Source organism: Bacillus rossius, chromosome 12 (assembly GCF_032445375.1).
Source record: "Bacillus rossius redtenbacheri isolate Brsri chromosome 12, Brsri_v3, whole genome shotgun sequence".
NCBI lineage: Eukaryota > Metazoa > Arthropoda > Insecta > Phasmatodea > Bacillidae > Bacillus > Bacillus rossius.
The window spans coordinates 36,289,905-36,361,993 of record NC_086339.1 but is presented as its reverse complement, the minus strand read 5'-3'; the positions used below and the strand labels follow the sequence as shown (position 1 = coordinate 36,361,993).

Sequence of the window (72,089 nt, the reverse complement as noted above, 5' to 3'; positions counted from 1 at the left end):
CACATTAAGTATTCCTGGCATCATTGATAGTCTATTTTATTATAACTGTGTCATCGAATTTGGAGAGGTATAATATCTATACTAAAATTCACTTATTTTAAGCTAGATTTTGGAACAAGAAACCAAAAATAAAAGATCTTGGTTTACTTGTTAAGTGAAATTTTTTATACCCAGTCTGTAAAAATGCATATTTAAAGCTTTTTACTTACTATAACTTTATTACAAGCAAAAGATTGCTAAATTATTTATTATTTTCACTTTTCTGTTTAAAAACTTGTTTCCGAAGCAACTTTGTTGACAGCAAATAGGACACTTAAATGCAAATCTAAATACATTATTCAAGTTTACTTTGATGACGCCACGCCAGATATCACCGCGTTTGGTATTTATTTTGGGGGACATTAATTAACCGCGAAAAAAAAGGAATACCAAAATTTAAATTGTGGTACAGATATTTAAGATACAGAATGACGTAGGAGATAAATGGTTGTTTGACCGATGGACATTTACAAGCAGTTAATAACGGTGAGATTGATTTATGGCTTCGGACTATAAATGTCTCGAAACAGGTTGCAGTTTTGGCCTTATGCTAATATCTGAAGCAACTTCTTAAGGAAAAACGGGGACTCTCTAGTGAATGGGAACATTTTCAACTATAAATGAAACGATAAAAAAAACACAAAAAGGCTCAATGATTTGATTTATTTCAGGCTTTGAAACTCACAGCGAGATGTCAGTGAAAAGCTTGATTGAATGCCATAAACGTATCGGGTTATAGGGACTGCACCCGATGTTTGGCGAAGTTCTGCTGTCCACGGAAGCGATGAACTCGATTTCAAGGTTCGGTCACGAATTCCATTCTGTTTGCATCCTTATCTCCTAATTTATTTTATTTGATGTCATATGTATAAATCGATGTGTGTATGTATGCTTCCTATGGACTCCAAAACTGCTGGACCGATTTTGATGAAATTTTCAGGCAATCTTCAGTGGGATAGTTATATATTAATTGATTTTTATTATTTTCAGTTTTTTTTTCGATGATATTTTGTAATATATTCCTCTCCTGTGTTTATGTTATCTTTTCATCTCTATTGGCTGATACTTATCGTACTCCTTTAGATTTTGCTGAAGGTGAATTAGAATTGGTATCGGAGTTTAACATTAAATGAAAAAGACTTGGATTTATTTTACATTTTTAAGTTAATATTATATATATTTTTTTAATACGCTTATTTTTTGTATTGAAATTTTAGGATATATTATTCATTTATTTTTATTAATTTTATAATCTTATTATTTTATAATCTAATGATTATGTGGCCTTTAACAGGTAATAAAATGACAAGTAAATAACTGGAGAAAAAAACATTTGTGACCCAAAAATAAAATTAAAGTTATAGCAATAAAAAAACTGAAAATTCCTTAATTAATAGTATTAACAAGAACATTAAATAGCCACCTCCGAGCGTAAGACAGAGAATTAATAAGATTTTAGAATTCTGCACTTAATAGCTAATGAATGCTCAGACATTTTTGCATACTTTTTAACTTACCTTTTCTTTTTGCTATTCAAACGTATGCTATCTTACTGAGTTATATCCTTGTGCAAGTGTACGACCTTTTCGTTCGAAGTATGTAGTCAAGCCTATAATATCGTATCCTACTGATGAGATCGTATCCCTATAACGATATCGTATTACTGTGATGAAATCGTATCATACCAAGTTAAATTTTCATCTAAATGTGCGTCCTATTCGTTATATATTCTTCCAAATGTGATTCCCTTTTGTCGAATGTGCTTCCAAATTTGATACCTTTTCGTTGATCTTGTTTCATATTGTGCTTTCTTTTTTCTGACTGTGCTTCTGTTTGTGCTTCATTTTCGTTTATTGTGCTTAAGGTTGTGCAAGCTGTTCATCCAGACCATCCAATGTCTCCTGTATTCTCCTACACTTAATGCTTGCAAAATTTGCAGCCCGCATGACTGTTCCCAGGGGTTTACCTTGCGTCTATGCAGGTTTTACCTGGGCCCAACTTGTCTAGTAGTTATAGTCTAGAATTAAGAGTCATGGCATCAATCGCTGAAATGACATGCCAATCCCCTCCTGGCACACGGTGCATGTGACTCTTCCCAGCACGGCTAATCCCGGCATGACTATGCCTGAGACGCACTTAGGTCCCTCCCTAACCCGTACCCCTCCCGAATACACTTAGTTTTAGTTAGGTTAGGAAAAAATTGGTTGTCTGTAAAGTCGGTTTACGGACGATAGTTTAACGTGACAACGTCATAACAAAACTTTGATGAAATGATTGCATAATTTTATGAATAAAATTGAATCATTTTTATTAAATTATAACTATTTTGTTTGGATACAAACAAGGAGTGAAATGAAATCTACAATTTAATTGATAAATTTACTTTTATTTGCACTCATTAATTCAAATATGTTTATTACTTTAACGAAGAGATTATTTTAACTACAACTTTTATACATGTTTGCTATTTAACTTCTTCCAATCTGCGTTATTCTGTTAAGGACAGGACGATGATAGGAAAAGTGGGAAACGAATGGGAGTGTTTCAAGTTTAATGTGCGTCGAAAAAGTCAAATCGATGGTTGTTCCAATCGAGTGGAAAGAGAGATAGATGCGGCGCAAGCGTACAATGAGCGTAACGGGACACGGCGTAACGGGACAATGTACGTAACGGGACACTTTTTTTTCGTGCGTGCAGCCGGCGTTCATCGATTCATTAGACGTTGTCACGTCAAAGAAAAAAAAAAATGAAAACGTTGCATTAAGATTCGGCCTTGAAAATTTGACTTCCATCGCGCCCAGAGTAATTTCACTCGAAGAAGAAAAAGCAAGTGTCGGGAGTTGCGACCGAGGGGTCGAACTCGGCCGGCGTGGCTCCGAGTCGCCCACGTGACGGCGCGCCCACGAGCTGTCCCGGGCGGGGGGCGGAGGCCCTGGTTGTTCCCCGGCCGTTTAAGGCCGTTTCGTCGCGGGTCGGGTTTCCAGCGCGCGACCCTCCCACTCGCCGCGCGCTGCAGGGCGACGCCGTTACAAGGGGGGAAGTGGGGCGAGGGGTCGCGCAGACACAGCGGCCGAGGGCTGTTCCACCGACATAATTAACAACACCGCAGTCCGTTTGCACGTAACTATTTACTGCACTCTCACCGAACATTCCTTTGGGAAGATCGCCAGCTTTCACGGCCATTGCCTGCATTTTGTTGGCTTCTGGGTGACACGGCCTTCACCCAGAAGCCAAGAAAATGCATTCCTTTGGAAACCAGTTGCTAAAAAAAAATTTAAATTTTTACGACAAATTACTATGTTTATATTTGCAAAGGTAATGAAACAAGTTTATGGAAACAATGCTGAATATTTCTTGCCGTGCTTACAAAAACTGGCGTATAGTTATTTTTAAATTTTGGTTGATGTTTTAAACTAACGTAATTTTTTTTTAAACCATGGAAAATATTATATAATATAATATTCAAGAATTATGCTTAATAAATTTCCGCAGTTAGTACTAAAATATTATTCAGTTAATGGTTTACAAATAACTTTTAACCAATGTAGGTACTGGGACAACACAGAAAAATAGGTAAATGCCTGGGCAAAAATCCAAAGCCAGTGTTATTGCGAAAAAAAAATTTTTTGTAGATAAACAATTTCTGTTTTTTATATGCACAAACTAAAAAAAAATAATTCACATCTTATTTCATTTTTATTTACAGCCATATTTTTACAGTGTAGAATTCCTTGCGCGTGCTTATTACCGTACATCAATTTGACAACACATTCGTCTTGTGTTAACAAATCTGTCAGATAGTGGCCAAACCTACCAGAACCAATTTATTTGCTAGCTAATTTGCGTTCGTTGTTCTTGAATAATTTTATTTTCTAACAACTAAGTTGTCAGGAAAAACAAGGTATACTGCTGTCATTCTATTTACAAGTACGCATTTGTCACCTATTAAGTTTTTTAATTATTTCAAAAATTTTTGTCTCAATTTTGGCTATGCGGTTGTATATGTAGTAACGCCATAACCCAGGCATAATTATATGCAACAAGTTGTGTATTCTGATTTTATATTTCCACATATTTAAACGGAATTCCTAACTGACTGTTATGAGAGCATAGATAATATATTGTTACGATTGATTAAAACATAAAAATAATAAATCGTCGTGGGAAAACTACTGGGTTCGTAAATGGATAGTCCAATTAAAGATATTACTACACAGTTTTATTGATTGCAAATATTTACATCACTAACAAATAATCTTCTAAAAATGCCTAATAATCAATTACACTTAAAAATATTTACTCCCCAGTCACTTGGTTTTCACACACCGTACACCTCGCTGGGCCGCACCTCTGGCGCAACTCTCGCCGCAGCACCCCTCGTGGGTCTCCGCCGCGGGACTCAGTCGCCGCACTCCGCCGCCGCCGTCGCACTTCCCTTCGCCGAGGCTTCGCTCGGGACTTCGCTCGGGACTCTCGCCGCACCCGCGACACTATCGCGAGAGACAGACAAAGAAAATGAGAGAGAGCAACGACAGAACATAAACTGTCGTGTTTCTTCAGCAACCCTTCCTTGTCCCGCAGAATGTTTTAGAATAATACGTGTTATAATTTTCCCTAAGTGTTAAAATAGTGTTTCATTGACCACAAGATTTGATGTTGCTGATTGACGTAATGTTGTGTGCATAGACCGGAAAAATTCGTGAGTTTAGTGACCTCTAGGATGGACTCCATAACCCTCTGCATACTCGGGGAAATGCTATCTGGTCATTGGCTGCTGACTTGTGCACTGTCTCCACTGGGTGGCCTGTAATTAGATACTTCTTTGCCTGAGGGTTTGTCACTGGCCCAGAGTCCTCCGTATTAGCTGTGAGCCAATAGCAGAAGCAGCACAAATGCATAGTTAATGGAATTTTAGTGTGTGCATTCCCGTTTCATTGGTTGTTTAGCTGCTAAACATTCACTTGCTTAATTTTCAAAAGTTTGTTAAATTTTTTTGAACACCTCTATTTGTATCACAGTTATTTCGATAAGTTATGAAGGACTATAAACCAGTTACAGGATTGTAACATTCATAATACCCGGTCTTGTCGGAAGCAGCAGTCAACGAACAAAAGACACAGAATTATTTACGTACAAGTGTGTGGAGCTCAGCCTGGTGCCGGAAAGTCTGGTTGTGTTCATCTGTAGTGCGAGTCTTACAGCGACATGATTTCCATGATTTCAGTTAGTTCTCAAACACCCAGTGCCCATGAGTTTGTCATATCTGGTTGTTTGGAGAGAGTATGATATCTTCGTCTTTTCACAGATCAAATAACCTCACAGAGACGAAAAAAAACCTTCCAATACTATGGTAACGTCTATGCGCAGAGCTTTATGTGTAGGGGATATAAATATTCTTGAGCCTGATTACCTTTAGGATGGATTTCATTATTCTTTATGTAATCTTAAAAATGTCACCTGCTCGTTGGCTACGGAATCGCGAGAACTGAAAACTGGATTGCTTGTGATTCGATATTTCTTTTGGTGAAGGTTTTTATTTGGCCTAGACATCATTCCAATAATCTGTGAGCCAATTCCAGAAACAATACAAAGGTAAACTATTTGAGTTCTAGTCTGACACGAAATGATCCTGCTAATTTCCCCGGGTCCCTTGCGTCTTGTTAGTTGATTCAAAGCCTCGAAAGATTTCCCATCGGTTGAAACTGCTGCGCTTCGAATTTGCTCTCCAGACGTTCATTGGCAAATTATTTGTTCAGTCAATTCGGCCATCTTGGGGACTCATGTGACGTTAGTGTTCGCGTTAAACAGGAGCCATTTCGCTTCTATATGCCTTGGTGTTCTGTGGTGTCCATCCGTTTACCTTACAGCCCTCTATCTCTGGCACAATTCCCCATACTTATCTTTTTCACTGAGTATTAAACACAGAAATCATATCACAAGTGCTGTTTCATGACTAACAAGACACAAGGTCATGGAACACCATAGCTGACTTTCACATGGAACCACCATGAGAAAACAATCTTGTTCAAGTATGATTATTTTGATTTTATACAAAATGTATTAACTTGTCATTCGAGGAAAATGACGGCAAAGCTTCTTTATATTATCCTCCTTCACCACTCGCTTATATATTTTACATTTTGCACACTGCCTTCATTTCAGGTTGATGATCTCAACTGTTATAATACAAGTGTTTATTTTCGAGCGCTAACACTTTCGAAACACTCAGGAAATCTCCAACCAATACAAACCGCTCTCTGCTCACAGACAGGTTGCTTGCTTCCTTTTATTTCGGACGAATCTCGCAAGTACAATTATAGTAGATGTGGCCATTATTATATAAAAGGATCACAATATTTTTTCCTACACTCCCGAATGGAAAGAAGTAAAGGCTCTTTAAAGGAATGACAAAGCAACAAACCAACATAAATTGTAGCATCAATTGCTTCCTCGAAATGCTTACGCTGTTGAAGCCATTACGCACCACAAGAAAGGAATTATACGCTCGTTTGCGTGATAAGTGTTGAGTGCGAGCAAAGTGGGGAGATGTTGGAGTAAAAAAGATTCTGTTTGGCTCCACATCTTTCGTCACGCAAAAAAAAAGAAAAAGAAATTGAAGGTCCGTAACTTGCTACATACTAGAACAAAAACAGCAAAGTGTGACGCTTTAGCAATGAGAACCAGTTTTCCACTCGATAGAGTATGAACATAAAAATAAAAGTCGCATATAAAGCTTAAAAAAGAAGATTAAAAATGAAACGTTTCTTTCTCTACTAACCGCGTCATAGCATTTTGATAATCCTCCCAACAGACAGAACAAATATATTTTAACTACTTATCGTTACTTACGTTACTTATCACCCAGTTTTTATATATAATTATTCATATATCACACTTAACCATGATGCAGAAATGCTAAGCGCACATTCAAAACACATGTGTGTTCGAATTATAATCATTACTAAAATTTTCCTCTATTATAATAGCGGTAAATGTTACAAGGTCCTTTTCTCAAATACACCATGTATATTTAAAGAAATAACTGTGATTACTTTTATTTTTCTGTCATAAATCATGAACAGGCCTGAAAACATTGCAGGGCAGCGTTCTCAGACATATTTTCCTAAACAAAAATTGCTTGTTTTGGCATTCCTTACTATTCATTAAATATGTGCCCCGCAATTTCCAAAAATTCTGCGCCTATTTGTGTGAGTGTATAGTGTATATATACTAATAATATAAATCTGTTCTAGTTGTAAATTTCTGTACAATAAATGAAATGATAAAAAAAACTATAGGAAATTGCTGACATCAATACTTAGAACTCAAAAACACTATTATTAAAATTTTTGTCTCATTGTCTATTTGTCCCGGCATCACTCGAAAACTATTGGACGGATGTTAATGAAACATTTTTTAATAGTAAGGTCATTGGCTAACTTCAACGATATACTTTATATGATTACATATTTCTGTCCCTAAGGGGCGAAAAATATGTAAACATGGTTTTAAGATAATATAGCTCCGAAGATATTCAGACATTAGAAGATATATTGGCTATCAGAATTAAATATATCTAAACTACCAACCATAATATTATCATTTTGCGTAATTGAATCTCTAAGGGGTGAAAAACATGTAAGTATAGTTATAGAAAATGCATACGTCCTAATCTGTCACAACTAGAGGTAAGAAACTAAGAAAATACATCATTTATGAACATTTTGTGTTTATTTTTAATGCAACAAAATTTATTCTTCAAGAAGGTGAAAAAAAGGTAGACTTATGTTTATTAAAATAATCTTTTACTTTTAAAACAGTAATGGTAAGAAGTAAAATATTTTGTATGAACAGTAAAAATAATTAATAACACATTTTATATTTAATTATTTTGCAAGATTCCACCCCTAAGAGCATGGGCGTAGATCCCGGGGGGGGCCAGGGGGGCCCGGGCCCCCCCTGGAATTAATGGGCCCCCCCTTGGGGGGGGGGCCCACTTCGTGATTTTAAAGTTAATGGTGTACACATAATATATATCAGATTATTATTTACAACGACGACAGACACTTTGACATGCTTTACATTCATACCTTCGAGTTCCGTAGTTATTTTCACTTACCCCTTCTGCGAAAGCCATGGTATGGAGTTTTCCAGTGAGAACTTTGAAACCCTTAATTCCTAGAAACCGTTCATTCCAAAGGACGAAGCTAGGGTAAGGTTCCGTTGGCATTTCCTCCCCATTGTTACCCACACTGCCTTGTCCTCTGAAACGACAGTATTATAGGTTTCAGGTAGTCTGTTTTTAAAGTGGTTTTGCTCTCGTGTGCGCCAGTATTCTGCTTTCTTGGCAAACATCAACATGGATAACTTCGTGACGCGGAAGACACGGAAAACAGAATCTGGTTCTCACCTGGTAAGCTTGATTGTTTTATAAGTAGTGACTATTATTTAGGTAATATATTTTATTTAAGTGATTATGTAATATTTTTTTCCAGTAAATAAACAACTTAATACATTAACAGTAATTATAGCAGAATTTAGTTTATTTACGAACTGAAACTTATATACCATTTTCTGGAATTTTTTAGCTAATCTTCATTATGTAAGGCTAGCTGCTCTGTACGTTACATGTGAATATACAGGGAATAATTTTTTTCCTCGTCAATATGGAATTTAAAATCACTCCCCTTTTATTATCAATCGATAATTTTCCCAATTCATGGCCGATAATCACTTTATAACATTTGTTATTTGATAACTGCAACACAGCACGAGTAAACAGAAGTAAGAGTAGAAAGAAGTATTTAAACGTTACACATCCGTTTTTAAGTTAATAAGGAAGCAAACGCGTCTCTTTAATAACTAATCAAGCGGCATATTTTAACTAAATAATACACTGCCAAAACACTGATTATACTAAATATAAGCCGAGAAATGTATGTAGTTTAATTAGCTGAAGGATAAATTTCATAGTTCTATCTCCGAGATTTTTAATTTGTATCATTAAGTTTTTTTCTTTTTTACCTGGTTGATGCCTTTACTAAATAAAATATTCTTTAAGGGTTTTAATTTGATTCGATAGTTCATTTGATGTTGATCCGTTTATTAGCTTTGGCGCTTTGGGTTTTTAGGGCGCATCAAAAACTGTGAACAAAGAATTTCACGAACAGCATTTGAATCGCAGTAATTATGTGATGTGGCATAAAAAAAAACCGACAAAGTGCGAGTCTAACTCGCGCACGAAGGTTACCGTACCATTATATATAAAAACGGCAAAAAAAATCATGTCTGTTGTATGGGAGCCCTACTTAAATATTTATTTTATTCTGTTTTAGTATTTATTGTTATAGCGGCAACAGAAATACAACATTTGTGAAAAAATTTTCTGTTTTCACGTTTGTTGTATGGGAGCCCCCCTTACATATTTGTTTTATTTTAATTTAATCATTTATTTTTAAATTGAAATTAAAATAAACACTTTTGGAAAATGGTAATGTATGGGTGGGGTGTTATATATTTGCATTATATTCACGTATATTATTTTTATATATTTTTTCATGGATATTTTATGTATTTAGGTTAACAAATTATTCAAACATGTTTGAGAGATCACTGCTTATAGTCATTAATTAATAATTACTAAAACATATTTTGCTCTGCTTTATTGTTAGTATCACTTACGTAAAAATAGTGTATAACATACGAGCTTATCATCCAGAGAAGACTTGTTTCAGTTGACCTCTAGCGTAAAATTCTTAAACCACAGAATTCACGGGCCCCCCTGGAAATCCTACAGATTTGCGCCCATGCCTAAGAGTACTAGTAAGGATAAGTAGATTTTAAGAAAAAAAATTCTTATTTTCGTATCTAATAGTAGTTTACACAAGAAACAAAAGATGAACAACGTAAATGTATGGTTACAATGATATATTTTTTTAAATTAAAACTAATTTAACTGGGTTAAAAGGGGTAAAACATTTTTGACATATTTTTTTAGCTTTCAAGGAAAACAAATATTAAAAGAGATACTGGGTATCAAATATAATCATACTAAAACTACCAACCAAAATCATATTATTTAACGTAATTCAACCCCTAAGGTGTGTAAAGGCAGTTAGTATAGTTTTAGAAATGAAATTCATTCTTCCTCCCGGGAAACCTAAAGATTTTCTCCGATGCTTCCAAATATGAGAGCTAGATGTAAGGGACTAAGAATGAACATCGTGCATATAGAGCTAGGAAGCAAGAACAAGAATGCACTCATGCGCGGTGAAATGTTCTACAAAAGTGATCTGAGGACGCCGCTACCTGGTGACAGTCCTCGGCGATCCGTCTCAGCCATGCAGCCGACAAAATTACCTGTGGGAATCCCAGTTAACAGAGATAAACCAAGTGATATTCACGAAACTGCTGAAGAAACACTATGGCGAAAATTGGATTGGAAAAGATGAATTGCAATATTAAAGAAACATTTTATTAAAATGAATGAAAAGTTATACTGAACGTGAAGAAAATTATAAACTAATGGAAGAGATAAATGTTATTGTAATGTGAATATATTTTAAATAATACTCTAATACATTCCAGTTAATGAAAAATGAAAACCTTTTTCTACAGAAAATTTAGCTTTTTTTGTTTCACTGTACCGTTAATATTTGTACTAAGATTTTTCCAAACGTCTTGAACAATTTTGAATTGGTTTAAATATGTGTAAAGTATTAAAATATGTTCTCTTAAACGGTTCAATACAATCTTAATGTTACTTTATTTTGTGTAGCTTTGTTATTTCCTGTATGTAACTCGTTTTTCTTTCAAGTTCCAAAGGCATCTAATTACAGTCACTTTATAAAAAACTTCTTAGTTACAAAGCAACCATTTCCAGAACAAACCAATTTCTTAAAACTGTTACAAACTTGGCTAACTGCAAACTAAAACTATTGTATCTCATGTTTATCCATCGATAATGGTCAGTAACATGTTCTTTCATTCATTATGCACTTAGAGACTAAGTAAAGTTAAAACATCAAAGAGAAATCATGAAGATTCTAAATTACAAGTTTTTCTCATTTTTCTCAAAATTGCACCAAGTACAACTAGCCCTGTTTGGAAATGGACAATTCACATATACTACTAATCCAAACAAACTTAGCTTCAGATATTATTAATAATAAATAAAATTAAAAATTAGTTTGTAATTAAGGTGAATATAATGAAAAAGAATAAAAAAAACGATGACCTATAGTATCCTCTTCATCAGTAAATAGTACATTTGGAAAGATAAATTTAAATTTAATATAAACTTAAGGGTATCTTAAAAAGTTGCGAATGTGCTTAAAGGGACCACGCCGTTTGAAAACCGCTCAGCACATCCGAGTGGGGTCTGTTAACGAAAATCAATTAAAAATGCGCTAAGACCGAATGAGTAAATCTGATTGTGTATTTACTTTTCGAACTGCATGTTTAGAAGAGCAAATAGGGCCAAATCGCGTGTTTTCAGAATGAACTTCAGCCAAGAAAATTCCGGTAAAAATTCTTGAAAGCACTGTAAGTAACTCGCATTAACTCCTTTATCTTGGTTTCTGCACCACGTGATGTTATGGTTGCCGCTCAGCTGTTGCCCTGCACGCGATGAGAAGACAGCGCGCCAGTTCATCTCAGATAAAGCAGATTCGTGCCGATGCCGTGAAGATGATACTCGTAATTCTCTGATGTATATTATCTTAGTTCTCGGTATGCGGCATTTGATAGGAGTGATTTCTTGAATCGATCGGAAGTCGCGCGGAAAATAAATCTGCGGCAGACGGTGCTGCCATCTGTGGCGGATTGCGCGACCCAAAGTTCACAAAGCCAAAGGAAAACATTAGGTATAGTATATATACTTATCACTCTTTAATGAATTTTAACAAGATTGGCAGTATTTTATAAAAAAATTACTTTTAAAAATCGGGTCCAAAGTCGGTTCTTCCCCCCCTCAAGTCTTTTTCACTTTCATCAGATCCGTTTCATAGTATAAAAATATCGGCTTGTAAATTAAATAATTTCGATTTTCGACGTAGCTGCTAAGGCAGTGCTTTCAAGTGACGAGTGCGGAAACTACGCGTGATTCTCATCCAGAAATTTAGTTGGAAAAAAATTGTACGTTAAATTACGTGTTCGAGTTTCGTATTGCAAGAGTGTTTGCATCAGGAATTTGTTGGTTGCCGAGGTCGGATGCTGCCAATTGCTTGCAAGCACTGACAGACTCGCTCGCATGTATTACATTGGAACGAAGCATGCTCGCCAGATAGGCACGAGGGCTTGTCGGCTGGTCACTGGTAGGTCACGTAAGAGGCACCTCCCCCCTCCCCCCCTCATCAACCATCACCCCGGACCTCGGCGATAAACACTGCGTCTTTATCTCGCTCCGGCTTCGCGCCGTCAACGAAAGTAAAAGTATTTTTTTTTCTTAAACAACCGTAAAAACGGCCGTTCTCGCGTTATTGTCGCGATTACACGATTTACGCCCGTTACGAAAAACACTTCACCCGTCGAGATGATAAGAAAAAAAAATTCTGGATGTAACTGAGACCGTTTTCAGGATGTCTGCAGAGAATTCTTCTTCTTTTTTTTCTCTCGGTTTTTTTGCGGCGATTAACGCTGACGTTAAAAAGGGATTTTCTTACATCGTCAGGTGGAGCAGGTGAAAAAAAAATAGCTCTTATATATAAAAGAAAATACGCGTCAAGTAGTTTGTTTTGGGAAATTTCTTCTCTGCCTTCAAACGGGTCCCGAGACGATCAACGTCACGTTGACACATAATCTGACGCGTCGCTGGACGCTGGGAAATGCGCAGTGTCGGCGAGAACATCGAACACGTAAAAACCGGCCGGTGTATCGCGACGATTCCGAAACCGGACTTTGGCGAGGCTAAGACGAGGCGGGTCGCTTTAAGTCGTCATCCACACTCATTACCACAACATTTATTCACTCTACTAGACACTGCCGTGGTTAAATTTTTATTTCCATAACGAACTATAATTAATCAGGTAGGGCCGTGTATTTTTCGCGAAAATAACTCCAAACCAGTTGTGCATTGAAACTTTGTAGAATTGTCTGCGTTTCGTAGTTGGCTGGGTTTGTTTCACATGTCTACTGTCGGCGCACCAATCATAGCCATCCTGCACGGATGCAAACGCGCCTTCAATGACCCGCCCAATAGGGCAATGGATTCTCTTGCAAACGGTTGTCAACAAAAAAAAAAGAAAACAATCGCTTGCGCAGCCATGCATTACTGCAGTCTAATAAGCAATTCGATTTATTTTTTCTCGAAAAATACAGTTTCCTATTAATCGACAATTTTCTCCACGCGTGGTTTTTAGAATCGCACTCGGCACACATCTAAAGAAATGTTTTTTTTTAATCGTTTTTTTTGTTGGCATATGATAAAATAAACACATTATTGGTTCAAAAAAATATTTCGTAGCAGGAAAGATGTGGCTGACCCAGCAAAATAATTTTGTCAACTGAACTATTTTGTTGAGGACAATATCAATTTCGTTTCACATAAAATTTGCTATGGCCAGCCAAATTTTTGTTACATCAAGTAAATATTTGTTTTGTCATTTACAAACAAGTAATGGTTTAGCTTAAATAAATGATTTTCTCTGTGTGCAGAGGGTTTCTCTGTGCAGGGGTTAACAGACCCGAACACTACCTTATCTATTTATCCAGTTCAGATCACAGTAATAGTGACCTATACTTCTTTTCTACTGCCGCAAACAGCCCGTGAAAATCTGCATCTTACACTGTTTAAATTTTCACCTTTAATTTACCAAGACCACTGGTTACAAGTTATCCAGGGATCTTCGTTAATTTACTGACAAAGAATTCACTACATTTAAATATGAATCCAAAAGAATATTCTTGGTATATTAAAAAAAAACTTTATTCGAACCCTCTTCTTTTTTCCATGTATTAGTTTATCTTTGTTTCGAACTAAACTTACAACTCAGAATTTAAAATATGGCGTAGTTTCCAAGAAGTTTCGTTTATTTGAAATTACGAAGAACGCTTAGTTTATTACAGGTTAATTGTTCGTTATAAAGTCCATAAATAGTGAACAGAGAGGAATCTAGCGGCAATCCTTCAAGTGGAACTCTCCATGGATCCTTGGTTCGAAGACGGATCTGAACTGTTAGAAATTACAGCAAATTTACAAATTTGACTTTTCAAAGGAGAATTGAACTAAAATAAACGAAGACGTCTTCGTAATTTAAAATTATTTGATCTTCGTAGAAATTACGCGTTGAATGTTTCCTTCCAATCAATAGTGGACATAAGAACAGTGTTCCTTTCTGTAAACTTAACCAGTTCTTGAATGATTTGTCAATGTGCTACCAATATTCTTTTGGATTGATGTCCGTAAATTTAGCAAGATCCCTGGATAGTTTTCAACCTGCTTTGTTCGTAAATTGAAGGTGAATTTTTTTTAACTGTGCTAAAGCTCTTCGATCGACTTGGAAAAATTATATGTTTTAGAAAGAGGTCCTATTGTCTAATAGAAAAAACTGGTAATTGTATCTGATGAGCGTGTGACCGAAAAAAAATCATGAAAAGTAATTTTTTTTTTTCGGTTAGTTACGTTCTTAGGATTATGTTTATGATTTAATAGCTGCAGTACCCAGCGTTGCCCGGGCTGAACACAGGGTGAAGGGGAACTGTTTAGAGATCAGATGTAGTTAGTAATTGTCTTCTTAATTTGAATGTCAAGTGTGCAAAATAATTTATATCACTTTCAGATCCCGACAGACGTTGTTCTGCCAGTTTATAGTTATTTACCTGGTCTGTATGTAATCTAGACTCTATAAAGCAATATAGAAAAAAAAAAAACTGAAAAATAAGGGATTACTAATATTGAAAAGATTCCATTATCTAGCTAATGCTCGGCATGCATTGCAATGCCTCATTCAGTTTTGTTTTGTAATATGTTTTAAGTAGTTACTCATATACAAATAATCTATCCATGTCTCTAAATATATATTTATCTCTATCTACATCTATAGTCCTATATATCTATGTAGCTCTCTATCTGTATTTATCTCTTTATATCTACATATATACCTCACACTATCTCTATGTATTCTAAATGAGGGTACTGATTGCTTCGTTGTTAATATCACTCGGGTGTTTTTTACTTGTATGGGAAAATTAAGAATGATAAGGCATCTAGTGCGTGGCAACAATGTTAATAGGCAATAGGAAATAAACTTCAGGCGCCTGCGGCATTGTCAACACACACTTCGTACGTGTACTGCATGTTGTATCTAGCCCCCTCCAACGCATTTGATTCTAAATTGGACTTTTAGTAAGGATCCCTAACGTTATTGATAATATAATATAGCCTATAGCCTTCCTCGATAAATGTACTATCCAACAATGAAAGAATTTTTCAAATCGGACCAGTGGTTCCTGAGATTAGCGCGTTCAAACAAACAAACAAACTCTTCAGCTTTATAATATTAGTATAGATTCTGTGAATTATCTAGAATATATTTACAACAATGGATTTTTCATAAAAATCGGGCCAGTAGATCCTAAGGAAAAAATCTTCACCAATAATACTAGTTATATTTTTATCTTTGTTCCTAGTGCAGCTACAAGATTGAAATTTGGGGTGAGTATGTAACCCATCATACGCAACTTTTGGCCAAACTTTGGAACGCATGCGCGTGGGGGCCGCTCACCCCTACTCAGCCGGCCAGTCGGGCCGCGGAGGCAGCGCAGTTTGCGGAACACCCGGTCGCGGCGACGTCTGACTCGGCAACTGGTCTCGCGCGTGCGGGACGGGTTCCGACTCCAGATTCAATTTGAGGTCGTAAATCAGTCTCTCGGCGCGTCGCCGACCACGAGACAACCAGTCCTCCCCCCTCTCCTCTCTCTCGGTCCCCTTCTTCTTCTCTGCAGCGGCGTCGCAGTGTTAGCGGCCGTAAATAACCTCCGTCAAGGTTACAAAACAAATAATAAAATGTTTGCAACTGCTGCAGCTAAGAAAATTATAGCAATAATTGTACGGGCCCATTTTATTTCACAAATAAACACTAAAGCTCGCTTTACTGCCAAGATTTTTATATCTCTGATAGTAAATTGTCAGACGCATAATAGTATTTTATTCGAAATAAATTAAATTATAAATACATAAAATTACATTTTAAAAAATTAATAAATACGTACTTAAATAAGGAAACTTGATATCCTTGGTTCGATCTCGGCAAGGGCAATTTAATTATTTTTTAAAATAATTCCGTCATGGGGAAAGCCAGCATACTGGACCCACCACTTTTACAGAAGCAATATGGACAAACCACCTACTACATTAAAAAAAAATAATTTACCTTTTTACCCTAACACATATAAGTGAGATAACATGGAAATATATTTCCCATTTTTAATTATTCATCACGCTCGTACATTATTACGTCATATTTCCGAGACATTTTTTTTTGACGTAATTCTGATTCGATGAAAACACCAAAAATTGTTTCGGTTAGTAAGTAAGCGAAACGATATTCTATAGTGTTTGTTAACACATCTTTGTGCTTGAATATTCAAGTTCATTTAGGTACACAGTTGACTCTTGATGTTTGTAAATAAAGTGAAAAGGAAGCACGTTCAGTGAAGTGTCTGCAGCGCAAAGCAGTCGTCACAAGCCTGTGTCAAAATGTTACTTGTCTCAAATTTGACAGTTCTAAAAAGTTTTTCGAATATCCCACTATCCAACTGTAACTGTTGTGTTAACAGTTTTTTAAAACAACTTTATATGATTTCCAGTGTTCGTATGTTGACATCGTGTGTTTGCTTTGGAAGACACGTGTGGGGAAAAAGCTACCAGTTATACTACTTTCAAAAACAGTCAAATTTGAGACAAGCAAAAAGACACAGGCTTTACACATTTTTAGTAAACATACTTTTAAAATTAAATCGCCTATAAACTTCCAGGTGTTAAAGAAATTAAAAGTTGAATTCAGCCCGTTGTATAACAAAGAATCCTTCACTCTGTTCCATTGAAGTCTCTGCCTACTACCGTCAACAGGAACTTTTAGCTGTTAACCTACTAACGTCGACGAATCCGTACGGCAGCGGATTTATACTATCGACGCAAAAAACACTCTTACTGTCTCTGCAGCCTAGAGCCATAGCTTGTAGCTGCTGCACTCTGAAAGGACTTGGAACTTACGAGCTCGTATTGTATCTACATTAACCCTCATCCGACGGCGATCCTTCAATGCCCTACGTAGTATTCTAATCCAGTATTATTTGCGACTACGCATTTCTGAAACTTTTTGGCATTCCTTGAGACCTCGCCATCGCACTCGTGTGAATATACATAGATTCGACCGCAGGCCCACGAACTCTGACCTTGTCATACCTCCACACTTGTAAGTACACTTGCCCACCACTTTCTTACTGGTGGGTGAATAGCACGGTTGGTAGGCAGGGTAGTCGGACGTGCCGAAATACTCCTGGGAGGATACATCCCGGCCGTGTCTCGTCAGAAGGGTTGCAGTTGGTACCTCCGTGAATGAAGGAGTCCGTGCGAGTCCTTGAATTCGTTCCAATATCTCGGTTTTATCATGTCGCAATAGAAATGGTACATCAGTGTTTTGGTCACGTCCAAGACCGTGAAAACCTGCGTGGTTCGGTTTTATCGAAAACGAGTTTTTCCTGATGTGCCAAATGTGCAAGCGCTAAGGTTTTTACTAAAGATGGTTCGGTCCAGAAAGGCCGGTTTTTACCACTTCACAGCTGTTGTGGGTCATGTGCTCAACAATTTTTGGCTTTTTTTTTTTGGTGGTAAACTGGACGGCCACATTTCTTTATATTTACATACAATGAAAGATTCATAACTAGAGACCTGTAAATTCGCGGATTCATTTCGCGATAGGATAGAGTCCAAATCCTACTTTTGACATTATTTTGCTTCAGTGATTGGGCCACAGTTTATCTGAAGGACTCTGGGCCAATGAATAATCTTTAACAGAAGAATTAGCGAATCACGGTCATTCCAGTCAACAGGTGTTACGAGTCGGTAACCAATCAGCAGATGTAATTTGCACGAGTGCATAGAGGATCATGGAGTCTATCCTTTAGGGATTTCAAATCGCGAATTTTACAGGTCTCTATTCATAACTTGTTTTAATGTCTGTTAAAATTTTTTAGTCATGTTGTGATAAAAAATTTATTTCAATTTTTGTTTCTCCAAAACTTCTTTAAATTTTTGACAATATTGTGAAGTTACTCGAGATTCGTGTGTGGACCACCTCACTTTGTTCGGCGACGCTGCAGTCCGGTTGTCCAGTGTCGTGCGTGGAAACTCGCGGCGGGGGTTCGCGTTGTGCTCGCTGGGAGCAGGCAGCTCGGCCAATCACACTCGTTGCCTGCGACCAGTGGCGTAGCCAGGATTTGTGTATGGGGGGTGTTAAGAAGCATGCCCCCCCCCGTATTAAAGCGGGGGGCCCGGGGGTCTTCCCCTGGGAAAATTAGGATTTTAAGGTGTAAAATAGTGCTATTTTAGCAGTTTTCGGTTCTTAAATTTAAATATTGTAATGGTAACAATTTTATTAATTTTAATATGAAATTTGTTTGAGTGATGAATAAGAAATTAATTAAAGATTTGGTGCTAAAGGGAGGGGGGTTGAACCCCTAACCCCCCCCCCCTCTGGCTTCGCCCCTGCCTGCGACATCACAAGTCCCCTAGTCGCCGGCCGGTCTCGTGTCACACCGCCGACCGCCGTTCATTTGTTTAACGCTCGGTCTTCGGCTCCACTCGGTAGTCGTGCCGAAAACAACCGAAGGAAGGGATTGGCAAGCGTGCGTGGCAAGCGCAAATAACACGGGAAATTATTTAAAAGTACAAAATAAATTAACTCTACTAATAAAATTAACATTGTAAAAATTACAATAACATATTATTAAAACAAAATAACGTAGCGATCGTAACCCGGGATGCCAACCTATGGGAAAGTTACCAGATAAAATAACTGGTAGCAATGTAAATATCCACGATGGCGGTCAGTCATCCCTCCCGCTCCCCTCTCCATGGCCACCCTGAACCCGAATTATCCATTTCCTACTATCGGTAGTTTTTGTACTTTTATTTTTGTCACCCAGAATCTTACGTATGCTAGCTTAGATTCGTAGATATAATAGTTTATTTTAAAACTATATTCACCCCTTTTTTACCACTTAGAAGTTGAATTTCGCAAAAGGTTAAAAATGTGGTTATCTCTCCTATGTGTATCATTGCTTCACAATATATATTCATATGCTTGATTATATTCGGAGATATAATAATTGATCTTATAATCCTTTTAATCCCCTATTTAACCACGAGGGGTTGAATTTCACAAACTGGTAAAATTTAGGTTGGTAGTTTTTGTATGTTTATTTTTGGTGGTACCCAATATATTATCTAATGCTTGATTAGATACAGATTATTAATTATTTATCTTGAAAAAAATCATATTTTTATTCCCTTTTCGTCCGTTAGGGATTGAATTTCACAACATTTCAACCAGTGTACACACATTTTACCTTGAACCGTTTTATTATTATTTGATGAATACGTTAAATTCGGGGACGCACCACAACGCCGAAATACCACAACGCCGAACGTACAATAACGCCGAATACCATAACGCCGAATTCCAAATTGACCACAACGCCGACGACCCGAAAACTGCTGTGTACCACAACGCCGAATGACCACAACGCCGAAATACATTAACGCCGAAAAATGTCATTGCAGTACTGCCACAAAAACAAACTCAGAAGAAAGTCACTAAATATACTGAAAGAGAATTCCAAAGAGAATACCATAACACCGAATGCCACAACAACGAATCTTAAATATGACCATAACGCCGAAACCATTATATGACCATAACGCCGAAACCATTATATGACCATAACGCCGAAACCACAATATTACCATAACGCCGAAATTCTAATATGACCATAACGCCGAAACCATAACTTGTTGCCTACCTGCCAGGCATTGAAATGCTGTATTCGTAAGATAAGCGCACTCTTTTGCAACTGTGAAGCTAAACATTATACAGCCAACATGTTTATCAGTACTGATTTTTCCCCTAGTTAAAACATAACAATTTCTTATTTTTTATAGGGCAAATGGAACATTGATCGAAATGAAATATATTTTTGAAATAATAATTGTTTTTTTTACAATTCAAAGTCATATGAATGTTTTTTATTTCGAAAATGCGACGTTTTTACGAGGGTTTCAAGAAGAGTAGGCGGCCTTTGAAATGTCAGCTCGTTATAGTTGATTTGAGGAAATAAATTATATATGAAGTAGCGCCGGGAATGATGGGCAGGAGAAACACGAGATTCCGAAAAAAATTGGCAACTTTCGTTGAAAATCTGGAAGTAAATTGGACCCGGATCGCCTTGCTGGGAGGCTAATGCTGTAGCTAACCCCCACTCTTGCAGTGCGGATGAGTTACTAATATATTATTCGATTCATAATTACGTAGTTATAACAAAAATGTTAAGTTTACCGCTTGAAGTCCCGTAGGTACACGCTGCACAATGAAAACACTGCATGATCGTTCAATTGCTTGTGCGTGAAGGGCGACTCAGAGTTGGAGGCACCGACGATAAGGGCGATATATCGATTAAGTGTCTCATTCACACAAGTCTCAATAAGTGTAGTAGTTTGTAGTTCGTAATTTACACATAAAGTATTTTTTTTTAAATGTACGCTTTTTACAAATAGTGCACCACTTGTCTGCAAAACAAGTATTATACCATTTTAGACTATTTTCATAACAATATTTACAATACTTTAGGTACATAAATTTAAAAAATATTTGATTCATTGCTATAAAATAATGTAGATAGGCTATAGATAATTGTATAATAGTGTCGAAATAATTAAGATATTCTTTAATACCAATAAGCCTACTATATTTATATTTAAAAAAATTATAACCACTGTAAAACTACCTGGCATTTCCCTAAGGAGCTCGCCTACATGTGCCTAAACTGCATTGTAGCATGTCAGAGTAATTTTTTACAGATTTAGTAAAGTGTCTTTATGCTGTTTATCTACGAAAAAAACACACACTCCTTTCATGAAAACATGCGCATGCGCAATATAAACACCTTTTAGATCGTGTCTAAATAGCCAAAAATGGGGTGTTTAGGGTGCTATTTCAGAAAATGTACTAGCTGGATACAAATGAAACTACTTAAAGGCCTTGCAATAGGCGGGCCCCTTAAAGGCGTTCAAGTGTGAAAAATTCACAGTTTGATGTTTATTATAAATAACGTTAATTCTATATACATTAGTTGTAAGCATAGTTTGCATATTTTTCTCAAAACAGCTTGTTAAAGACAAAATATGCATGTTACACGAGCATACAATCAGTAAAAACCAATATTAAATAATTTAATATTGGTTTTTACTGATTGTATGCTCGTGTAACATGTATATTGTTTTTAACAAGCTGTTTTAATTATTCAGAATGAAATTACGTGCGATAGGCAACACGCTGAAATATACCCATAACGATATCATTTCTTTTTTTCATAATTGCTGAGTTTTCGAAATTTTTTGTAAAGTACGAGGTTCTTCTGGTATTCATGTGATATCTTTGGGTTATTATATCCAGTTACGTGAAGTTATTTAAGGTGGTCGTTTAGACCGGCCGCTATAAATACTGTGCAGAGCTTCAGCAGTTCACGTATCACACAAGTGTACCGCGTGTGTGCTCGACACTTGCTACCAATACCACTTAACATATGTTACACGTGTTCCTAGACCATTGCCAGCTTATACAATCCTCTATATAAATAACCTCTTTTGGAAGCTGAAAATGGCTAAAATGGTTATTTTCACCGTCAATTTTAGGTTTGAAAATACAGTTTCACTGACTTGAAAATGGTTTAGGAACGTACATCAAACCTTCATATTCAATATTTCGTCATAAAATGATAGGATCCCCACTGGAATTGCCTTAGAGGGGAGTCTTCGACAATGTTGCTGCATGTCAGAAGACCGCCTGGCGGATTCTAGGCGTAAGGACCTTGATGCGCGTGACTGTATCGCTCTTGGTTCTTCCGCCCTTCCCACGCCTCGAACATTAAAAACATACCCGCTATCAGGCGGTCACCTTAAATCGTTTTCTCAATATTTAGGACTCCTGCGTACAACTGTTTCACCGCGGAAAGGTTTAACATATTTATGTTGAAATCATCTAATAAGATTATATCTTCATATTTTTCTAACATGTTACATAGTTCATTTTCAAGGTAGGCCGTTCACGGTAAAGTGGACACTTTGAAAATCACTTCTATTTGAATAACAAACAATATTATATTTCGTGGAGATTTCGGACATATAATTTTTGTTGGGTTGAAAAAAAAAACAGACTCTCTTGAATAGAAAAAAATAATATTTAGCATAAATAAGTAGTGAAAGGATACAAATTGATCGAGAGAAATAAGTAACCAGATGCTCAGAAGTGTTAAATTTACCGTGAACAGTCTTCAGTTTAATTTGTATATGGAATATATATATGTATGTACATATATACATACATATATATTTTTTGGCTTGTACAGAACCCTAATGGCAATATCCCTGTGCTTATGGCGTACTTCTGCTGATAAGTATTCATGCCTACCTGGCATGAGAAAGTCTAAGGCAGTCACTTTTATGCTTTTGTGTATCGCTACTCCTACACCTGATTTTCCAGTGATTCAATCTCATTTATGAACGTCTTTAAAAGCGCAGAGGGCATGCTAACGTTCCTTACACTGGACACATTTGAAATAAACTTTCTTTTTGTTGATATGTTATTTAAAAATCAATGCTCAAACGATGCAATAACATAAATGTTGCAAATACACAAAACACTCCTAAGTGGCAGACTTAGTACTAATATAAAAAATTACAATTGTATTACGTTCATGTAAACTCACACCCACAATCATACAGATCTAAATAAACATTTTGCGGAATGTCAGTGTCATCCCCTCAGCCATGGGATGACTAATCTGATGTCGGTGAACTGTTCCAAGCTTATGATGCGGCAGTGGTGGATGACTTTGAATATAAATTAGTCTTGCATAGTGGTATTTACCATCTGTTGTCACTTTAAGAGCGGTGTTTACAAGGTGATAATAATTCAAATAAGAAAATCAATTTTTTTAAGTTATCAAGCGTGGAAGAATTTAGTATTTTAGCGCCAGTGGTATGGCAGATCACAACCAGCATTCAGTAATTGCATAAATCTGTGTTTACTATCATCTATAGTCTATAATATCCCTCACATCGTTCACAAACTACTAAATGAACGTTTATAATAGTAGTTATAGTTAGGGACACCTGTATTTCGCGATTTTTTTTCATGTCAAGGTATTTCACAAAACACTGTAGCTTCTTCTAAGAGTCATGGCAAATTGTGAGGGTGCAGCAGTACGGTGACCACATTCTCATTGGCCCCGTCAAGAGCGGGACGACACCTCTCACCGACCTAAGCCAATAACCACAGGAGAAAAGCTACAGTATTTTGTAAAATACCTTGACATGAAAAAAATCGCGAAATACAGGTGTCTCTAGTTATAGTACTTAGTAGTTGATGGTAGACGTTGTTTGTTTACAATGTGGAATGTGTACCACCCCCTCCCCCCCCAACCCTTAAGTCCCTAAACAGGTTTATGGTAGTGTGAGGATGGTTCAACCAAATATTTTAGAAGGACAATATAGGAAAGTCGTCAAAAAAACTGGCGATACATTCAGCAGGGCATTCTGGCGGCCTAGCCTGGACCTACGTTGTAAGCGCATTTGAGACAATGTTATTTTGCTAATTTTGAATGGATGTTTTTTCCTTGTTTTTTCCTGTTTAAGTTTTTTATAATGACTGGAAAAATTTGTGCAATGTTTGGTTGCAATAATTACGATGTATTTAGTTTTCCGAAGGCTGAAACTATAGCCAAATATCTTAATAGGAACTACAATATTTGCTATAGCCATTTTTACTTGTGTATGGTTTACATCAAATATTCCTTTTCCACTGTTTAATAAATAATAGTTTAAAAAACTAAAAAACACGCTTTATATAGAAAACCAAACTAAAAAATAGAAAATAAAATTTAATAAATTTGAATAAGAATAGTGTTTTTTTATAAATATAAATTAATAGGCCTAATAATGTAAATAAGAAAATAATGTATTTCATTTAAAAAAAAGCGTGGGGTGCATGGTGTCAATAGTTATAAATATTTTATTAACAGATATGGGTACAAGGATTATCATTTCGATAATATCTTAAAAAGCACCCCACGCTTTTTTTTAAAAATTAAATACATAATTTTCTTATTTACATTATTATAAATTTATATTTATAAAAAAATGTACACTATTCTTATTCTTTATTAAAATTATTTTCTATTTTTTAGTTTGGTTTTCTATATAAAGCGTGTTTTTTAGTTTTTTAAACTATTATTTATTTTCTACTTATTAGTTTGGTTTATTTATAAAACTGTTTTTTCCATCAATTTCTTCCAGGTAAAAATCCTTAAACTGTAAGTTTTGCTCTCTATCCAAATATGTTTTTTGATATATCATCTGTCAAACTTATCCATATTTTCCGTGTTTGATGTCTTTTACTGAATGATTTACTGACCTTGGCATAGTTTGGAGTATTTGTAACTGCTTGGTGTAGATTTGCAGGTTGGTGTTCGAGTGGAATTTCAAAAATCTGCTTATCAGGTGTAGCTATTGAGGTTATGCATATGGTGTTTTTACAAATATAGATAATATTCTCTTCAAGAAAGTATATTGTTCACAATAATCATAACCCACTCTTACTGTTCATTTAATTAAATGTCACAATATTTAGTAGGCTTTTTTTATATCGCGCAAAAGACAAACTGAAAGAAAAAAGTTCACACATGAGCGAAATGGTTTTCTTTGCATATATATCTATGTTTCATTTTACCAATAAATTGACAAAAATCTTATTTTGCAAATAGATTAATGGAATTATCTTATCAAATTAGTGTATTTTCATCGGTCCTCGATAAATCTACAAAGTTTGAATGAAATCTGGCCGTTTAAAATGGGTCAAAATCGCACCCAAAGGAGTCAGTTACAAACATACATACAAACAAACAAACATACAAACAAACATACAGGTGAAGCTAATATAAAGCGTGTAGAAATGATAGTGCCTTATTGGAAATAATGATACATATTCCAACATTCAATTATTTAAAATATTTTTTTTACCAATTTTTTAATAGAATTTTGTTTTTAAATTTTTGACGTGACAACGTCTAATAAATCGATGAACGCCAGCTGCACGCACGAAAAAGTGTCCCGTAACGCACATTGTCCCACTACGGATGTCCCACTACGGATGTGTCCTGTTATGCTCATTGTACGCATGCGTGGCATATCTTCCACTCGATTGGAACAACCATCGATTTGACTTTTCAATCATATTTTCGTCTTTTGAATTATTAATATTATGTAATTTAACGATCGTCCACCGATTTTCAGCACAAACGGTACGGTTTTAATTTCCCGCCTACCACTATAAGAAATAAACATGGCGGACTACATGCGTTTTTAAAACTTCCATAACACAAAACAAAATTTTTATAAATATATATAACATCTGAAACAATTGTTTCCAATATGGCCTCGTGGCCGTGCGTTTAGTATCGCTAAATAAATCAGGCGCGTGTGACACTACAAAAGTAATAAATATATTTGAATTAATGAATGCAAATAAAAGTAAATTTATCAATTAAATTGTAGATTTCATTTCACTCCTTCTTTGTATCCATACAAAATAGTGACAATTCAATAAAATGATTCAATTTTATTCATAAAAGTATGCAGAGGTAGATTTTATCATAAAAAAGATAGAAAAAAAATAAAAAAATTCTTCCTCTTAGAATATAATATTTTTAATGCCTAACTGGTTTGGTTGCAAAAACCTATTACGGCTCAGTCTCAGGCCGAATATGATATTTCATTTTCTTCTGGATCAATCATTTCATCAATGTTTTGTCATGACGTTGTCACGTTAAACTATCGTTCGTAAACCGACTTTACAGACAACCAATTTTTATTGTATATTTTTAAATATCCTCAAATTTGTATTTTTGCGCTCCTCTCATTATGCTGAATGACTTAGTTGTCACTGTAGTATTTCAAGCAGTTTACCAAAATTATTGATTTCAAAAGTTTTGTTGTTTTCCAACATAAAAATAATGTAAATTAGTTATAAGTGTTTGGTTATGTTAAATAAATTAAATTAATCTAAATTTTTATAAGTGTTAGGTTGACTTCAATTAGCAACATTAAAAATACTAATTTTGGTTCGGGACAAGTCATATTCAATTTTTAAGTTTTTTTTTTTTTTTTTTCACTTTAACCAGTTCCTCAAGGAAAATTTTTTTTTTCAACTTTCACGGAATATTAATAAAATATGTGATTTACACAATTTCAGGTTTACCTAGAGTTAAGTATGTTTCATTATTAAAAACTGTCTGATTTGGGTCATTTGGTTGTATGTTATGTTTACAGTAACACTATATTTAATGGTCTTAAAAATCAATATAGCTCTGTAAATTGGGTAACTGTTTTGAAATATGAATACTCTGTTTCAGTAAAAATATATTGACTGTAAATTTATTTCACAATGACAACAAGATTTCAAGAGACGAGAGTAAATCTGTGCTGGTATCTCCCATTGTAATACATGGGAATTCCAATTTCGCGGGCGTTCCTTTAGGCAAAGCCACCAGGGTCGCTACTGTCGGGTGACGTCAGATTTCACCATGTTAAAAGGCTCGAGTTTTCTGTATTGTCATTCTAAAATATTTGGTTTAACCCTCCACCACCACCCCCCCCCCCCCCAACACTCCTACTACCAAACGCTCATTGCGCACAGTGACCTTGACTATCCAGGGTGGACAGCATTACCTCCCGTAAATGGTTTCACGAAACTGTGACTGCACTGCCACCATTCACATTCGCAATTTTTTTTTTTTTTTTACAGAAACGCACATATTTTTTAAATTACAAGCCGGCCTCCGTATCTCAGTCGGTAGCGCGCCGGTCTGCGGTGCGAGAGGCCCCGGTTTGAATCCGAGCTTGGGCATGGATGTTTATGTTTGTCCATTTAGTACGTAAGTTTGAAGGTTAGTTTATAAGTAAATAATAACAGGTGTAATAGTAATTAAACATCGACTAGGTCACTTGCCATATTAGTTTGTCCATAACGAATTTTGGCAACTGACTATCTACAGTTATGATCCAATCCGTATCTTAAAACAATGAAAGTCCTATACTTATTAACTAAAAGTTTCTACTATAAACACTGTTTACTTCTGACACAAGTCAGGCCTACGTAGGTATAAGTCGACCTTTTCGAGTATCATCCCTTTGAAATGCCTATAATATTATTTAAGTAGAAACATTTCATTCTTAGTATACAGTAGTACAAGAGAACTGAAAACACAGTTCCTAAGTGAAGTGAGTTTTAAGGGCTATGAACAGCTACGGTGAGTATGGAACAGCACCTACCTAAAAGGGTGGGGCAAAGGGGAAAACTCCGAGAAGACCCGACGACTAGTGACATCGTCCGGCACGATTTCCACTTACAAACAATCCACTCGGTAGCAGCGGCCATGCAGTTAATAAGTACCTATAGGTGTCTGCTTATTTTCCCTAATAACAATTCAGTAAACTTTTCTTAAACATAGAAACAATGTACACGTTTTGACAGTAACGAAAATCAGACTACTCGCCCGAACAAGAATTTACTTTGCATTTCAAAGTGGATATACTGTAGGCCAACTCTTTCGTAGCTCGAGGAAACTGTAGTACTCGTAAAAAATGTTTTATCGCTATTACAATAATTGGAATTTCAAATATTTAAACTTCTTAAAGAAAACACCTTTTATTTTTGTAAATACAGTGCTCCATCAGTTTTAATTATTTTAAGTTTAGCCTTAAGTAACTAATACATCAATCATAAAAGGTCAATAATTTGGTGCAGTGTTAAAAATCCTTGAATATTTGTGACATCCCTTGTTGGAGTGACGATTTTTAAATACCTAGTTGAATGTAATTTTTGGTTAACATAATACGGTCTTCATTTCTTAAAAGGTAAAGGTCTATAGTCAGCTCATGTTAGTTGGACCTAAGGTTTGGCCTAGACCGGCGTTTGAGCCCGTATGTTATCTTGAATAATGGAATACTTGTGTGCCCAATGCTATGTTACCACGGCGTAAAAAAACAGTGTCTTGATTGTTATTGTAATACTTCACTAACGGACTACAGACGAATGCTTAAATAACAATTAGGTAGACATATCTCTCTACATTTTATTGCGAGTTAGAATTTGTATAGGTATTATACATAAATTTAAAAAAAAAATAATTTCTTAGGAAACCAAATCAATACGTCCTTTATAATTGCTATAAATAGAACTTGTAAAAAGTGCACGGAGAAATAAAGATTGACGTAAGAGAGAATTTTATGCTTTCGTATAATATTTACTGAAGTTGAATAAATTCAGATTTAATATTTTTTTATTTTTAACGAATGTTTTGACAAATTTGACTTTATTTGTTTTATTATTATGTAGTTGAAATTTACAGAGAAGGTTTACGGCAAGCCACATCAATTAAGGCCTTTACAATTATCCGCAGTAAAAATGTGAATTAAAATTTAATTATTTGTATGTTTATGACCCAGAAATTTCGCAAACTATAGTTTCAATTTATATGGTTTGACGAAAGCAAATACGTATGTCTGTAAAATAACTTTTGTGAAGCCATTTGTCTTGTATCGCAAGGTCGGCAGCAACTTTCGTAATATCTCTTGTACGGGGAATTCAGGAATTCCCAGAAGAGTACGCTGCACCGGTTGATGTTGTTTACAACTACCGCACAATAACACGTGCTGTTTTTAAACTAAGAAAAAAATTGCCGCGGTGAGGGATGGTTAGTAGGACTTCGGCTGTTGTTCGGGTGCCACGCATATGATGGAAGCGGTACAAGTACCAGGCTTGCGGAAAGGGAGTGTATGGTATACGTGTGCTGGGCAAAATGGATACTTTTTCAGAGTTAACAAATTGAAAGAAGGAACTAGGTATCTACAGTGCGTGGAAAAAGAGGCAGTAGGGTGTAGGGCAACTGCAAGATTGAGATTTGATGATAGAAACAGCGTTATCGATATTAACTTGGGCAACCACTGCCACCAGCCTGACCCATCAAAATGCGCTGTACAGCTTCTGCAAGACAGAATAATCTCCCGCGCATCTACATCCAACATAAACTACAAAGTGGTGTATCAGGAAGAATGTTCAAGGTAAGATAAATATCTGTCTTTTAGTTAACTTACATATTTTTAAAAAGTACTGGATTTTTATTTTATAACAGTTTAAAGTAAACTAAGTAACAATAAATTGAACATTATTGAACTGTATTTATAAAATTTACACTTTCGCTGGATGTAGCTGTTGATTTTTTTCGAAATATATTCTTGTCAACTTTCGCAATATTTATTTGAATACATTTTTTTTTTTTTGGCAGGGCTCCAGCTGACGTGGCCGGTCAAATAACATTCTTAAAGGTTAAACGAAAAATGTATCGCGAAAGGCAAAATAACCTTCCTAATATTCCACAGACGCTTGAGGAATATGCTGCCACCCTCTCCTCTGAAAGGTTCAAAGAAAAATTTGGAATGGTTGATGGCCAGCCTTTTTTTCGGCAAATCGTAGGAGAGGCCGATACGCAGTCCGTGGTTTTTATTATTGATGGAATGGTCCCAGTTTTGGCAGAAGCTAAAGAAGTCCACTTTGACGGTACCTTCCAGGTTGTACCGAAAATGCCAAAGTGTATGCAGCTGCTGACGATTATGGCGATTTCATATGGGCATGTAAGTATACATCTACGTAGATAGAAAACTATTTGCATTGAGTCATAATGTCGATAACATTTTATTCCTACTTGCGAAACGTGAAAATTCTTTAACAAGTTTCCTAACTACATATTGTAATACCGCAATATAAACAAGAATTTGAATATTCGATACAATTTATTAGCCTCAACTGCAAACATTATTGCAGTGCAAGATTACAAAAATATTTTGGATTAAATTTACATGTATGTACTATTGCGTTTATCTGTTTAAAAATTTGAATGATATGAGTAATATATAAATTTTACACATCATGTCAAAATTTCTGTGTCAGCTGATTTGGTAATTTGTTAGACCTCATGGAACTGAGATTCTAAATCCATGTTCATTTTTACGTTGTTGTAAACGCTGATACTGCACTGAATTTGTTAAAATTTCCCGATTGTGAGGACAGTTTTTTGTACTCAAATACTATTGGTACATAACTCGCATATGTAACACGCATAAACTTAATAGTAACAAAAACCTTTTTTAGCCTATTTCGTTGAGGTGTTTAAAACTGTTCTCTTCCTTAACTTCGTGCATGTACCTAGTAGTTTAAGATTTCAAAATTCAATGGCATATTTCTATTATACAAATGTTTCACTCCATTGAGTATATATTAGGCGCTCTTTTTTAAAACACGCATTAGATTTTTGTTGTTGGTCCTGGGAGTCAAATGTACAAAAGGTGTAGGCCCACCGTAAAACGGGGGTGATTAAAGATACTTAAGGAAATATTTTTTTCGTGTCAAAGAAATTGTTTCTGACTAAAAATTACAGGTAATGATTTATCTACCGAAATATAGTACAAAATAGCAATTATCTCGGCATAGTTTTTTTTTTTTTAAGTTTTTACTTTATATAACTTTGTCCAAGTTGCGCCCCATCTGTCCCAAATTAACCCGTATTACGATATTTAAAAACCATTTGCGTAACACTATTTTTGTCGCTAACGCAATACTGATATTACATTTTCCTCATCGCCATATCTACTCGAATTTCTTTCTCTGTTCTGTTGCTAGACCGAAATATTTTCTTTAATCCAAACAGGATGCCGGTATCGTAAAACCACTAAGTAACTTCGTAACAAATAACGTTTACAATTTTTTTTCACAGGAAAAAAACTAATACTTTTGATAATAAATCGACATGCTGTGGGCTTAACGATTACTCAGTTAATAAGCAAAAATATTCTATAATATTGTCACGTGCACCTAGCCGGTGCCACCGCCATTTCTGTCACGATCCACCTTCAGAGGGGGGGGGCGAGAATCGTAGCTCTTTACATAGAAACAACTCGCTTGGCATCAACTAGTCTTAACTTCATAAAATACTTTACTGTACCTAGGATCATAGGTTCGTCATCCCGTACAGGATGTCTGGTGAGAGCTGAACTAAGGAGATTTTGCAAAATAACATAATACTTAATTAAAATTATTTTATTCTTAAAGTCAAATACTCAACATCATTTTAAAGAACATTTAAATAGCGGGATTACAATTTAAAACAATAATCTCTTTACTTCCTTAACGATTGAACGACCTTACAAGAGAGAGAAAGAGAGAACTTCACTAAACACTTCCCTAGTCCTTCCGAATACCTCAAATCATAATTAATACTTAAAATTAAAACAAAGATAAGTCCATACTCACATTTTCCGAAAAGCCTTTCTTGATCGATTACTTTAAAAAAATAACGTAGGGGCCTCTCCTGCCCTTGAAATCCCGAACGAACATTACATTTTAAAAACTATGACGCGTGACCCCTGACGAGGGCCATAGCCTCCGCCCGAAAGCTTGACGACTACATTATGACCTAACTTAAATTAAACGACTCGTGGCCTCTGGCGTCGACCATAGCTTCCGCCCGAAAGCTTGAATTCCTACATCACGAACGAACTAACAACTCGTGACCACAGGTGAGACGCATAGCCTCCGCCTGAGTGAGCCCCGAGTCACCAATCACTTGCGCTTAAATTCGCGCGCCCTGCCGCGCCTAGCATAACAAAAGCTCGTTATTGAAGTCAAATTTACTAAACAACTAACTAGAACATCTGGGAAGACTACCCCCCCTCTACCCCGATGTGCAGGCCACACCGCGTGGCTTGTTACGACAGCGCGCCCCAGTAACTGCGGCCCGTAGCTGCGCCAGCGTGCGGCCAAACAAACAAACAAAATTCTGCAAGCCCGCAGCGCGCCGCGCCGGCCCCGTGCCCCAATTACATGGTCACGCCACTTGCGCTGACGAGTGTACAGAGCAGCCAGCCCAGAGTCCCGTCAGTAAAGTCCCCAAATTTGATTTCAACAACCCTGCAAAATTTCAACCCGCGACATAACCCTCCCCTCACAGAGCTCGAGCCCCATCGAGCTACCTCAAAATTACAAATTGTCTTTTTCCATTAAACCATAACTATAAATTCCTCATTTCACAAAAATAATAATTTTCTTAGTTCCTTGCTGTCTGAACATACATCTAGATTCTGCATAAGATTTATTTTAAAACAACAAGTATTCATAAAATTAAATGTAAAACTTTTATCTGGTTTGTTCTCACAGGAACCTTCAGAGGCTCGAGTTCTCAATTCTAAAAAAAATTGTTCTGTTAGTGAAGCTCTCTTTACAAATTAAATTACTGTTCTTAGTTTCTCAGTATTCGTTAAACAATGTGCAAATTCTTGATAATTATTATTATTTTTTTTTCAGTTTCCGTTTATTACCATACTTCTTTCGTTCTTCAAAAAAAATTAAGTGTCCTTACAGTGTTTCAATTAATTAAACTCTTATCTCGTGAAGGTTGGTGCAACTCCTCGAAGTCAGTGTTGTCGAGAAGAGTAGCTCCCTGGGCTGGCCATCAGCAAACACCACTCAACTCCAACAGCTACTGGACTGGCTTCCAGGGCAGCTCACAACTTCTCCCCACATCTGCTTCGGAGTTGTGCCATCCTCATCACGAACAGATTACAATTCTGAAACATCATCAACAGGCATTACCATCACGCCTGACAAATACAAAACTAACTACTAAACTGCAATCGATGGGCAAGGATGCAAACACACAAAAAAATAAAATTAATTAATTCAACTGCTAACATAAAGTATCCCACCCTTAGCATAATCTAATCAGGCAAATAATTTGATAGGAAAAACTTAAGGAAGGGAAACATGACCTCCAATGATTTTCCCTAACTCTTGAGTCTTGATCTTCTCTATACAGCAAATAGTCCCCACGAAGTAACTGGGTTGAAGGTCAGTTCACATGACCCACCCATAACCTCTTCTACTCTTCTTTTCTTCTGGGGGCAACCACAATGCCCACCAATCTCTCTCCATGGTGCCGAACCAGCTATCCCATGAGAGTAAACAACGTAGTCAATAGAAGCGCAGAGGGGAAACACCAATCTCTGGCTTGTCGAGTCATAAAACTGCTTTATCTTCTTCTTCTTCTGAGTAAAAATATCTGACTAACCTTGCTTCTATTCTTCCAAACAGTAAAAGTTCATCAGGTATCTTCATGAAAGAAACATTCTAACTAATAATTCTTCATTTTTCTTCTTCTTTATTTCTGTTAGTTGTAATAGAAGGCCATGTTAGGGAGGTTATAGGGAAAAAGAGTGGCCAATTCCCACCCCATCACCCACCTAGATCATGACTAATTAACTTTTAAACTTTCTATTTCAAACAAATAAAAAAAAACATTTTTTTTTATTCAAACTTTTAAACTATAATTACTTTTACTTCATAACCTCAAAAGCTAATCAATAATTCTAAATGAAATTGTGATTTACTGCATCCTTGTTCCATCCGATCTGTTTGTTTATAACCTTTCTTGTAAAGTATAAAATTTTCAAACATTACTAATTCAAAAAAAAATTAAATTCTGGTGTCCTTTGAGTTACAATTAACTTTACTATTTCTTAGCTTGAAATAATTTAAGTTTTCAGAACTATTTCATTGTCTAATTCACAACACTTAAAAATCAACTCAAAACAACAAATCATCAAAATCAATAAGATCATCTGACCTACCTATCAGTACTGTGAACTTGAACTGTTCGTACACATTTATAATAAGCTATTGTATTTAAATTCCAACCTAAATAAGGTTTAAAAAAAACTACTAATCCCTCTGTAAATTAAGAAAATTAACTTTAAAAATTAAACTTAAGGTATTAGTTCTTTTTGACAGCTACCACAACTCACTAGTTCCATTACATTACTATAACCTAAAAAGTTCTGTAAATAATGTTTATAACAAAAAAAAAACTCCAGTTACTGTCTTCCATAAAAAAAATAAAACTTTACATGACCTTATTAATCTCCACTTGTAAGTCCATGGCTGCCAGCTTTCTCTTCTCTTGAATCTTCAGTCTTGGCTCTTGTTTCAGTGATCTTGTATCTTGTCTCTCGAACTCTTGTCATCTTGTAAACTGGACTGCTGCTCAGCTCATCTTAAGGAATCTGTAACAGTTTCAAAAATACATGTTAATTTAAATTACATAATTCCTGTTCTTTGGTCCTAAAAAAAATTGTATTATTAGTACACATTACCCTGAAACAACATTATTATTCATTGTTTATTACTTAAAAAAAAATGCTTTACCATAAAATCCTTTTTTGTTCTTTTCATTAGGCCTATTTATTTTCCTTCTTCTTAATTAAATTCTGCTTCAAATGTTAATCCTAACTTAAGACCTACCATCTATTTATTATTCATTACCTACATTATTTATGTTACCCTAAAATTCCCATAAGTTTCTAATACTTCCTATCAAAGACATTCTCTCTAAAAAAAAATTTACTTGTGACTCTTAACTTAACAAACTTAAAAAAAACTTTTACACTAGACTTAACTTATTATTCATTCTTAGTTACTAAATTTCTATATGTAAACTTTAGTACTTACAAACAAAAACTGCCTATTTCTCTCTACCTCTTAATCTCTTTCAATTATTACAATAATAATGTTACCTTGCATCTTTAAACTTTCTTCTTTTCAATTAAATTAGACATCTCATAACAATAAAAATTCTGCCTATACTCTTCTTATGGGTGTACAAACCAACAACAAAATTTCAAATTCTCAAGTTTCCTTATATTTAAATTATGCAATGCACATAACCTCTGTGGTGCCTGTACCCTTTTAGGCCTACCACCTTCTCCTCTCACAGCATGACAACTCTTATTCCTCGGGGTCTGTATTCACTGTTACAAATCAAATATCTCAAAAAAATTGAAAACAAATTTATTATTTTAAGAAAACAAAAATTTACATTGAATTTACTATGGAGCCTGGAAATCTTAATGTCTCACAGCAGCTAACATGACTAAATCCCATGGAACCCCAGGTTTACATAACCTGTGCCCAAAAATTTAAGCATACCAGGCTTTCTCTGCACTGGTTTTACAGCATCACACACTATTTAGGGCCCCTGATCTGCCATCAGTCCCAAGGAGTTTTCCCACAACCCCTCTCTACACAAGCGCCTACCGCATTCCTCTCAATTGGCTATCGGTTTTACGGCATTCTTTTGAGATCCGACCATCAAGTTAGGGCTAATCGAACACTAAACCTCCATACTTCCAAACTAATGTAAATCAATTAAATTTTCTCTGTAAATTCTAAAAATCAAAAAAAATTATTCCAACATGCCAAAGAAACTTCCAAAAAAAATTCATAATCTTATCTTCAAACCATTAAAATAAAAATAAATAGATTACTCTGTTTTCTCCTTAATAACTGTAAACTGTCAACAAATATCATGTCGTAAATTTTAACTATGCTTACTGACTCTTAATCATAAAATCTCATTTGTCCTAATTAATAAACAACCGATTTCCTTAAAATCTCACTGTATCTCTCACACTCAAACTTCACTGGCTGAATATCTCAATAAATTCAAAAACAATTATCTAAACTCTTAAAGAAATTCCTCCCCAATTATTCAAACTTCTTCACATTATTTTATTTCATTACTTAAAACACCTTACTCAAAAAAAATTAATTAATTATCTAGCTATCTTCCATTATTATTTATTTACCGAACAAAACTTTCTCCTAAATTAATTTAGTAAAATTCAATTTCACATTAGGCAAGTACACTAACTCTCTACAGCAATGTTTCTCATTTCCCTCCTTCCTAACTGAATCCAATCTTACTTAACCTCCAGGGAATTTACCTCACAAAATAACCAAAAATTTCACTGTAGTGCCTATCTGCTATAGGCCCACTACACAGCAAGGGATTCTAACCCCACCAACAAACTTCATTGAAATGGTACCCTATCCCATACAGGATAGCCACTTCGGTACTACCATGGGGAACTCCTGCCCCAAACTACTCACAACTCTCAGGATTCTCCTGACCCTTAATTCCGTAGTCAGCCCATCTCCTATGGTCTGCGCTACAATTCCCTTTCTTCCCAGGGACACAACGCCTCACCTTAGGGTCCCTCGCCCTAATGAAAACATTAATTTTGTCTCTCTGTTCTTTTGGAGTAAATTCCCTCTACACACAAAATCTAGCCTTCCCAGTTTTCTCAATGCTTATCGATTTTATAGTGTACCTCCTTAATAATGTTTACAAATCCCAAAAAAATATTTTTAAAACCGAGGTAGAATTTAACTAACAAAAACATAAACAACTTACAACGAAACACTTCTAGCCTATACATCATACACTTCTTAAATTAAATTACTTACATACTGAAAGTTCCTCTTCTCCTAAAACACACTTAAATTTAAATTTATTTAACCAATAGTCTATTTTCTTATCGTTAAGTTACCGTACAGCTGATCAAAACAAGGTCACGGCCTGTCCACGTCTCCGTATGAGCCCGTGACGTCACCGAATTCCATCAGGTGCGCCAACCCTCGCTTGCGGTTCCTCCGTTCTCCGCTAGGTCTCAGCACCTCCCCGTCACGTGTTCACTCTGCCACGTCCACTGACGTGTCGTTCTGAAACAACTCTCAACATTTTTCTAATTAAAACAAAACATCACTATAAATTCTATAACTCTCTTTTACATAAACTCTCGTTTTCTCTTTAATTCCTTTCTAACGTTTATCCTTCCCTCGACTGATTTAATTCGTACGTCTCGTCTCCTACGCGCACGAAAACAAAACAAACTTCTCTTGAAAATAATTCCTATTTACGACAAAAAACTTTATTTTAAATTATAATTCTCTTAACCTACAATCTTAAAATGAACTTCAATTAAATTAAACCACTTGCATTATCTCTAATAAGCATTTAACTTATAACGTATTCTCCTCACGTAATAATCCCCGATATAAATCTACAATAAATTCAACGACTTAAAACAACTTATCACTATAAACTTTATCCTTACAAGTATCCTCAAATAAACATCTGTTACGTCAAAAAAAAAATCTCAAAGACTTCCTCCACTATAGACTAAAATTCCGTAATCCTTTCCTCAAGTAAACTCTTAATAACCTGCTATCAGAAGCTGAAACTAACTTAATAATAAACATAAAAATCTACCTCTCTCTCTCTCCAGAAATAGAACCTATCCGGCGAACTCTACCATTTCTGTCACGTGCACCTAGCCGGTGCCACCGCCATTTCTGTCACGATCCACCTTCAGAGGGGGGGGGCGAGAATCGTAGCTCTTTACATAGAAACAACTCGCTTGGCATCAACTAGTCTTAACTTCATAAAATACTTTACTGTACCTAGGATCATAGGTTCGTCATCCCGTACAGGATGTCTGGTGAGAGCTGAACTAAGGAGATTTTGCAAAATAACATAATACTTAATTAAAATTATTTTATTCTTAAAGTCAAATACTCAACATCATTTTAAAGAACATTTAAATAGCGGGATTACAATTTAAAACAATAATCTCTTTACTTCCTTAACGATTGAACGACCTTACAAGAGAGAGAAAGAGAGAACTTCACTAAACACTTCCCTAGTCCTTCCGAATACCTCAAATCATAATTAATACTTAAAATTAAAACAAAGATAAGTCCATACTCACATTTTCCGAAAAGCCTTTCTTGATCGATTACTTTAAAAAAATAACGTAGGGGCCTCTCCTGCCCTTGAAATCCCGAACGAACATTACATTTTAAAAACTATGACGCGTGACCCCTGACGAGGGCCATAGCCTCCGCCCGAAAGCTTGACGACTACATTATGACCTAACTTAAATTAAACGACTCGTGGCCTCTGGCGTCGACCATAGCTTCCGCCCGAAAGCTTGAATTCCTACATCACGAACGAACTAACAACTCGTGACCACAGGTGAGACGCATAGCCTCCGCCTGAGTGAGCCCCGAGTCACCAATCACTTGCGCTTAAATTCGCGCGCCCTGCCGCGCCTAGCATAACAAAAGCTCGTTATTGAAGTCAAATTTACTAAACAACTAACTAGAACATCTGGGAAGACTACCCCCCCTCTACCCCGATGTGCAGGCCACACCGCGTGGCTTGTTACGACAGCGCGCCCCAGTAACTGCGGCCCGTAGCTGCGCCAGCGTGCGGCCAAACAAACAAACAAAATTCTGCAAGCCCGCAGCGCGCCGCGCCGGCCCCGTGCCCCAATTACATGGTCACGCCACTTGCGCTGACGAGTGTACAGAGCAGCCAGCCCAGAGTCCCGTCAGTAAAGTCCCCAAATTTGATTTCAACAACCCTGCAAAATTTCAACCCGCGACAATATGTCCCAAAAAATTGAAGTAAAACAGCAAACACAATGTGAGACAAACTTACGTAACAGGTTAACTATATTGGCAACAGTTGGGTTAAAAAATATAATTCTTTTCTAGCAGCCATGGCCTAAAGTTGAAGTTGTGTATTTATTCTTCTGATTATGCGTGAATGTGTGTAATGTGTATGAATTATTTTATGAAAATTTAGTAGTAAATTTTAGAATTGTTTATGTCTTGTTTATTTAATTTAAAAATTAGCATTATATAATATTTTTGTATCTGTTAAAACTAGGTTTAGATACCATTAGATAAATTTTTAAAATACTCTTCTTTAAATCAATGTTTATATAATATGATAATTTCATGTTTGCTAGTAGTGTTGTTAATTTAGTTTTATTTTTTATTTTGTTATTTTTCCCTATTCTATTTGTAAGTTATTTCGTTTTACTAAGCTAGGTATAGTTTTATTTTCATCTTGAACTTGCCTACTATATAATAATGTATGTGGTTGAGTGTAGACAAGGCGGCACGCCTTATCTTCGCCATGTAAAACAAGACAATAAAATTAAATAAATAAATAAATAAATAAATATGGTCACACATGTCTCAGATAAAGTATCAGGATAGTTTACATAATGTTCGTGCAGCAACCTCTATATGATATTATAACTGTTATTAATATTGTTATTATTAAAATTTATGGGTTAAACATAAGGTTTTTAAATATATCTCCTGTTAATATGTTTTAAAGCTTTTTTTATCAAGTTTAACAAAGAACTGGAAAAAAAGCCTGAACACTTTTTATTTACAGCACTTACGTGTATTGTGACTTTGACTTCCAGTAATAAATGTATGAGATTATGTAACTTTTTTGTGACATTATTTGTTTTGTCTGTACACAGGCATTTCCATGCGCTTTTGCGCTTATGAAAACACGTACGTTGAAGGCGTATGGAGAAGTGACGGCATACATTAAGAGTAGCGTACCAGAAATGAACCCTTCTGTAATCATGGGGGACTACGAGATCGCTCTAAAAAGAGCATTGTCGGCAGAATTTCCAGATAGTTCTATAGTCGGCTGTTGGTTTCATTACTGCAACGTAAGAACTCTACAATACGTAGGCCTATATTTATATTTATTGGCATGAGTATATTTATTGGCATGAGAATTGATTCTTGCAGATTGTTTGTGATAAAAAATACTTTGAGGTTATTAGTGATAAATGTATACAGAAAAGTATTATCAAAGTCTGTTGTGTTAGTCCAGATATAAAACCAGCTTATTACAACCACTTATCTTTGATTTCTTACTTACATATTTACTGCACATATAGGCCTATTGTGTGTATTAGTATCTTAATGTAACGTGATAATTTTAACTTTGAATGTTGTATTGTCAAAATCTGAATAGAACTTGGATATTCAATATGTTCTCTCTTTATATTTATCTATGTTTTATAACTGTAGGCCTGTAGGGTCGAGAGAGGTGATTCTGATCACGGGCAAACCCGAGTAAGTTGGCATTTTTTGAAACTACAATAATGTGCGTATTTTTTCTGGAAGGGATTTTTTTTGTGCAGAATTACTTTTTTCTAAAATGTAAAATAAACTACAGAATAATTTTGTATTTGGTAATAAAGGTTTTAATATCACTTCCAATATGCATAAACATTGCAACGCTTATAGCTTTAACTCGTAAATGGTTCCTCGCTAGAAGTAAAAAGGTTTCTTTCGAAGCACAATTTTTATTACAGTATAACATATAACCAATTTTGAAAATACTGTAGTGTATTTTCATAATTAAATTAACTAAATCTATTCTTTTTTCTGTAAAGATTTTTTTTTGTTTAAAAAATGACTCTGGATCGTAACTATAAATTTTCCAAATGAAAATAAGCATTGTTTCAGAACTTACTACCCGTAATAATTGTAATACCTTTTTATTAATTAAAATATTTCTGCGTCCATTTTCTTTAAGTAACAACATATTAATTGCTTGGTATCCCTTTCAATTTCCAAAAAAAAAAAAAAAAATAGTTCAAGCAGGACAATAGATAGACTTTATCACAGTGATACTACGTCTCGCAAAACGTTTATAGAGAGAAACGAAACTAAAATACAAAATGCAAAAAATTAATATTTAATGATTCTCAGACATGTACAAAATTAAATAAGAATTATATATTGGACGCAGTTTACGAGCAGTGGTAAATACTCTCGGTTTTCTCTCACGATAAAATGTGTAGGCTATATAAAAAAATAGTTGATTTTTTGTAAAAAATATTTTGCGCCGAAGTATTTATTAAAGTATGCAATAAAAAAATTGCGTTCAAGTTTATGTTTATTTACAACCAGTATTTAACTGAAGCGAGTGAACTGAACCCTCTTTACGTTTAAATATTGGAGGTATACTTAACGTGTCAAAACTGATAGGCTGGCAGTACAAATTACAATATTTCATCACCATTTACACTGTTTAAAATTCATGGAGAGCATTCAAAATATTTATCTTTAAGCCAGGTTTTTAAGACTTGTAAATAATCACTGTAAGTTACGGGATAGGTTAAAAGTTTAAATTCTAGAATATAAATTAGTCTCTTGAATGCACAACAATTGTAAAGACACAAATTTGGGAAAGTGATAGAACAATATCAATTGTAGGGTATTTTCAGTTATGAAGTTGTTAGTTTGTATCTAATTACAAAATGCATTTCAGGCTATTCTGAAGAAGTCACTTATGCTGGGATTGAAGAGACTTTTGCAAACCAATTCAGATGCGCACATGGCATGCAAGATGTTGATGTCACTAGCTTTGCTACCAGAAAACAAAATTTTAGAAGGAATCGAGGCTATCGAGAGATATCTTCAGCAACGCGGTCTTTTGAGGGAATTCAGTCAGTTGTTGAGGTAAGTTACCGACAGCTTAATTAACATATTTTAAAAGTCTGTCGTCATACTAAATGGTGCAATGAAACATAAATATGTAACCACTGTAATACACATTAAAACTAATGAAATGAATCTTCACATATATTGTAGGAGTAAATCTTTACTTATGATTTCCTTTTGCTTATGTTTTTTTCCTGCAGGTATCATCGAAAACAGTGGTACGAGAGAGTAGGCCCTTCCTGCGTGTCAGTGTTCAACAAGACAAGAAGAACGAACAATGACCAGGAGAGCTTCCATGCGTCTCTCTCAAAAATTGTAAAAGTGATACACCCAAACATATGGCAATTCACTGGTATGAAGAATTTTGCAAATCTATTAGCTTTCTTTCCATTATTCATTCAGTTAATTTTTGACGTTAGAAAGACAAAGTTATTTTTTTTTGTATTATTTGTATTGAGTTTCATTTATTTTATAAACACATTTTAAATAAAGTACAAACCTACAATTAAATTTATAAATAATAGCGTATATTAAAATGTAATCTCCAATAATACATTATTTTGATGTGGACTCATCTTGTATTACTTGATAAGATTATTAAAAATCGGAATAATCGCCAAATTGAACGACCGTTCCACGTCATTGCAATTTAATAATAATTTTTTAAACTGCAAGTTTAATATGTAAGTTATTTTACATTTTAGATGCCCTCATCACTTCCGCAAGCCACGCTGTCAGAGAGCACATCGCTGTTGCACAGCATGGCGAAGAAATAAGGAGGGAAAAGAAAAGAAAATATCGCCTCCAAGACAAGAAGATAACTAAATGCACAGACAAACTTGTTTCTGGCCAGTTAACCATTTCAGAATTCCTGAGTAAAACCAGTAGTTGCTTAAACACTCTAGTAAAAAAGAGACTTGGAGAAGACATTTTTTATGAAGAAACAGACGAGCCATTGCTGGACTCTCTTGACGATGACTTCCCTCAGGACATGCAGACTACAGGTAATTATAATTTATTAAATTAATTTCAAAATGTAAAAAAATATAACCTTATTTTACCTGTGGAATGAAAGTGAAGTCCACGCGGCAGTTATGACTACTTAGAATTATTAAACTCTTGCGATTATGCATAAAACATTCTTCACCTACCAAGGTGGTGCAGAGATGATATGTTGTACATGCATTTGGTTTGAATACTGTCGTAGGTTTCCCATTATTTCCCGCGGAATACCTAGAATCAATTTTAGAGTTTTTTAAAACGCTATTTATTGGTTGAAGTACATGTCATTAAATTTTTTCTGTAGGATTGTGTGTGTTTTACTCGTATCCAGTGACCGTGCTGTCGACGAGGCGTTAAATCAAATTTATCTACGCGATCAGCAGATAATATTTGAAGAGGGTGGGAGAACTATATCTTTAGAAATATTTTTTACATGTTGTTAATTTATTAAACAAATATTTTTGAAAATTATTTTCTTGTTTGAAATTTTGTTCTTATTTTGAGTGTGTTATGTAATACTTAAGAAGGAACAGGCTGTTGCTTACATAATTGGGGGAGGGAGGGGTGTTACCTATTTACACCCACCCCCTATTAATTTTCAAGCACGCCCATGATAAAAATTTTAATAACGAACTTTATTTGTTACTCGAAACTAAAAGAATTTACCATTGATATCTCTTGAGCATCTTCTTAGCGAAGTGTGTGCTTGTATGCTAACATTATTTTGTTTGTCATTTTCAGAGGACGACGACCAGGGTATAACTGCCGCAGAACCTACAGCAGCTTATGAGGAAGAAGGTACGTATTACTTTCTTAAAATACCACATATCTCTAACATATACAAGATATGGAGAAGATTTTTCACATTATAAATTTTTAAAACTATAACGTTTTAATAATTGTGCAAAAACTTTTGTAGGCCATTTATGCAAGTAAATAACAAACTGTAAGTTTTGTTTTAGTTTTTAAAAAATAGGGATATATAACAACCCGCACAACTGGCAGCTTCCCTTACCTGAAATCTGGCTCCAAGCTACCTTACATAGGTCCAAAAAATCCTTGATTTGCGAGTTATTAATGACGAAACATAATGACACATCTGTTAAGACATTGGCAGTGCATTAGCATTGGTTAAAATGTCATATGTAGAAACTCACAGTAAAGTGTTCGAAATGACATCCTCTTGCTTCGCACATGTCGGATTATGCACTGTCGCGCCATTTCAATACTCCTATGATGATGAATGGTTTTTCAGGCTTCCAATACACGTTTTCTGAAGTGTGTCTGCGTTTGGAATGTCCGCTGCATAAATGTATTATTTGAGGTAGCCCCACAAATAAAAATGCACCTGTGGAGGTGCAGGCCACAGAATATATCGCCATAGAGGATAAAAATTACAAAATATATTGTTGAATAGTACCTTGCAATGCATTGAACCATTCAATAATAACTCACAAACTGAGGAATTACGAACGTAGGCTATTGTAATGGCTTCACGGTTATTGCACGGCGGATATAGAGAAATGACAGATTAAGATATTTTTTTTCGCCCCTTTCAAGATTATTTTTGACGTGACGTCTAATAAATCGATGAACGCCAGCTGCACGCACGAAAAAGTGTCCCGTTACGCACATTGTCCCGTTTCGCTGTGTCCCGTTTCGCTCATTTTATATTGCTATTTGCTCACCTGAACCTCCTAGCATTGCTGCAGAGTCCGTGGCGCAAATATATTATTTTTGACTGCATCTTGGTGTTGGGTAAGCCATTTTCCGTCACATCATCCTTGAAACACTCCCATTCGTTTCCTACTTTTCCTATCATCGTCCTATCCTTAACAGAATAACACAGCTTGGAAGAAGTTAAATAGCAAACATGTATAAAAGTTATAGTTAAAATAATCTCTTCGTTAAAGTAATAAACATATTTGAATTAATGAGTGCATATAAAAGTAAATTTATCAATTAAATTGTAGATTTCATTTCACTCCTCCTTTGTGTCCATACAAAATAGTGATAATTCAATTTAAATGATTCAATTTTTTTCATAAAATTATGCAATCATTTCATCAATGTTTTGTTATGACGTTGTCACGTTAAACTATCGTCCGTAAACCGACTTTACAGACAACCAATTTTTGAGATAAAAGATAGCCTATGTCCTTCCCTTGGATAAAATCTATGTATCTCCTTGCCAAATTTCATTATAATCCGTTCAGCCGTTTAGTCGTGAAAAGGTAGCAAACGGAGTTTCTTTCGCATTTATAATATTAGTATGACTAGCCAATAGTTACGCTAACTATTTTTCCAGTGTTTATGAACCATCTACTTGTAATTATCAACCTGTGTTAAATAATATACAGTTAATACCTATACCGCTATACCTATCCCCTCAATTTCTGAAAGCTTAGTACACTGGGGTATCAAAACTTTAAAATCCTTTAAATCTAATGGCCCGGACGGCATTCCAAATATAATTATTAAAGGCTGCTCGCACTTATTAGTTCCTCTTCTGTTACATATTTTAAATTATAGTTTACAATTTTCTGTCTTCCCGAAATAATGGAAAACTGCTTAAGTAATACCTGTTCATAAAAAATGTTCTAAACTGGATGTTAACAATTACAGGCCAATATCTTTATTAATAGTTTTTCTAAAATATTTGAAAAAGTAATTTTTATATTTTTAAACTTCCAATTAAATAACTCTTTATCGTGTAACCAACATGGTTTCAGAAAAGGGTTAACGACCACCACTAATATACTTACGTTTCTTAATCCTATACACAGAGAGATTACTAATAGAGGACAGGTTGATGCCTGTTATTTTGATTTAGCCAAGGCCTTTGAAAAGGGTGAACCATCCAATATTTCTTAATAAATTATATAATTTTGACCTAAGTCAACACTTCATTAATTGGTTTTCTAATTATTTAATAAATAAGAGTTTTTATGTTACCATAAACAACTACAATTTTCCATTGTTCAATATCTCTTTAGGTGTTCCTCAAGGGGGCACATTATCACCTCTTATTTTTAATTAATATATTAATGACCTAACCCAATGCCTCACCAATTCTACAGGAGTACTTTTTGCTGATGACGTTATAAACTTCCTCACGTAGAACTCTTGCTCTTATCAAATTTATAACGTTTTATGCTACCAATTCAGATTAAATTCTCTCCCTCTATTTCTCTTTAATAAGATCCAAATTATAATATTGTTCAATAATCTGGAGTGGCATCAAGTCTACAGATATAAATAAATTAGAAAGTATACAAACTAAATTAATCCAATTACTTACTTCTAAAAACCTACCTTCACCTATATTAACTCATCTTTCTGTGCGTAGAGCATATTTAGATTCTCTTTTTGTTGATAATTGTTTTAGCTCCAAAATTAATTGTTTTTACCTTCTAGAATATCCAGATTAAAAATTCCTCAATTCAATTTCCGTATATAACAAACATGCTGTACTGTGTATAATTATAACGACATAATATATAGATTAATCACGAATCACAGTAATCAATTGTCTAAACCTAAGAATATATCCTCTTAATGTTTTCTAGTCACATGTTATTAATTAGTTGCAAATCAGTGTCCTATGTTTATGTTGTGTTTGTTCTATGCTTATGTTGTGTTTGTTTTGTGACTGGATTTACTTACTGTATTAGTGTCTGCATCTATATCTGTATCTGTCTTCATCACTGCAGATGTGTAATGTTTAAAACCCATTAAGAGCCAACTTCGCTGCAGTTTATATATATATATATATATATATATATATATATATATAATTTTTTTTCAACTGTGTGAAATTTTACATACAGCTGATTATTTTTCTTACTATTTAAAAAAACATTTTATTAGAAATAAAATAATGTGGACTATATAAATAACAACATGAATTAAAACCGCTAAATACTATGTGGTCGTTATGTTTGATAAGTAAAGGAGCTAGTTTAGAAAGCCCAGGATATTCGTTGGCTAGATTTATTGACCACTGTCTTTTATTGTAACAACAGTTAGTAAATTCCCAGTAATTTAAGACGACTTAACCTAATAACTATACTGTGTAGGTCAAGACATAATATTTATTAAAGTCCAAAACACAATCAATTCCTATGCCACCTGCTTTTTTTAAGTAATAAAGTCTGTTACTTAGCGATTTATTAGCACTTTTTCACAAACAGACGTACAAAAACATTTGGTTAAAATATTAGTTATACTGATATATGTTAAGTAACTAAACATTATATTGTGGTTCCAGATGTTCCAGCTGGAACCTGCTTCGTCTGCAAAATAGCCGATAAAGTGTTCACAATTGTGCCTTGTGGACATCACGGTGTCTGCGGAAATTGCAAGACGCAACTGGAATTGTTAGGCAGAAGAACTTGCCCATATTGCAGAAAGGAGGATGTTTCGTACGTTTTAGTCAGAAATGTTTAGATTTAATAAAATGGAATTCGTGCGTAGACTTAAGTAAATTTGTATTACTTGTATTACTTGAATTACTGTATTAAAAGTTAAAATTATCCATACGTGTTCATGTATTATTTCCACATGTAAGTATGTTAAATATTCAACACCTACAGAAACGAAATTACGATTCATGCTGTATTGTAAGTTCAGATTTTGCTTGACTTCATGTCGCACAATTAATTGTTTTTCTCACGCTATTTTAAAACTTTTTGTTCCAAGAGGTAATACAAATTTGAAATATTACAGCAAAATGCATTCATACCTTTGCCGACAAATATTTGATTTGTTATCTATTTAACTGCAAATTTTAAAAGCACACATCATTTGAACCTTCAACTTTTTTGTAATTTAGGCCTAATCACTGTTATTTATTCTATTAAATTCAAATTTAAAGCTGTGCTTATTAGGAGTAATTTTCGCACTCTATTTATAATCTAAAAAGTTATTGCCCTATAGCATTTATATATTTCCTACAGTTTTACGTCTCTGCGACGAGATGATTGCGCACACACCTTACACATCAGACAGAGACTGCTGGGAGGAATCATCAAGCATGGCCTTTGTTAAGGAACCGTCCCATTATGTGCCTAGAGTGATATAGAGAAATAATGGAAAACCGAAATTAATATGATCGAACCGGGGATGAAAACCGAACTCCTTTTGAGTGCAAGTTCACTCCTAGAAGGGTAAAATATGCACAATACTTATGCAGTTATACATAGGTATACTATGTACAAATCGTGCCCCCCCCCCCCCCCCAAAAAAATCAAAATCCGCTCTTGGCTGCTCACTCACTTATACAGCAGTATTTGTTTTCGGACACCAATAAACAGCAGCTTACCAATAGCCTGGCCTATTAAAACTGCCTGAAAACAAATTAAATATAGACAAATAAGATAAATATAGCTTAAGGTTAGTTGTTTTAAATCAAATTCAAATCGAACCCAGATTACCTTGGATGGAGGCTGACTTGTCAATTGCAGAACCACCAAATCTTCTTCAGGTGTTAGTACTATAACTGAATTAAATGCACCAATTAAAGTAACTTTATAAAAGCCTAATCAAAATAACGTCATAAGCATTTTACAATAAACTAAAGGAAATAGTATTTAATGTAAGTACAATAAGTATAACATGCATTGAAAAATATTGCATTGTTAAAATGTTATTATTAAATATTTTCTAACTAGCTATAAAATGTCTACATGTCCACAACATATTCGTAATTTTCTAACATATGTTAAATAATAGTTAGATATACTAATTGTACGACTGTAATGCTTTTGCAACACATTCTTTGCCTTTATCACTTCTGACTGACTGGCAGGATTTTATTTATATAAGTACGGCCATAAAATAAAAATAAATTTTAGCGTTATTGCTTTTACAGGATCACGATGCATGATAGCTGCACTCTCAAGTTTCGACTTCTGAGCAAACGTTTTCTTCTTGGGACAGTACGATTGTTTCCTTCGCCCCATTGTTGTAAAATAACTATTAAGAAATCTTAGGCCCATTCTACAATGACAGGTAAACACTAGCAAGATCCCACGGAACCGAGCTTCTACAATAGCACGCCGACGGAGACGGATCCGCATGGACCAGCTCAGCAATGCTGAGGTCTTCCGTTTATGTTGCTCCGTTTGACCAATAGGAGCACGTTATTTTTTCACTGCTGTTCTCAAACTACGTTTGTGTTTTCATACTTACAACTAAAAGATATTTGTTTTTATTTATTTTTGTTAAATTTTAATTTTTTATTTGACAGAAACAAAATGGAAACAAGTGTTGTGTTTGAATTCTTCGCGTGTTTTTCGTAACGAATTTTAACTAACTGCTGATTTTTATGGTAAAATATTTTCTATATATATATATATATGACAAGATGGAGAAAAACTTTAAAATGAAATGTTTAAACGTAAGACGAGGAGAGTTATGCCTTCCATTATTTCGGAATTCCTTTCCAAATGGCTATTTCTATATTTCCGGATATACTACCGTACATATACAAGGATTTAAAAAGTAATTAATTTGATACTCTTAGTTTTATGTGACGTCACGCTTGCTATTTACTGGCTGTTTTTCTTACGGGTCTGTGTAATTGTAGAAAGAGAAAAATACGGACGGAACGGAACAACGATCCGATCCATTTTCGTTTTCGGTCCCGTCTGTTCCGTTACCGTTGCATTGTAGAACAGGCCTTACTAGAAAAACGTAACGATTTTTCACTATACGCACAGTACCTACTGCATCACGGCAACGTATATTTATGGCAAACCCAATATAATATCTGACCTACGCTTTCGAACTGAACATACATATATTTAGTTTACATAAATATTCACACTGTCGGCTACGAAGTTGTCACGTTTTGTGTTCTGGACTTTCCGGCGCTCTTCGTTCACTTGGAAAAGAACAAACGAGTTAGTGACAACTGCGCGCCTTCCTTAGCCCACTGGCCGCGCCAAGCACCTCCCAGCAGCGCACTCCACGCATTCTAACGGGCTCTTCGGAAGCAACGTTTATCCTCGCGGTATAGTTCTTGGGCTCCTGCACAAACCAATTACCTTTCTTGAACGCAGTAAACGTACGAACGGGACCTAACTCTAGCTCTATCAGTTTACATACATGCTATTTTACAAATTCGTCGCTACGCTTTAATAAGATAAATTTATAATTAGGTGCATACAATTTATAGTAGCCAAGTAAATAATATTTGATTTATTATTTATTGCATCACACTAATTTCTATCTATGCTAGGCTCCAAATAAAGCCCCTGGGAATGAAAAAACAGCCAAATATGTTCACTAATTATACTTTCATAAAATCTGTAACATAAATACGAATGGTGCAAGAAAATATTATTAGGTGTACTATGCGTATTTTTTTTTTGTTAAACACATTTATACCGCAGTTAAATACGCATTTGCGGCTAGAACAAGATTTATTCTTAACATGAAAAAATTCACAAACCCCTGCGATAAGTCAGGAATTTATGAAATGTAATTTTCAAGACCCTAAAACCCCTGAATATCTCAACCGCACCATTTCAGCATTAGCCTTTCAGGAAACCATTGAAAACCGGAATCAATGTTTAAAAGTTGGACATTGTTTGGTACAAATATAAAACTAATATGATTGCGTCTAAACCACCTTAATACAATGCATCATTATGTTATGTAATCATTTTGCAAGACTTAAATGTTTTCCAAGCGTTTGAATAGCTACTTCAGTTAGGTATATATGTACCTCCACAGTGCACAATGAAACTTAGGCATGCGGGCTAATAATGATACATAGAAGTGGGTTTAAATGCTATCATGAAATGATAACGAAGCAGTAACTGAGGAGACAGCTCGAGAGGAATGATTTTATAATTCACTATTGCGTTCACCAAGTATCCGGGGCTACTAATCATCGCTAACAATTTATATAATAACTGACAATTATAATTTATTTTAATTAATTGTGCCGCTTTACAACTACAGATAAGATTCTAAACTTTTCTGCTTTCGTTATAAAGAAAATAAGTTTCCAAATACTGCGTTTAGGTTCCTGGCTGGTAGGCAACACGCTTGGGATTCGGCGCTGTGGTCAAATACGGATTCGGCGTTGTGGTCAAGTATGGATTCGGCGTTATGGTCAATTTGGATTTCGGCGTTATCGTCAACTTTGAATTCGGCGTTATTGTCAATTACCGATTCGGCGTTATGGCATTCGGCGTTGTGGTATTTCGGCGTTAAGGTACTTTTAGAAACACACATAAATTTATTTAGTTCTTTTCAGTTTGCTCATGTGGCACTCCCGGAGCAAAATTTTTCGGCGTTGTGGTCATTCGGCGTTGTGGTCATTCGGCGTTGTGGTACAGAGCAGTTTTCTAGCTGTCGGCGTTGTGGTCAATTTGGAATTCGGCGTTATGGTATTCGGCGTTATTGTACGTTCGGCGTTGTGGTATTTCGGCGTTGTGGTAACGACCCGTTAAATTCTCGTGCATGCACACACAGCACCCAATGAGTAAAGAGCAGGTATTTTTCACGAAAAAATCATAACTCCTATTAGAGTTCAACATGGTACCTATACCTGCATCAGAGGTTTCTTCCTTGTGATTAGAGGCCGTCTGCGAGAGAATTCGTTGCCTTATCTGACCGAGCCACTCAGGAAGGGGTTTGCTTCCGCACTGAATTACTGTGATTGGTGTTGTAAAAAATCGTCATGTACCTGAATGAAACTCACCCAATCACGAAACAAAGACGACACCACATTGTTTTAACTTTCAGCTGGTCTCGGCAATTTTCGCTAAGCATGTGCATGCCACTACCAATGAGAAAAATGAGAAACAATTTCGCGGATTATTTCGCGAAGGGCTAGAATCGTAACAAATGCACCTTAATATCGCTTCTGCGATTAGCTCACAGTTTTTCTGAAATAATTTGAGCCAATGAAAACATTCAATCCAAAAAAGTATCATATTGCAAGCATCCCAGTTGAAAGATCTCACGAGTCAATAGCCAATGAGCAGGTGAGATTTGCTTGAGTATGTGTATCCTAGAGGAAGTGAGAATGTTTGCAGTCCGCGATGAGTAATCGTTAGGGCTATGGTTATTTCACGAAATCTGATCGCCCATTAGACTGCAACAAGGTGTGCCCTCGTTATCGAGTGTCTCCTTGTGATTGGCGGCAAGAGAAGCCATCGCCCTATTTGACCGGGCCATTCTGGACACATTTGCATCCGCACTGAATGGCTGTGATTGGTGTGCTGACAGTTGACATGTGCCTGAGATAAACCCAACCAACCACGAAAACACACAAAATGCTACATAGTTTAATACACAGCTGGTTCTGGAAATCTTTTCGCGAAAAGTACGTGGCCCTATAGTAATCGAGCCGCCGACAGAGCAGGCTTTTCGATCCACTTGTAACCGGTCGGGAAGCCCGAATAAATTTCAGTTGCGACGCGCCGTGCCGCGTTAAAAACCCCGAATCACGGTTTCGCATGCCGTGTCGCGCCGCGCTGCCAAAGTGTGATCCGTTGAATATCTTCCTACGCCCTCTTCGAGATCTCGAGTCGCGTCTGCAAAAGCAGCCTGCCACACTAAACACGCAGGTACCACTCGGAGCTTTGCGTGGGAAGCGAACGATTTGCCGCAATTTGTTGGCGGCGGTCAACAAACAAACTGGGATCAACGGGCAATAACTAAGGCCACGAACAGGTGACACTACTTCCCTCCCTCCCTCCCTCCACCAATCTCTTCTTCTTCGACCCATCAACCTCCTACAAGGTGTTTTATTTATTTTTTTTTTTTTTTCGTTGTTGTCCTCGGAACCTCCCGAAGGCGCGCACGTCTAACTCGAAATGACTCGCCCGCGACGTCGCTACACCTCGACACTCCTGAGGACCACACACGCAGGTCGCGCTCCGCCGAGGAGGAAGAAGATGCGGCCACGAGGCCGTTTAACCCCAGCCGCCGGGGTCGACGCGCTGGAGCACGTTGATGCGTGTGCGGACAGGCTGGGTCAGACAGTCGCACCGACTAACTCCTGCTGCAGGTTCATCGCGACAGAATAAGTTGGAAAACCTCCGCACGACCTTAAGAGGCCACTCCAGTGTTTCAGGGGCACTACGCAACCCGCGTTAACCTCATAAGATTCAATGCTATTTTCATTTTGCTTATAACTAATTAACTAATATAGATTTCGAAATGATGCTTGCTTCTTATGTAGGACAACGATGCTCTTATCAAAGCCCCTTTCTTCAAAAACGTGCATAAATTATGGTTTTATACTAATCTTTACTAATATGCTTAAGTGTATTGTCTAGGTTTGAACAATATTTTATGCACGTTTTTGAAGAAAGGGGCTTTTATAAGAGCATCGTTGTCTTACATATGAAGCAAGCATCATTTCGAAATCTATATTAGTTAATTAGTTATAAGCAAAATTAAAATAGCATTGAATCTTATGAGGTTAACGCGGGTTGCGTAGTGCCCCTGAAACACTGGAGTAGCCTCTTAAGGCTAAGGACTGGAAAAATTCGCGGTTTCAGTGACCTCTAGGACAGACTCCACGAACCTATTATGTACTCGGAAAAATCACATCTGGTAATTGGCTACTGACGCGTGAGAACTGTCAACTCGAAGGCTTGTGATTTGAAACTTCTTTCGTCAGGGTTTATTCATTGGTTCAGTCCTGCAGGCAAACTGTGGTCCAGTATTAAAGTAGCAGAAAGTTAAAAGCGTTTGGATTCCAGCCTATCACGAAAGGAAACCGCGAATTTTTCCGGTCTCTACTTATGGCGAAGGGCGGCCATTTTTTTCAGCGAAGAAATATGAACGCCCGTCAGATTGCACCAGCGAGTCCATCCTTATAATTGGCGGTCGTCTGCAAGAGAAGCCATTGCTAGAGCCGGGCAGTTTTCGCGAAAAAAAAATTCTTAACGTCTGTTAGACTGCAAAAAGGTATACCCGCAACAGCAGTTTCTTCCTTTCTGATAGGCGGCCGTCTGCGAAAGAAGTCGTCGCTTTATTCGACCGAGCCACTCAGCAAGCGTTTGCTTCCGCGCTGAATTACTGTGATTGGTGTTGTAACAATAAACATGTACCTGAAAAGAAAAACTCACCCAATCACTAAACACAGAAGATGCTACGGTATTTTAACTTTCAGCTAGTCTCGGGATCTTTTCGCGAAATATGCATGCCCCTAGCCATTGTCCCATTTTGGCCGGGTGATTCCGGACGCGTTTGCTTCCGCACTGGATGGCTGTGATTGGTGTGCTGACAGCAGACATGCCAGCCAACCACGAAGCACAGACAAAGCTACAGCGTTTTACCAAAAAAGCTGGTGTGGATATCATTTTGTGAAAAATATGTGGTCCTACTTATGGTATAAAGTGCTTCCTGAGGCTGGTATACGTCTTCAAAGTTGGGGTTTAAACAAAATTTTTATTATAAATAGAAAAAAAAATTCACAATGATAAATGGCGGCAAACGCTGCGATAAGCGTGGTCGCGGATCGACAGGTGGGGTGGGCTAACTTTGCGGCTCACCCTGTGGCACGTTCACGGCGCAGACGGCTTGTTCGGGCCCACCCGCTATCGGCGCCCGTTCGGGTCGCGCAGTTTACCCGACCTTCTTCCGCCGAGGCTCGCGACCTGTCCACGGTGCGAAGTGAGGCAGGCGGCGGTACAGTCGCCCCCAGCGCGCTGTGCACCCCGCGGCAGGTGCTTCCCCACTTGACTGTCCCACATGCCGTGCTGCCTGTTTGGTTTCTGGCCCGGGGTGTACCCTTGTCGGCGAAGCAGGATTAGTGGACACACGCAAGCTCATTGCACTGTTAATTTTTTTTTTTTGTAAATGGAACAGACGTAAACATGTAGAATCACAGATATTATTACTAGGGACCGGAAAAATTCGCGGGTTCAATGCCCTGTAAGATGAACTCCATAGTTATACATACGTACACTCGGTCAAACGTCACCCACTCATTGGCTGCTGTCTTGTGAGACGTCCCAACGTAGCAGCCTGTGGTTCGATAAAGTTTTGGTCGGGTGTTTCTCATTGGCCCAGAGTCATCCAGGTGAGTTGCGAGCCAATAGCAGAGGCAGCACTGAGGTATAACTATTTGTATTTTAGCCTATCGCGAAATTAATTCGCGAATTTTTTCAGTCTCTACTCATTGCACTGTTAATTTTTTTTTCGTAAATGGGACAGACGTAAACATGTAGAATCACAGATATTATTACATTTGTACATTTACACGAAAAAAAACAACACTATCACTATAAAATAGTGTTCGAAGTTAGCTATACAGGATTCGGAGTCTTACCCGGGCATTGGTGCTTGGTTTTGTTCCAGTAACTCCATTAGTTAAAGTTATTTGTAAACCGTTCCCTGAATAGCTTTCCAGTTATTAACTGCGCACATAAATAGCTTGATACAACAAAATAAAATGTCCAACTATGGAATATTCAAATAACGTTTTCCAAGTTTAAAAACATCATGTTTCAATTAAACATAAAATAAACTAAAATATAATTCGGCAATTTTTGTAAGAAATACTCGTTATGTCGAAAAACGTATTTATCATATATGCAAAAATAACCATAGCCATATATTGTTCAAAGTTAGTTTATATTTCTTGACGTTTTACAAACTATGTCATGGCAACTTGTTAACAAAGGAATCTTTTGTAAAAGCACAGGGGAAAAAAATGTTTCTTCTGTGTGCTCCAAAAATTAAAATTACAAATTTTAATCGTTGTTGTAGAGACAAAAAATTTTAGGGATTCACTTTACCCTTTGCTAGACCCTACTGCCTTATACATAGAGACCTGCAAAATTCGCGGTTTCGATGGCCTTCAGGATAGATTGCACATACCCCTGTACACTCGGGCAAATAACGCAAGTTCATTGGCTGCCGACTTGTAAGTCGTCTCAGCTGGTTTGTCTGAGATTCGATCCTTCTTTGGTTGAGAGTTTATAACTGGTTGAGATTCGTCCAGATGAACAGTAAGCCAACAGCAAAATTATCTAAGAGTTATATGTGTTTGAAACCTAGCCTATCACCGAATGAATCTGCGAATTTTGCAGGTCTCTACTTATACATTAAAAAAATTATAAGAATTATAACAATGTCGTATCTTTAAGTGGGTTGTACTTGAGCAACGTTTGGCAACCACTTCTCTCTGTTTATAACTGTGTCGTCAAGGGCATCTCAGGAGCACTGAAGTCCTAGCGTCAAAGTCGCGAACTTGAAGGCTAACCATTGGACCCGTGGAATGGTAGTGGCTCTAATAAGTGGCCTCGAGGACTTTAGTGAATATCGCAAGACCCGCTGTACTTTTGAAAGGGGCCACGTAAGGTACTGTCTCCTCCCGTAACACGATCTGGGGTTCAGTCCCAAGCGTGGTGGTCGGAGCCAGGATCGATCGCAAGTGGCAAACATGTCGGACGTTTCCGTCAGCCAGTGGAGTTCTCACGGGGAGTTCCCGTTCCGCCCCCAACCCCTCCACTCCGTCAATGTTGCAGTCTCGTCACATCGACGAGACGTTCATTCCATTCATTCACCCATTTATTTATGCATTCATTCATTCATTCATTCAAGTGAAGGTGCATTTTCATCCTCGAATTTCGCTAAATACGTAATAACTAGGGACTGGGAAAATTCGCGGGTTAAATGCCCTTGTAGGATGAACTCCATAGTTATACGCACACTCGGTCAAATGTCGCCCACTCATTGGCTGCTGTCTTGTGAGACGTCCCAACGTAGCAGCCTGTGATTCGATAAAGCTTTGGTTTGGTGTTTCTAATTGGCCCAGAGTCTTCCAGGTGAGTTGCGAGCCAATAGCAGAGGCATCACTGAGGTATAACTAATTGCATTTAAGTCTATCGCGATATGAATTCGCGAATTTTTACGGTCTATAGTAAAAACGCGGATTTTTTTTTAAATATATTTATTCACGTACAGTTAAAACCAGTGACGATTTTCAACAACTGCGTGCATTTCATACAACCGTATTTAATACAGCAATTGTTTCAAACAATATTTAAAAAGCAAAAAAAAAAAATTGTTTTCGCTAAATATAATTTCATAATCATTAACCGATACCCTAGATTTAATTTACACTGCAATTCTGAAGAACACGTTTTAGAACATAAATATTTCTGTAAATCATTTTGAGATAAACTATTCCGTATGCAGATGACGTCACGAGGATTTTTTTTTTTTTTCGTTCCTCGGACGCATACAGCATACCTCGACGGAGGAGTCGCAGGGGCGGGTGCTGATGATAAATCGATTTTCTTTCGACTGAACGGGTTCGAACTCTTGGGTTCGAGATTATCGTCAAGGGGTTGGAGGGGGGAGGGGAAGAATCGAATAAGTTGGTGACGCACATTCCTGCGGGGCGGGCAGCCTCGTGAAGTGGCGGAGCGGGGAAGATTGGGGGGCGGAGGTACGAGATAAGCATGGCGAGCGAGCCGGACAGCCAACGAGAGAGAGAAGAGAGAGAGAGAGAAAGAGAGAGAGAGAACGCTAATGTAGTCTAATAGACCGCGCGCAGTTCTCTCCCGAGCTCTCCATCAGCCGCCGACGAGCCAGCGGCGACATGGCCGGTTGTTCCCCCAAGGGAGGTGGAAGCGACGCGCAACCACTCCTGATGAATTAGAGGTGATTATTTTTTATCACACGAAAAAAAAATGCTAGCGAAGTCTCACAGAGTACTCGCCAGAGATGTGTAGAAACCTAACCTCGGTAACGAGATAATTCATGGGTAGCAGCAGGCATTTTTCGCGAAAAAAAAACCTGAACGCCTATTAGACTGCAACAAGATATACCCGAACCAGCGGTTTCTTCCTTGTGATTGGCGGCCGTCTGAGAGAGAAGTCGTCGCCTTATTCGACCGAGCCACTCAGGTCGTGTTTGCTTCCGCACTGAATTACTGTGACTGGTGTTTTAGCAACTGACATGTTCCTGAAAGAAACTCACCCAATCACGGAATACAGACGATGCTACAGTGTTTTAACTTTAAGCTAGCCTCGGTATGTTTTCGCGAAATGTACATGGCCCTATTCATGGGTTTATAATGTTGCAAATACACTTATGGTACGTAACTTGGACAGGAAAATTAACTTAGAATTCTTTGAAATAAAGGCCGAAGTGTAATAAATATACGCAAATTGTGTTCTCAACTGCTTTTATGGACGCGAAATGCATGAAGTCTGCGCACCCGCCGCTAGAATTCGCTGCCGGAGCAGCTTCTTTGACTCGTGAGGTGTTAAAGGAGGGCTCCAAAGTCGACCCGAGTCAGAAGTGGCAGTCGCAGTTGCCAAAACCAAAAAATATGCGCAGAATGAAAAAAAAAATTGGTTGTCTGTAAAGTCGGTTTACGGACGATAGTTTAACGTGACAACGTCATAACAAAACATTGATGAAATGATTGCATTCTTTTATGAATAAAAATTGAATAATTTTCATTTTAATAATAAAAGAATAAATACTTGAAATTATACTAGTAATCAGATTTTTAAAATACAAGAATAATTAACCTTTATTGCCGAAATTATTGTTGTAATAAGCAATGAAAACCACATTAACTTTTCACTTCACTTTATAAAAAGTCGACGAAACAGTTCACGTGTAGATGTAAGTTGTGTGCTGCCGCTGTCTTTCTTCTCCTCGGACGCATAGGCCAATCGAGTGGAAGAGAGATAGATGCGGCGCAAGCGTACAGTGAGCGTAACGGGACACAGTGTAACGGAACAATGTGCGTAACGGGACACTTTTTCGTGCGTGCAGCCGGCGTTCATCGATTTATTAGACGTTGTCACGTCAAAAATGTAAACTGGGCAGGTTCAACTTCTTCACTGTAGAAACAAAGTCGTGGACAAGACCACAGCTCGGCCAGACTCGCTCCTAGCGCCGCGCAGTGGCGTGGAAACGAAACTCACACCGAGGCCGATAGTTTCGGTACGCTGATAGCTGAGTCACGAATTTACCGGTACACTCTTGAGACACGAGGGAAAAATGTTCCGCTTCAATCTATATTAATTAATGAACACCAAAAAATTATGAATAAGTTAAAAAATAGAAGGTGACACCTAAAATAAATAAAACTTATAACAGCAGCAGGAGAGACACTTAGGCGTGTAGCACGCTTCAGACCATCGAATCATTCCATTTTCAAATCGAATTTTTTAACTTTATAATGAAATGACTCAAACAAAAGCCAAACAAAAAATTGAGAAAATACTAAAGCCTAGCTTTGGACTTGATTATCGACACGGAATTTTATTAAAATTCTTTCTAAAGTACCCATAAATAATCAGGCCTCTTTTTTTTGAGGAAACCATCTCATTGCATATTCAATAAAACGGCCAAGTTGTGTGGCGGGTTACACGTGATTGAATGTTCGAGTAAGATTTTATTCTCCTTGTTTATTACTGGTTTAAGGTCATGAAGGTTTTTTCAAACACTAGGCAGCGCCACCAGTACGATATTCAGACCCGTGCACGTTGCCTATTATCTGAGTGACCTAAGAATGGATTAAGCCTCAACCTTATTATTATTATTAGTCAAGCATGTTAACATCACGACCTTCGTGTACAATAACAATCACGAAGAAATGGAGGTAAGATTTTTGTAACCTTATGTAAATTAAATGGGTTTTTGTCAGCATGATTATTAAACTAATTGTATTCTTTGCAGTGTTTTGGCAGTTGTTAATTTACTCTGACAAATTTTTGTTTTACGATGATCTGTATGTGTCTACCCACAAGAACTAAAAGTAAAACTAGATACTAATTAAATTTAACATTAAATGTATGTTTAATTTCATCTATACATGCACATGTGTAATTAAACATGTTACTTATTTTAATGAATAAAAAATTAAAAAGTTGGTTGTCTGTAAAGTCGGTTTACGGACGATAGTTTAACTTGACAACGTCATAACAAAACATTGATGAAATGATTGCATACTTTTATGAATAAAATTGAATCATTTTTATTTTAATAATAAAAGAATAAATACTTGAAACTATACTAGTAATCAGATTTTTAAAATGCAAGAATAATTAACTTTTATTGCCGAAATTGTTGTTGTAATAAGCAATGAAAACCACATTAACTTTTCACTTCACTTTATAAACAGTCGACGAAACAGTTCACGTGTAGATGTAAGTTGTGTGCTGCCACTGTCTTTCTTCTCTTCGGACGCATAGGCCAATCGAATGGAAGCGAGATAGATGCGGCGCAAGCGTACAATGAGCGTAACGGGACACAGCGTAACGGAAAAATGTGTACCGTAAAGGAACACAGTGTAACGGAACAATGTGCGTAACGGGACACAGCGTAACAGAACAATGTGCGTAACGAGACACTTTTTCGTGCGTGCAGCCGGCGTTCATCGATTTAATAGACGTTGTCACGTCAAAATGAACACTCATGTATTTTTATCGAAGCCTGTAACACAATTTGGTTTCATAATAAAATTGTCTAGATTTTACATATTTAACTGGTTTTTCAAATTAACACGACAAAAATGTAAAATTACTTACAATTTTTGTATGTAATTTTACGAAATATTTGTACAGTGCAGTATCCTCGTAACAGTGTGATCCACCCATATGCAACCAGAAGAGAAGGTAAAGTAGCAGCAGCTATTAGACAGACATCTCATGCACAGATGTGTGGAGTTTGGGCTAGTAGAGGTCTCTATCAATAGAGATTATTATGAGAATACTATGCACCGTAAATATTCACGGATTTGTTTCGCAACTGGTTCGAATCCAAACACATTTACATTTTTGCTGTTATGGTAATAGGGCCGCAGATAACTCGAATCACTCTGAGACCAATTAAAACAACGAAAAAAAGAAAGAAGTATCGAATCACAACTAAATTCAGGTAACATGTCTCACAAGTAAGTAGCTACTGAGCAGAAGGTATTAGCTCCTAGAATGTGTTTTGGGCAGTCTTTCGTGAAGGCCCATGAATCTGGAATGTTTACAGTTATTATGAATTATTTTCTTTTAAGATTGTAAACATATTTTAATCAGCTAAATGTTTCTTTAAAAGGCCCACACAGCTGAAATGTGTCTTATTCAGAAGGCTACGAGCATGTGTTAAGGCCACTTCCTGAAAGGGCACGCACAAAGTTTGCAAAGCTTAAGAAGAAAACACTTGATCTAAAATCTACTCAAGATAACTAAGTGGTGTCTGTTTACGAAAAATCATTCAATTATCCGCCAATGTTGGTTAAGTAATTCTATTACCGTATTTAATTTTTTAACTGTAGTTTTAGGAGTAACGCGTGTACCTCAGAGTACCTTTAGACATGAAGCGCTCAGGTAATGATTCCTGAAAGCGCTTAAAGGCCTTGCGTTATACCTTTCTTCATTTTCCCGCCAATGTAATGTTAGATTTACCGCTGGAATCTCATAGTTAAGAGACCTGCAAAATTCGCGGATTCACTGACCTCCAGGATAGACTCTACTACACTCTACACACTCGGGCAAATGCCACCTGTTCACTGGCTGCTGACTTGTGAGTCGTCTCGACTGGGTGGCCTGTGATTCGACACTTCTTTGAGCGAGGGTCTCTAATTGGCCCTCATTACTCCAGATTAACAGTGAACCAGTGGTAGAAGAAACAGCGCTAAGGTATAATTATTTGAAATGTAGCATATCGCGAAATGAATCCGCGAAATTTGCAGGTCTCTACTCATAGTTGTCGTGAACGCGACGACGTGAAGACTGCGCGTCAGTTCGGAGAAGACACCGGCCAGTGCCGCACTACGCATGCCGCCCCGCTGACGCAGACACATCCTCGTGGCTGATGAGTTCCCGCGGTGAGCGGAGCGAGTGTGTGACCGGCACAGACCACGTGTCTGCGCGGACGGAGACGTGATGACGTGGACGAGAGCGGGTGACAGCCGAGCTATTTCCGCCGACAAGGCCCCCCATTCACGGGCGGGCGAGAGGCGAGTTGAGCACGAGGCATGGCATGGAGGAGGGGAAACGGCAGAAGAGTGTTAGGGCAGAACGGGGCACGGACAGGTAGCCTACTCACGTGTGCCGACGGCCCGGTTTGTTTGTTTTTAACCGACCTCCTCGCGGCGGTAAGTCACGTCCGTCGTACATACTGTCTGTGTCACGTAACGTGTCTCAAATTTGAAAATTCCCGAAAGGCATGACCTATCATTAGGGCCATGCAAATTTCGCGAAAAGATCTCGAGAGTAGCTGGAAGTCAAAACACTGTAGCATCGTCTGTGTTTCGTGATTGGGTGAGTTACTTTGAGGTGCATGTCGATTGTTACAACAACCAATCACACTAATTCAGTGTGGAAGCAAACTCGTCCTTAGTGGCTCGTGCAAACAAGGCAATGACTTCTCTCGCAGACGGCCGCCAATCACAAGGATGAAACCGCTGGTGTTGGTATACCTTGTTGCAGTCTAGAAGGCGTTCAGATTTTTTCGCGAAAATTTTCCTGCTCCTACCTATCATTGGTCTGCGTCTTCTGCCTTCTGTTGGTCTGTCTTTGGTGTTCTTAAACAAACATCTTGGCAATTTTAGACAATTTATACAATTGGGTTGCTTTGTGAGTGACAGTTGAGAAATGGACACCACAGGCGTGAGAACTGGCGAATTGGAGAAAAGTTACATAACAATTTTATCGTTTGTAATATATGACAAAATTAGTTAAAACGTACATGCATACACCCTATAGTTTGAGGATTTATGACATAAGTATAATTACCTAATTCTCACTTAAAATGTTTTTAAAGATATTTCTACAATCACGCAAAAAAAATGTGAACTTAAGAAAAACCATGTAACCGACACCCATGCATAGAGACCGTAAAAATTCGCAGGTTGATATCATGTTATGCTAGAATCCAAAAGCTTATACCTTCACATAGCTTCTGGGATTGGCTCATAGTTTATCTGAAGGACTCTGAGACAATGAAAAACCTTCAACCAAAGAAGCATCGAACAGCAAGCACACAAGTCGAAATGTCTCAAGTCAATAGCCAATGAGCAGGTAGCATTTTCCTGCGTATTTAGAGGATTTTGGAATCCACCCTAAGGATTAAAGAAACCGCGAAATTTTCCAGTCCCTATGTATATGATTCCAGACCCCCAGCTGAACGTGAAGTAATTTTCATTACAGGTTGAGTTTCCAAGGATCTGTTCATCTCTTAGTGCCGGATTCATACGGACCTCTTAAGATGACGTCACCTCCAACATTACAGTGGGTGTCGAGCAACAAATCGATGCTCATAAATGCTCACGAGTAAACGTTCGGGATGTAACCGACCCATGAGTTGTACGCACAACAAAATTAGCTTGGACAATGTCTAAAGTATCGCGTTTGAGGCGGTCACATATAATATCAATCGGCGAACTAGTAGAAAAAAAAACTGAGTTGGATGTATCAAGATACTTTGTTATTGTTTATTCTTTTCCCGTATTAGGTGTATTACAAATCAATAAACGACAGATTTACGTTTTTATAAATGGCGTCCATCAACTTGTAGAAAGAGCTGTATTTCTCGCCAAACTTCGTGTTTCCACAAATAAATGTTAAATTCACGATTCCGACGGCCTTCTGGATAGAAAACACAGTCCACTGTAAATAACGGTTCTTCATTATCTTCCGACTTTAATGCCGTCTCAAATGGTTTACTAGTTATTCGATACTCCTTTGGTTGAGGGTTTCTCATTGACCCACATACTTCCAGATAAACAGTTAACTAATATGAAAAGCAATTCAAATGCATATGCATTTGAATTTTAGCCTGTCGCCTGATCACTCAGAGAATTTTTATGGTCTCTACACATTACATTTGACATGGTAGCTATCGTGGCCACAGGACTTCACTGTCCAGAAAGACACAGGTCGTTCGCGTGTCTTAGTATCATTTTTTTTATCGTGAAAGCTGGTTATTCTATTATAATGTAGGGCCATGCACATTTCGCGAAAAGATACCGAGGCTAGCTTAAAGTTAAAAACTCTAGCATCGTCTGTATTCCGTGATTTGGTGAGTTTCTTTGAGGAACATTTCAGTTGCTACAACACCAATCACAGTAATTCAGTGCGGAAGCAAACACGACCTGAGTGGCTCGGTCGAATAAGGCGACGACTTCTCTCTCAGACGGCCGCCAATCACAAGGAAGAAACCGATGGTTCGGGTATATCTTGTTGCAGTCTACTTAATAGGCGTCCAGGTTTTTACGTGAAAAATGCCTGCCCCAATATACAGTAATGGTTAAAAATTCATACATCCTGCGAAATAAGCGTTGTCTGAAGTCATGGTAGAATGCAAGCGAATACACTTTTTGCACGACGTTCTCATTGTATCGCCGGTAGTTCGACATGTCCCAAAACCAAATTTACCAATCACGGCAAGACAATATTTATTTGACCAAGCCATGGGCTATCCGGGCAAAAGGCAGCAGCCAATGAACAGAAGACACCTGCTTGTTTGTGTACAAGCTTTGAATATATATACTGTATAGAAGTCGCCAGCCCAGGTTAAAAATTCTAATACGGTTTTGAGGTAGTTGGTTAATTCACCGCCGCAATCGCCACCATCTCTAGGGCATCGACTTGTGGTGGTCCCTAGCGGACAAGTGTCGTACTCTTCAAACACCCCTTCCCCCTCCTGTTGAACGACGTTGAGCTGCAGTGAATGATGGATGAGGGGTACGGGGAATGACAGCGGGCGACAGTGCTGCGCTCTAACGTATAAATAACAACTAAGACGATACAGGGCGTTACGGCAGCGCACTGCAGCGGTGAAGTTCCCAAGCTGCTCATTATACGCATATGAAAAACGTAGAGTAAATCCTATCCACTCGCGACTTCTATACAGTATATATATTCAAAGGTACAAGTGTGTATATTTCAGTCCGGTGCTACAAAAAAAACACGAGTTTTGCATGTCCACATGGCAGGACCAGTAAAAAAAAAAAAAGTTTACGTGTTTGAGTTTTATTATGTCTAGATACAGGAAAATTTCGCGGGTTCATTTCATTGACATATTCGTACTGATTCTACTACTGGCTCATAGTGTTATCAGGACGACTGCGGGCCAATGAGATATCCCCGGGCAAAGAATGATCGAATCACATTCATCCCAGTTGAGACGTGTCACAGGTCAGCAACCAATGGGCAGGGGAGATTTGCCCGAGCGTGCAGGGAACTGTGTGGAGACAATCACAATCCTAGAGCTAGTTGAGCCCGGTCTCTAATTATGTGTAGAGACTGGAAAAATTCGCGAATACGTTTCGCGATAGGCTAAAATACAAATAGTTATACCTCAGTGCTGCCTCTGCCATTGGCTCGCAACTCACCTGGATGACTCTGGGCCAATTAGAAACACCAAACCAAAGCTTTATCGAATCACAGGCTGCTACGTTGGGACGTCTCACAAGACAGCAGCCAATGAGTGGGTGACATTTGACCGAGTGTACGTATAACTATGGAGTTCATTCTACAGGGCATTGAACCCGCGAATTTTTCCGGTCCCTAATTATGTGTAAGGAATCTGTGAGGTTGTAGCTACTTTACTCGCGAGTGATCACGAGCTCTGGGGGTGGTGTTCGACTCCTGGTTTGAGGAAGGCGCCGTGGCGTCGCCGGGAAACTAGGCGCGGCCTTGCACCGGCGGCGGTGGCCTGCACGCGAAGCGCCGGCGTCGGCGGTTGGGCAAATATGTGCACTCGCACTTGCTCGCCTCTCCCCTACCCACCCCAACTTACCCCTCCCCTCCCCTTCCCCCCAACTTACCCCTCCCCTTCCCCCCAACTTACCCCTCCCCTTCCCTCCTCCTTCCAACCGTCTTTCCTCGTGCTATACTCTGTCCCACGCTTGGTTGGCACTACCGTTTCCCCATTTATACAACGCAGCTTGCTAACTTAAAAATAAAATATTATCATTTTGTGTACGATCGATGAATCTGATAAGTTTCAATTTATTTCATTATATTAAAAAAATATATTTGTATTTTAATACCACAAAATTGTGTCTTTGTCAGCATTATTTATAGCTGAATTTAGTCTAAAAGAAGAAAATATTTATTTTAAACGCCGTTTATTATTTCAAAGGAGAAACTATTTGTAGCGGCAGGTCACTATTAATTCCACGACATTCCATTTTATGATGCACTATGGTCAAACAGAGCCGCAGTCTTTAGTATGAATGTTATAAAAAAATTTGATGGCTGAAATGGTTGTAACCATGATGGCATTTTTCAGTTACATTTTCTGAAATGTTTTTAATTCTGTATTTTCACATGATGCTCTCGATTAAATAGAACAAGAAAATGTTATTTTAAAATTCTCATTATATATTTTTAAACTAAGTTTATTTTGTAAATTTTTATTAATTTTTTTCATGGAATATACAGTTGTGACTAAGACTTTTGTGCTCTTTGGGTGCATCTGAACACAGCACGCTGAAACAAGGACAGTGCTAATATCAGATGTCAAGCATTGGAAAGAGATACAAGCAAATACTGCAATCTAGGGATGAGACACACTATAGATAAAGGTGCGACCAACTTCATTCCTCCCACTGGTCTATTCGGCGCAGCTATGTCGAGAGCGCTGACCTAGACCACCGCCCGAACTGCAGCACTGCGCACCGGGTTGCGGTGCTACAAGGGGCCAGTGCCCCGAATCGTTCATTACTAGGGCAGGGCTTATTATTTGGCGGTTTCATTGGGTAGCACGTAAACATGAGATTCGTGTTGATGATTGAATTATAGTGTTATGGACACGCCTTTGAAGGCCCTGAGAAGATAAAAACCACCTGTAATCCACCAAAGACTGTGACCTTTTTAATAAACATCTGCGCTATAATGCATAATTTTAGATAGCGTGATTCTGAATTTGACCTACAAACTTTGGCTTCAGAATAATCACGTGAAAATAAGTTAAAACCACACACACAGATTTATGAAAAAAGGTCTAAATTGCTTCCTACTGGTATACACCTTTCAAGTTGCAACTGAATCGGTATCTTTTTTTTTTAAATAATGAATATAATGTTTATGCTAAAATGCTATACGTCTGCGTTATGTCAAAATTGAACACGATTTTGCAAACACTGCAAATCTTGTCACTGAAGTAAAATTATTTAGTGGTAATAATTTAGGATAACACCATTGTCTTCCATAACTTTTGGTGACGCGGAAGATAATTTGGTTTTTAAATAATGATAATCCGCATGTCAGATTTCAATTGTATTATTGAAAACCCAAAGAAAAATAAGCAGAGAAATTATGAATTAAGAATTTCGTAGTGGATTCACAAATTTGCAGTTACTCAATTTAACCATTGCAAATCGAGTGACTTGAACACATTGTTGTTCTACTACCCTATAGCTTACAGTTTTCGCGAGAAACTAAAATCAAATTTGGAACGAAATACTTCGATGCCTGGCAATACTCACCACACGGAAACCACCGTGAAAATTGAATAAATGCAAACTGAAAATAAAGACGTTTTAGACTAAACTTTCACATGAACGGTTAATCAAAAAATATATAAATGGCAAGAATTTTTGCTCTCATTACATGTTAATACAGACATAAAAATTTAACTTTTTGATCTCACAAACGCATTTAATATTAAATATGGAATTATTAATCAGAAAACCCTATTTATAACAATTAAATGAAGCAACATTATGAATTTTTTTTTAATCTTGTGCAAAAATTATAAATATTAGACCTGAAATAATTTTGGATACCATCCCATTGACGAAAACCAATTTTGAATCTAAAATTATACATATTCGATTATGGCGTGAGAACGGTTAGTACCAATATGGCTAGTATCGGTCCCTATCCCTTCACCTTAGGAAGATTAGAACCCCCTCCCCCCTTTCCCACACCACAAACTTGGATTGTTCCATCTCCTTGCCATGATTCTAATTTTGAACTTATAATCATTATTTCTGTCATATGAAGGAATAAATCACATCTCCCAGATCTTCTATACCTTGCTGCAACCACATATTTACTAAAGGACTCTTATTATCCCACGTGGATGACTACAAGTGTATGTAATGGTAACCACAACAGTTCATGAGTGTTGACATGACAAGTTACCGAAGCAAGTCCCACGACATGGCAAACCAAAATGAAACGCTAACACGGGAGCTATATTGGAAGTGGTACCCGAATTGTTGGGGGATTGCAAGATGGCGGTGTACAATGACCCCTCCCCCTCCCGCCAACCTTTAAGCCGGCGCGTGGAGAAGGAAGGCGACGCGCCTTATAAGCGGGCAGCCTATCTGATGCTCGCCCGCCGCGGACACGTCCGACTCTATGGGATCACGTCTGACTCTATGGGATCACGTCTGACTCTATGGGATCACGTCACGACGACAGCGGCACCGGGCGAGTGGCACGCGCGCATGTTCGGCGGGAAGCCTACAACTCACGTAGTTTCGGTTCCCTACAAGAATTTCCGAAGATTTCCGAAGTTTTGCGTTTTGGTACTAACGCCACTTCAGCCGCTAAATCAGAAGTTTCCAATGAAAACAAGCATGTTGTGACTGACCTAACCTAACCAAACCCTTAGATTTTTTTTAAATTTCAATTTTTGAGAGAAATCCGAAGTTGCACGAACGTGGTAGGGAACCGAAACTACGTGAGTTGTAGGCTTCCCATGTTCGGCTGTCTACTTATGGACCGCTCCGCCCGTCTGTGGTCTGAGTCGCGTAGCTCGACTCCAAGTCGACGGTCCTCGAAAGTAGTTCCACATTCTAAGTTTTATTTTTTTGTAGATGGAACTGAAATATTCACGCGAAATAACATACATTTGTAAATTTTGAACATTTACAGGAAAACGACTATATCACTACAAAACAGTATTCGCAGTAATACAGGGTATAGTACCTCCAATAGTTTGAGTTATTTGTAAACCGTTCCTTGAATAGTTTTCCAGTACTAACTGAGCATATTAGTAAGCTTAATACAAGAAAATAAAGTGGAATTTTTGAATATTTGATTACCTTCTCCATGGTTTAAAAACATTATGCTAAAATAAACCATCAAAAAAAACTATAAAATTGTACATAAAACTAGTAATAAATACTCATTATTATTTCGTAAAACTCATTTCATGTGTGCAAAAATAGCTACAGCCATGTGTTGTAAATGTTACTCTATATTTCTTGTAGTATTAATTTTACAAACTATTTTTTGGCAAATAGTTTCCAAAGAAAGCGTTTGTAAAAATACGGAATTTTTTTTCTATGTACAAATTTGTTAACAATCGTTGTTGTCAGAACAACAGTGGCCTAAGAATGTGTACAATGTAATAACAAAATGCAATTTTACAACAAAAATCATGCGGTGGCGAAGTGTCAACCGTAGTTTGTGTAATATTACACCCGCATGTGTCGACGTTGATGTACTTATGTTCAATTGAAAAGAGTATCAAAAGTGCTAATGTACTATTTCTATCGTCTAGTAAATATGTCAAAGCTGTTGGTGTATTTTTTCTGTGATATATGAATTTTAAACTTGCAGCATGTGTATTTTTACAAAATATGTAATTTCTATTTTAGTGCTTCAGTGAGTAAATGTACACTAACAATGAACAAGTTATATGGCTTTTGTTTTATATTTTATGTCTTGTGGCTTATAGCTTTCTCATGGGTAATCAGTACCTTAAAAGTTTTTCCGTTTCTAGTAACTGATGCAAACTGTTGTTCAAAATGTTTTGTATTCATACCGTTATTTTGGTTTCAATTGTGGCAACCGTTACCTTGTATAAGTGCATACGTGAAACAGAATAGTAGAGGTTTAGTTTTAGGTCATTCTATTTTACAGTGTACTTTAAATCACTGCTTGTTCCAAACCACAAGCTAAAACAGAGACCAGCTTCTTTATTTTCAATACGGCCACCACCTGTTGGGTCGGAACAAATGACTTTCGACACAAAAGGACATTAACGCCTCAGCGATCCCGCCAGTTGAAGACCGAATCAGACACAAGACTTTTCGCGAATTTTTTTATAGACTGACTGATTTTATAAATAGTGTGTATTAATAAATGTTTGACCTTCATTGGTCTGGTGCTCATGATTCTTGGCGGTTAGATCAAAGGGCAATGGTAACTCCCGACCGGCTCCGGGACTTATTACTTGTATAATTCCCCTCCTTTTCGGTTCAAGAATTTTTAAAATCACCCGGTCAATGGAACGATAGTAGGATCAATTCTCTCGGAAATTATAAAAAAAAATAGACATTTAATCGCCTCGTTAAATGCATAAGGATGATTTTTGACACCTGGTAAATTCTCTGTGTGTTTAGATGTTTCATAAAATGAAACAGAAAAAAAGCATTATTAATTACCTAAATTGAAATTAAGTATGTATCTGCCCTAAAAAAAAACATGTATCGGACCGTTTTGAAGACAAATAAACGGATGTTAACATTTTTTTTCTTTCAAATTAGCTTGTATCTTCGGAATAGTGTTTCCTTGTATAAACGTCTTTTTTTTAAGAACATAGTGCATGCTATCTTGTAACCGTACAGTACTAGTCACACAACCCTGGCTGTGTAACATTTACACTGATAGAAACCAAGATGTCTTGGTGTAACACTCTCCAGAAAACGGAACTCGAAATAATAATAAAACGCTCAGCTACAAATTTAAGAAGCACGCTTGTTCACCTGCCAGCCGTGCGACATGTGTTGTAGGCGTGTGGTCGTTCCAACCACGCTCGGATGTACAGCCGTGGGCATGTGAGACTGACGTGTGAAACAGCGTGGGACTGTGAAACATTGCACGAATCCAAACTTTTTTTTCATTTACACATGCTGGTTCTAGAGACCGACCTGAAAACATCGCGTTATTTATTTGAAGCCAAACAGAAAAAATATTCTGTACTTTTACGAAAAGGCCGAATATAGGCTATATGGTATAATAATGCTAAGGTTTATTTGTCGGAAGTATTTGCAGACTGATTTTAGTCGTTTAAACAAAAACAAAAATAAACAAACAATTACCTATTTAGTGTTATTATATGTGTTACAAAAGGTTTCAGAGTAATGTTTTATTTTTTAAGAAGCATTCTTTAAATTTCGTGTCAGTTTCATATTATAAGTGTGTTTTCATCACCAGAACACATGAAATCGTTAATTATTTGCCCTTTTATCGTAGCCTTTTTATTATATGCTTTAAAATTTCTGTCTGCGAATGAAATGATTAGATAGTTAAAGACAGCTGCCGCAGCAGGTGCGGAAACTATTTACGATTCGCATCAAGAAATGTAGTTTAAAATCGCAAATTGCGTAAATATATCACGCTCGGCATTATTTTAAAGCATTGTACGTTATTTTTAGAGTCTTTTTTTTAGTATTATAAGTGTATTTGTACTATGAGAACACATGGATTTTCACGTAACCGAGGATGTATGTTACACATCTCTGGCGAGTACTGAAAGACTCCCTCACATTTCTTCTAAGCCTGAATGTGATAAAAACAGATTCCTGTGTGTGATTGGTGATGGAAACAATACATTTAACTTGCGACTTAAATTCCCTTGAAGAAACTCCTAAATTGTACTGCCGCCTGCTTCAACTCAAGCGCCATAACGACCTGACATCGCCTGTCAGGCACGCACGAAGACCCTCAGACATGTGCGGAATTCCGTTAATAAGGGCTTTGCACAGGTAGTTCCGATATTAATTCGTGGTTCTTTCAGCTACATGATAGACTGAAGAGTTCTATACATCACCGAAGCGTTTGTGTGGGCTCACTGACCTTCTCCGCAGTCAGGCAAGGTTTTCTTTGGTGAAATCACTGTTTATAACTGGTTATCAATGCGTCAATGACATTTAGGGGAAGCATATAAATTTAACTGTGGTTATATCACTTTGTCAAATAGTGCGTGTCAGTGCGTGCTACCAAACGAATCCTTTAATCTTTTACTTGTTCTTAGTCTACAGGTAGTATAGGACTGACAATATTAGCAGATTATTTTTCTGTGTGGGTGGTTGGTATCGAAACCAAGACTTTCGCCACAATTAGAGTGGCACGTCATCGAGCAAAGTGTCTGAAGATTAGAAAACATATATATAATAATCTTTTCTTAGGAGTTAAGGCATTTGAAATTCGTAAATAGAATTTGTGTTAAAATATTTCTGGTAATACTAGAGCACCTACTCTGTCGTTTGGTTGGTGGGAATATGTATAATTGTACTGAGTATTTCAAGTCATATCACTAGGGACCGGAAAAAATTCGCGGATTCAATGACCTCTAGGATAGCCGCCATTATCCTCTGCACTTCTCAAGTAAACACGCGTGTTCATTGGTTACTAAATTGTGAGTCGTGTCCACTGGGTAGCTTGTGATTCGACGCTTCTTTGGTCGATAGTCTCTCATTGGCCCAGAGAGCTCCAGTTAAACCGCGAGCCAATAGCAGAACCAGCAGAATTGTACACATGTTTGAATTTTAACCTATCACGAAATGAATCCGCGAAATTTTCCTGT

General features: G+C 36.9%; 1 long non-coding RNA gene across 1 annotated transcript; it reads right to left on the bottom strand.

The window, feature by feature from the left end:
- Window positions 1-32,717: 32,717 nt before the first annotated feature.
- Window positions 32,718-37,111, bottom strand: LOC134537849 (uncharacterized). Its single transcript, XR_010076058.1, has 2 exons — window positions 36,726-37,111; window positions 32,718-34,483 (listed from the first exon to the last, which is right to left on the bottom strand). It is a non-coding gene; the product is annotated as an uncharacterized LOC134537849 (long non-coding RNA).
- Window positions 37,112-72,089: the final 34,978 nt, after the last annotated feature.